This window comes from Pelophylax lessonae, assembly GCF_965119305.1.
Source record: "Pelophylax lessonae genome assembly, chromosome: 3".
NCBI classification, from domain to species: domain Eukaryota; kingdom Metazoa; phylum Chordata; class Amphibia; order Anura; family Ranidae; genus Pelophylax; species Pelophylax lessonae.
The window spans coordinates 400673042-400745130 of NC_138770.1; positions in this window are offsets into that span (position 1 = coordinate 400673042).

Sequence of the window (72089 nt, forward strand, 5' to 3'; positions counted from 1 at the left end):
GGGAGAAGGGGTCCCTGTCCCCGAGGGAGAGAAGGGGTCCCTGTCCCCCAGGGGAGAAGGGGTCCCTGTTCCCAGGGGAGAAGGGGTCCCTGTCCCCAGAAAAGAAGGGGTCCCTGTTCCCAGGGGAGAAGGAGTCCCTGTTCCCAGGGGAGAAATTGTCCCTGTTCCCAGGGGAGAAGGAGTCCCTGTTCCCAGGGGAGAAGGAGTCCCTGTCCCCAGGGGAGAAGGGGTCCCTGTCCCCAGAAAAGGAGTCCCTGTCCCCAGGGGAGAAGGGGTCCCTGTTCCCAGGGGAGAAGAAGTCCCTGTTCCCAGGGGAGAAGGAGTCCCTGTCCCCAGGGGAGAAGGAGTCCCTGTCCCCAGGGGAGAAGGGGTCCCTGTTCCCAGGGGAGAAGGGGTCCCTGTCCCCAGGGGAGAAGGGGTCCCTGTTCCCAGGGAAGAAGGGGTCCCTGTTCCCAGGGGAGAAGGAGTCCCTGTTCCCAGGGGAGAAAGGGTCCCTGTTCCCAGGGGAGAAGGAGTCTCTGTTGCCAGGGGAGAAGAAGTCCCTGTTCCCAGGGGAGAAGGAGTCCCTGTCCCCAGGGGAGAAGGGGTCCCTGTCCCCAGGGGAGAAGGGGTCCCTGTTCCCAGGGGAGAAGGGGTCCCTGTCCCCGAGGGAGAGAAGGGGTCCCTGTCCCCCAGGAGAGAAGGGGTCCCTGTCCCCCAGGGGAGAAGGGGTGAGAAGAGGTCCCTGTCCCCCAGGGGAGAAGGGGTCCCTGTTCCCAGGGAAGAAGGGGTCCCTGTTCCCAGGGGAGAAGGGGTCCCTGTTCCCAGGGAAGAAGGGGTCCCTGTTCCCAGGGGAGAAGGGGTCCCTGTTCCCAGGGAAGAAGGGGTCCCTGTTCCCAGGGAAGAAGGGGTCCCTGTTCCCAGGGGAGAAGGAGTCCCTGTTCCCAGGTGAAAAAGGGTCCCTGTTCCCAGGGGAGAAGGAGTCCCTGTTCCCAGGGGAGAAGGAATCCCTGTTCCCAGGGGAGAAGGAGTCCCTGTCCCCAGGGGAGAAGGGGTCCCTGTCCCCAGGGGAGAAGGGGTCCCTGTTCCAAGGGGAGAAGGGGTCCCTGTCCCCAGAAAAGGAGTCCCTGTCCCCAGGGGAGAAGGGGTCCCTGTCCCCAGGAAAGAAGGGGCCCCTGTTCCCAGGGGAGATAGAGTGGGGTGGGGGATGGGATTGAGTGTGGTGAATATGGGGTCATCTCACTCACCATTCCCAAGCTGCAGTGCACTCATCCTCGGTCACCTGGGCTGAGGCTCCCTCCAGCAGCAGCACGGATGGCTGATCAGCAGCATATTTTAGACTCTGTGTATGACAGGGGGGAGGAGGGGGGCTGGCCTTGCAGAGACAAGCCTGCTGTGTCCTCGAAGGCATTATCCGACGTGACACCGGCTCTCCTAGGGCTTCTCCTGTATCATGGATGCATCATTTGCGCGGCAGCCGACTCGGGGGCGGGACTCTGGCTGGGGAGGAGACGTAACGTTGCCAGCTGAGCACAGGGGCGGGAAATTTCAAATTGCTACCTGGATCTCCGGCTTGCACACCGGTTCTGTGAACTTGTTAAATGTTAGTAACAGGTTCCACAGAACCGGTGCGAACCGGCTGAATCCCATCACTGAATTAAAGCGGAAGTACAGCCTTCAATTCTCCCCTGCAATCATTAATGTAAGCTAAGTTCAGCCTTATGTGTCAAAATGAAAAAATCCCAGTTTTTCTACCTTTATTTTGCCATTTTCAGTGCTGTCACATGACTTCAGTTCCTCTTCCTTCTGAGAGGTTCAACCCTCTGCTTTTACCTCCTCAACTGCCCATGTGAATGAATGCTTACAGTGGGTACTTGCTCTGTTTCTGGTGGAGGGTACATATAAAATATTGTAACAAAGTGGCTTTTTTTAGTTGCACTTTATCTCTGAGTATTGGATTCTAATCAAGTAATACATAATTACTATTTAAAGTGATTGTAAAGTCTCATTTTTTTATTTTTTTTTTAATTTTAATGCATTGAATGCACTTTACATCACCTTTAAGCAACCTAATTTGGAAACACAGTGGACCATCACAGAAGTGTGCCTGAGTTGTGAATCAACAGACCTGTGATATTTGGCTGTGTAAGTTTTGCTGCTGTTTTGCTGATCATTAAAGCAAAGCTCCACCCACATTTGCATCTTTGCATCAATTTTTCTAGCTTTGTTTACCTTATTTCCATGGTTTATTCTTCTTTCTTCCTGCTTAGGGTTCTGCAGAGGTACGTCATATCCTGCGGTGCATCGGCTCCTGGGAGATGAGTGCCATCATTCCCAGGAGTCAGTGGGCATCGCCGCCTGTAAGCATTGCGTTATTTCCAAACAGGAAATTACATGATGCAAGTCGGTGCTAAGCGCCATTTTTAAAAAAGGCAACAAGGTGCTTGTTGCCATTGTCACATTTTTTGTCTATAGAAGAGGCAGCGGCAGTGGTGGAAACAGCTAGATTGGTGATCTATGTGCATATTTACAAGAGGATTACTGCACTTTTACATGTAAATATCCATGAGGACACCAGACCATGTAAGATTGAGCATTGTGATGTGCTGGGGACATGTCATTCTATTGTGATGACAACCAGAGACACAATAATGCGCCATACCTTGTGTCTTATGCACATGCGTGAGATCGAGAGGTGCATGCTGGGTAACCAGAAGCACCTATTCCCGGAAGAAAACACTTGTGGGCTTCACATGCCCACAATCGAGATGGGAGTGTGATGCCGGTCGAATATAAAGGTTTCGTTTTTAAAAAAATACTGCAATTTTACAGTGACCTTTCATATAATTAGATTTTTTAGCATTTAGTAAGAAGAACATCTCGGGTGTCTTTTTTAAAATAAAATTACGGCTGGAACTCTGCTTTAATTAGAACAAACACTTTTAATTAGGAGACAGCAGCACATAGTAAAATGATCAGAGAGTCGAGATTTCTGTCTCTTGGGGGAACCGAAGAGCATGCATGTAGAATTCTCTGTCTATATGGTTTCACATAGCAAATGTCTGCATTGAAAGAAGGCAAATGACAAACCATAGAGAACTTTTTTAAAACTATTTTATAAATATTTTAGGACTATAGACAGACACAATACCATAAATACAAACTCTATTTCAAAATCTGCATTTACACTAACAAATGTTATAGATCAAAAACATACAGATTTTTTCAGCAACATAGTTATAAATATAAAATGCTCATGCTCTAACCACTTATTATATGTTTAAAGTTGTATGACATAGCTAAATTTGTTTTGTTATTACAACAAATTTGGATTTTTTGGGTCTTGTATTTTCATGTTTAGTAACATTGAGGCTACGTTCACATGTAGGCGTTGTGGGGGGGGGGGGGGGGGGGTTCTGCTCTAGGATCAGCTCTCAAAATGCCCAACAAGACAAATCCTATTCATTTGAATGGCCCCTGTTCACATCTGAGCGTTTTGACGCCGTGAGCAAAACGCCCAACGCTCAAAAAAGTACATGAGCTTCTTTTTGGGCAGATTACAGGCGTTTTCCATTGGTCTCTAGTCAATCTAAAAACGCCTACACAAAAAACGCATGTAAAACGCCTGCAAAAACGCCCATAAAAACGCCTGAAAAAACGCCCATAAAAACGCCTGTAATAGCAAAGCCAAGATGTGAACGTAGCCTAAAAACGCAACTGAAATACAATGGACCAGTATAAAGAGTTCCATGGGATTTAAAAGGATGCATTTTTCATGCATTTTTCTTTTACATTTGTAACTGAATAACTGATCAGTGTGAAAGGGCCCTACCCGGTGTGAAGAGTTCCAAAGGATTTAAAGGCATACATTTTTCATAATTTTTTTCTTCGCTTTTTTAATTAAAAAAACTGATAAAAATCTGATCAGTGTAAAAGGGCACTTCAAAACTTAAAGTTGTATTAAAACTAAAAATGTAAAATATTGCAGCTTATGGATTCTTAGTAGGGATGGGCTGAACACCCCCCTGTTCGGGTCGCACCAGAACATCTTGAACAGAGGAAATGTTCTAGCGAACATGCAAACTCTATTAAAGTCTACGGGACACGAACATGAAACATCGAAAGTTCTAATTTTAAAGGCTTATATGCAAGTTATTGCTATAAAAGGTGTATGGGCACTTGGGTACTGCCCTGGGGGACATGTATCAATGCAAATGTTTTTCTTTAAAACAATCGTCTTTAAAGGAGCAGTGCTTCTAATGATGCTTAAAGTCAAACAATAAAAAAGAAAAATTCCTTAAAATATCGTGCCTGGGGGGTCTCCTTAATGTACCTGTAAAGTGGCGCATCTGTATGATGTATGGAGCAGCTGCAGCAATACTGACATTTCTAAAGGAAAAAATGTAAGTTATACTTGCTTGTCGCTGTAATGTATTGCCAGCTCCTGGCAGTACAGTTAAAAAAAAAAGAAAAAAAAATGGAGTTGAGTCCCCCCCCCCCCCCAGTCTATACCAGGCCCATTGGGTCTGGTATGGATTTTAAGGGGAACCCCATGCCAACTTTAAAAAAAAGCATAGGATCCCCCCCCCCAAATCCATACCAGGCCCTTATCTGAGCATGCAGCCTGGCAGGTCAGGAAAGGGGGTGGAATGAGCGAGCACCCCCCCTGATCCATACAAGGCCACATGCCCTCAACATGGGAGGGTGGGTGCTTTGGGGCGGGGGCTCTGTCCCCACGTTGATGGGGACAAGGGACTCTTCCCAGCAACCCTGGGCTATCCTCCCCCCCCCGTGTGAATGTGTATCGGGTACATCGTACCCCTACCCATTCACCAAAAAAGTCAAAAAGTAATAACCACAGGAAACAGATTTTGACAAGTTCTTTATTAAAAAAATAAACAATAAAAAAAATAGTGTCCCTCGATGTAAATCTATTGTCAATCACGATGCCAGCCAGACCTGAAAAATGTCTTCTCTCCGCTATGACAGCTCTTATATAGGCAAAGGGCGGGGCTACATCACACGGGGGCTTCGCCCCTTCTGATATCACGTGATGCTAGAATATATACAATTTTTGTTTTTAGGTTTAATACGACTTCATATTTGCTCTCTAAGGTTACCATTGTGTTATATGCTGTGGCTGAACAATGTGTAATTGGCTTTGGTGCTGAGGGAAGATCTAATTTGTTCCTGGACAACTTGCATGTACACAGTCTGAGACTAAGACCTCATGCACAAAGGGCATTTGCTTTGCTTTTCTAAATGCCAGAGCCTCTAGCAGGAAAAAGCTGCTTATAAAACACACGTAAAGCCATGTGCACATGCGTTTAGGCGGGTTTAAATGCGTTTAGGCACGCCATGCGTTTGATCGTTAATGGATTTCATTGCCCAGAATATACATTGATTCTGGCTATTGGATTGCATTAATGCTTAATCACTCGAATGTGCCTAAATGCGTCTAGTGTTTAGGAACATTTAGGCGTGTTTGGCGTTTTTCTGCTCTTCAGCTCCTCACCTGAACATATTTTTGATGGGCTTTTTTCCAGCCTCTTCTAATATGCCTATAAATGCCTATGTGTGCTTGGACACCAACATAGAAATGGCTTTACAGGCTGAAAAAATAACAACAACCACCAACCGCCTGTAAAAAGCGGCGCTTTTAAGCCCAGTGTGCATGAAGCCCAAGTGTAACAATAAACATTGGAGTTAGAGCTGTAACAAAAACAGTATTAAATGATTACAGGATAAAACAACTGACACTATTTCAAATATTTGTTTGATGGGATTTTTTGTGAAGCTAGCACTCATAGTTAGAAGGGTGGAGTTAGCTATGGATAAATAACAGATCATAAAAATGTTCCATGCTCTTTTGTTTACTATAGAATGCTCACCATCTGCTGTATTAATAAACTCATCTGTCTAAATATTAAATCTGCTTCACATATTGTTTATTCTTTAACTGTGAGATTTTTATTCTGAATAATTGAAGAGGGACCGATGATGAATTGGAAGATAAACTCTCAATGACTTTTTCATGACTATATGTAATAATGTTTTATGTAGGTTACATATATACAGTATGTATAGCCTGTATGTATGAGACATTAGCAGTGACCTTGTCATATCTATTATCATTTGTGATCTATTATCATTAGTATATATATATATATATATATATAATATATATATTTAAGTAGCACTACTCCCAAGGGAGCTGCTGGTGATGGGTTCCCTTGGGTTACCATTAGCAACAGTAGAGCATTCTGACATGTTTCCAAGTGTTTTTACCTCAGACAAGGACCAGTCCAGTTTCTTTGGTTTTTATGTTTTATTAGGAACTTGGATAGGAGAAGGGATGAGTGGGATACTCCCACTGAACTGAACTATGCACAATAGGCAGGGGCTATCAAGAAAAATACTGATTGACGCTGGTTAACGCTGGCTAACGCTGGTTAACACTGATTGAGTTAGTCATGGCTAGGCCGCTACTTCAGTTTGCCCTTGGCTGTGAAAGGGTCCTTTTAGCTTCCTGAGGTATTCCTTTCCTGAGGCAGCTATCCTTTAAAGTAGACTGTACTGCTCAACAACTTCAGGGCCCTTTCTGGCGCCCCCTTTACCCTCTAATCTTCAGGGCTTGTCAACTTGGCACCCCCTTTACTGTATCACTCTGGGTTGGCTGGCTCCTTGATCCCCTTGACCTCTCTGGAGTGGACCCCTCTCTTAGGCAGACCCCTGGGCAGATCCTTAAGTACTCACAATACTGTTTTTCCAGAAGGGCTCTACTGTTGCTAATGGTAACCCAGGGGGACCCGTCACCAGCAGCTCCCTTGGGAGTAGTGCTACATAAATATATATATTTTATATATATATATATATATATATATATATATATATATATATGTATATACAGTGGGGATCGAAAGTTTGGGCACGCCAGGTAAAAGTTTGTATTAATGTGCATAAAGAAGCCAAGGAAAGATGGAAAAATCTCCAAAATGCATCAAATTACAGATTAGACATTCTTATAATATGTCAACAAAAGTTAGATTTTATTTCCATCATTGACACTTTCAAAATTACAGAAAACAAAAAAATGCCATCTGCAAAAGTTTGGGCACCCTGCAGAATGTATAGCATGCACTGCCCCCTTTGTAAGGCTGAGACCTGCCAGTGTCATGGATTGTTCTCAATCATCATCTGGGAAGACCAGGTGATGTCAATCTCAAAGGTTTTAAATGCCCAGACTCATCTGACCTTGCCCCAACAATCAGCACCATGGGATCTTCTAAGCAGTTGTCTAGAAAACTGAAACTGATAATAGTTGACACTCACAAAGCTGGAGAAGGCTATAAGAAGATAGCAAAGCATTTTCAGATGTCAATATCCTCTGTTCGGAATGTAATTAAGAAATGGCAGTCATCAGGAACAGTGGAAGTTAAAGCAAGATCTGGAAGACCAAGAAAAATATCAGACAGAACAGCTCGCAGGATTGTGAGAAAAACAATTCAAAACCCACGTTTGACTGCACAATCCCTCCAGAAAGATCTGGCAGAGACTGCAGTTGTGGTACATTATTCCACTATAAAGAGATACTTGTACAAATATGGTCTTCATGGAAGAGTCATCAGAAGAAAACCTCTTCTACATCCTCACCACAAAAATCAGCATTTGAACTTTGCAAATGAACATATAGACAAGCCTGATGCATTTTGGAAACAAGTTCTGTGGACTGATGAGGTTAAAATTTAACTTTTTGGCCGGAATGAGCAAAGGTACGTTTGGAGAAGAAGGGGCACAGAATTTAATGAAAAGAACCTCTGTCCAACTGTTAAGCATGGGGGTGAATCAATCATGCTTTGGGGTTGTATTGCAGCCAGTGGCACAGGGAACATCTCACGAGTAGAAGGAAAAATGGATTCAATAAAATTTCAGCAAATTTTGGATGGTAACTTAATGCCATCTGTGAAAAAGCTGAAGTTAAAGAGAGGATGGCTTCTACAAATGGATAATGATCCTAAACACACCTCGAAATCCACAGGGGATTACATCAAGAGGAGTAAACTGAAGGTTTTGCCATGGCCTTCACAATCTCCTGACCTCAACATAATTGAAAATCTATGGATAGACCTTAAAAGTGTAGTGCGTGACAGACAGCCCAGAAATCTCAAAGAACTGGAAGACTTTTGTAAGGAAGAATGGGCAAAGATACCTCAAGCAAGAATTGAAAGACTCTTGGCTGGCTACAAAAAGCGTTTACAAGCTGTGATACTTGCCAAAGGGGGCAGTACAAGATATTAACTCTGCAGGGTGCCCAAACTTTTGCAGACGCCATTTTTTTGTTTTCTGTTATTTTGAAAGTGTAAATGATGGAAATAAAAATCTAACTTTTGTTGACATATTATAAGAATGTCTAATCTGTAATTTGATGGAGATTTTTCCATCTTTCCTTGGCTTCTTTATGCACATTAATACAAATTTTTACCTGGGGTACCCAAACTTTCGATCCCCACTGTATATACTCCTAGGTGGGTGCTAGGTAAAGCATAGAGTGGCCCTGTCTGCTTATCAGGAGGGTCTGATCTGTTAGTTATGTGAAACAGAAAACTATCAGCACAAAATAAAAATGGTTCAGTGATTATAATTAGGGTTGAGCGGACACCTAGATGTCCGTGTTCGACGGGTTCGGCCGAACTTTAAAAAAAAGTCCGGGTCCGTGTCCCGGACTTTTACCGAACTTTTCCCGGACACCGAACCCCATTGAAGTCAATGGGGACCCGAACTTTAAGGCACTAAAATGGCTCTAAAACACCAAAGGAAAGGGCTAGAGTGCTGCAAATGGCAGCAAAACGTAATTAAGAGCATGGCAAGTGCTCTGCAAACAAATGTGGATAGGGAAATAACTTAAAACAACAAAAAAAAACAGAAAAATAAAACAATGTTCTTCTTCATCTCTGAAGGACGAGGCCCATATGGAGTAGGAGGGAGGTTGAGGTGGTGGTGGATGTGGCGGTGACATAGGCGTGCGCACAGGGTGTGCTGGGTGTGCCTGGGCACACCCTAATCACCTAGGGCACATAGCATTGCCAGTGAGGAGATGGGAAAGATCTCCCTGGGACCTGCTCTGCTCTATTTCTCCTTGCCTACAGGTACATGGCCCCGATACATTACTCTCCCTGCTGGCAAACACATGCATGTGTATTTCAACTTTGGGGTGCACACCTTAATGCAATAGGCTGCGCACACCTATGGGCGGTGTAGGTGGAAGCGGCGGTGGAGGAGGACCAGGGCCGGATTAACAGCATCATGGGCTTGGTGCTGAGGATTTTGAAGGGCCTTAGGGCCGTGCCTTGCCATGCACCCAGAGGAGGAAGGGTGCAGCCATGCATGCCTAATTCAACATGGGATGCTGTCTCTGAAGCCCATAAACACATCCATGCATCGCCAACTGTCCCTCCTTGTCCGGCCTTCACGCTGTGTGGGGAGGTTCTGAGGGTGCTGCCTGGGGAAGCGAGCATAGAAGCCAGACTTCTGTGTTTACAAGTGACAGAAGAGCGGTAACAGTGAATATGGCCAACCCGGGGCCTATATAAAAGGTAGGGGCCTGGAGCTGCAGCTCCAATAGACCCTACATTAATCTGGCCCTGAGGAGGAGGACGAGGTAGCCAACACTGCTTCTTTTCACAAATTTTAAATGAGGGTACACCCCAAAAGAGTGAGAAAGAGCAAAAATGGAACAATGGGTGGGTAAGGTCGGTATCCATTGCTATTCTGCATAAGGTACGGAAAAGTCCCGTGGGATCCATGCCTGGTTCATTTTAATGAACGTGAGCTTGTCCACATTGTCTCTGGACAGGCGGCTGCGCTTGTCTGTTATAACGCCCCCAGCCGTGCTAAATACCCGTTCAGATAATACACTGGCTGCAGGGCACGCCAGCACCTCCAAGGCGTAAAGGGCAAGCTCAGGCCATGTGCCCAATTTGGAGACCCAGAAGTTGAAGGGGGCAGACCCGTCATTCACTACATGTAGGCGTGTGCACACATACTGCTCCACCATGTTGGTAAAATGCTGCCTCCTGCTAAGACGTTCCATCTGAGCTGCTGGTGCTGCTGTTTGTTGTGGCGTGCTGACAAAGCTTTTCCACATTTCGGCCATGCTAACCCTGCCTTCTGAGGTGCTGGCGGTGCCCTGGTTGCGTTGGCGACCTCCTCCTCCTCCTCCTCTGCCTTGTGCTTCCACTGTGGCCCCGCTGTCAGATGGGAATGCCAGCAGCATGGCGTCTACCAGCGTGCGCTTGTACTCGCGCATCTTGCGATCGCGCTCCAGTGAGTGAATTAAGGACGGTACGTTGTCCTTGTAATGGGGATCCAGCAGCGTGGCCACCCAGTAATCAGCACAAGTTAGAATGTGGGCAACTCGGCGGTCGTTGTGGAGACACTGCAGCATGTAATCGCTCATGTGTGCCAGGCTGCCCAGAGGCAACGAAAGGCTGTCCTCTGTGGGAGGTGTATGGTCCGTGTCCTCTGTATCCCCCCAGCCACGCACCAGTGATGGCCATGAGCTGGCCTGGGTGCCACCCTGCTGTGAACATGGTTCCATCTCCTCCTCCAGCTCCTCCTCCTCCTCATCCTCCTCATCCTCCAGAACTGTGCCCCTGCTGGACAATTGCGTCCCTGGCGTTTGCGTGTGCAGGAACCCACCCTCGGAGCCCCTTGCGAATGACTGCCCTGAAAGCCTTGGAAATGTTACCTCTTCATCCTCCTCCTCCTCCTCATCCTGTGCCACATCCTCTTCCATCATCGCCCGAATTGTTTTTTCAAGGAGGCATAGAAGTGGGATAGTTAAGCTGAGAACGGCGTCATTGCCACTGGCCATGTTGGTGGAGTACTCAAAACAGCGCAACAAGGCACACAGGTCTCGCATGGAGGCCCAGTTATTGGTGGTGAAGTGGTGCTGTTCCGCAGAGCGACTCACGCGTGCGTGCTGCAGCTGAAACTCCACTATGGCCTGCTGCTGCTCGCACAGTCTTTCCAGCATGTGCAAGGTGGAGTTCCACCTTGTGGGCACGTCACATATGAGGCGGTGAGCGGGAAGGCCGAAGTTACGCTGCAGCGCTGCCAGGCGAGCAGCAGCAGGGTGAGAACGCCGAAAGTGCGCACAAACGGCCCGCACTTTCTGCAGCAGCTCTGACATATCGGGGTAGTTTTTAAGGAACCTCTGCACCACCAAATTCAGCACATGCGCCAGGCAAGGGATGTGCGTCAAACCGGCTAGGCCCAGAGCTGCTATGAGATTTCGCCCGTTATCGCACACCACCAGGCCGGGCTTGAGGCTCGCTGGCAGCAACCACTCATTTGTCTGCTGTTCCATGCTCCTCCACAACTCCTGCGCGGTGTGTGGTTTGTCCCCCAAACAGGCAAGTTGTAAAACTGCCTGCTGTCGTTTACCCCTGGCCGTGCTGAAGTTGGTGGTGAAGGTGTTACGCTGTCCGGATGAGGAGGCGGTAGAGGATGAGGAAGCGGAGTAGGAGGAGTTAGGAACAGGAGGCAAACTGAAGCGCCCTGCAATCCTCTGTGGTGGAAGGACATGCGCCAAATTGCTATCCGCCTCAGGCCCATCCGCCACTGCATTTACCCAGTGTGCCGTTAGGGAGATATAACGCCCCTGACCGTGCTTACTGGTCCACGTATCCGTAGTTAGGTGGACCTTGGCACAGATGGCGTTGCGCAGTGCACACCTGATTTTTTCCCCCACTTGGTTGTGCAGGGAAGGGATGGCTTGCCTGGAAAAGTAGTGGCGGCTGGGCACGACGTACTGTGGGACAGCCACCGACATAAGGTTTTTAAAACTGTGCGTCTCCACCAGACGGAATGACAGCATTTCAAAGGCCAATAATTTTGAAATGCTGGCATTCAGGGCCAGGGATCGCGGGTGGGTAGGGGGGTACTTCCTCTTCCTCTCAAGTGTTTGGGAGATGGAAAGCTGAACGCTTCCACGGGACATTGTGGAGATGGTTGTTGGTGACCCAGGTGGTGGTGTTGCTGACAGATCGTCTGTTTGCGGGGTGGCAGGTGCCGGTATCACTACAGATGTGGCTGGAGCGGCCGAGACTGCAGCAGAAGAGGAAGCAGGATGAGCCAGAGACGTTTCTTGGTTTTGAAGGTGTGTACTCCACTGCAGCTCGTGCTTTGCACTTAGATGCCTGATCATGCAGGTTGTGCTCAGGTTGAGAAGGTTCATGCCTCGCTTCAAGCTCTGATTGCACAGGGTGCAAACCACTCGTGTCCTGTCATCAGCACATTTTCTAAAGAACTTCCACGCTAGAGAACTCCTTTGAGCTGACTTTGGTGCGCTCGTTCCCTTGCTGCGTTGGGCAGTAGCGGGCGTAGTGTCTAGGGCACGGCCGCTCCGCTTCTGCACCCTGCTCCCTCTTCTGCTGTGCTGGTGGCTCTGTGCGACCACCGCCTCTTCCTCCAAACTACTCAGTTCACCTGCATGACGTTCATTCCATGTGGGGTCGAGGACCTCATCGTCCTCCACATCATCTTCCACCCAGTCTTCACCCCTGCCCTCCTTGTCGGTCTCCACAATGCTGAACGCCGCAGCAGTTGGCACCTGCGTTTCGTCATCATCGGAGACGTGCTGCGATGATCCTTGCATGTACTCATCTTGAGGAATAAGTGGTTGGGCATCGCTGCACTCAATCTCTTCCACTTCTGGGGCAGGGCTAGGTGGATGGCCCTGGGAAACCCTGCTGACAGAGTCCTCAAAAAGAATAAGAGACTGCTGTATGGCTTGGGGCTCAGACTGCTGGCCTGATTTGCAAGGGGGTGAGGTGAAAGACGGTTGGACATTGGCTGCAGGTGCCAACTCTGACCTTTCTGCAGTAGACTGGGTGGGAGACAATGTGAAGGAACTGGAGGCACTGTCAGCAGCAAACCAATCTACTATCGCCTCAACTTGTTCTGGCCTCATCACTTCTAGGGGCGTTTGATGCCCTACCAAATACTGATGCAGGTTCTGTCGCCTACTCACACTTGAGGAAGGTGTTTCACTTGTGCGTGTAGCTGGCACAGATCGACCATGTCCTCTCCTTGCAACAGGAGCTCTACCAGCAGCACCACGACCCAGGCCACGGCCCTTATTTGACGGTCTCCTCATATTTCTGTAATTTAAGATCTTGCCCTAGAAAGGTTTTTATTGAATAGCGGAATAGAAAATATGATCCAAAAAAAGTGTATGTATATCACACGTACACAACCACACTAGGCCCCAATTACTATTGTTTGTACCCCTAAAAGGCTAGATGAGGAGTAGGGGGAGTATGGAACAGGCAGCACCCTCAAACCTTCAGAAGTATGAGATGAACCCCAACAACTTGGAAAGGTGGATCTCTCTCACACGTACCGACACAGACTATCCCGCAATTCAATTGATCCTCAAAGGTTTTTATTGAATAGCGGAATAGGAAATATGATCAAAAAAAGTGTATGTATCTCGCACGTACACAACCACACTAGGCCCCAATTACTATTGTTTGTACCCCTAAAAGGCTAGATGAGGAGTAGGGGGGGTATGGAACAGGCAGCACCCTCAAACCTTCAGAAGTATGAGATGAACCCCAACAACTTGGAAAGGTGGATCTCTCTCACACGTACCGACACAGACTATCCCGCAATTCAATTGATCCCCAAAGGTTTTTATTGAATAGCGGAATAGGAAATATGATCAAAAAAAGTGTATGTATCTCACACGTACAGAAACACACTAGGCCCCAATTACTATTGTTTGTACACCTAAAAGGATGGATGAGGAGGAGGAGGAGTATGGAACAGGCAGCACCCTCAAAGCTTCAGAAGTATGAGATGAACCCCAAAAACTTGGAAAGGTGGATCTCACACGTACCGACACAGACTATTCCGCAATTTAATTGATCCCCAAAGGTTTTTATTGAATAGCGGAATAGGAAATATGATCAAAAAATGTGTATGTATCTCACACGTACAGAAGCACACTAGGCCCCAATTACTATTGTTTGTACACCTAAAAGGATGGATGAGGAGGAGGAGGAGTATGGAACAGGCAGCACCCTCAAAGCTTCAGAAGTATGAGATGAACCCCAAAAACTTGGAAAGGTGGATCTCACACGTACCGACACAGACTATCCCGCAATTTAATTGATCCCCAAAGGTTTTTATTGAATAGCGGAATAGGAAATATGATCAAAAAATGTGTATGTATCTCACACGTACAGAAGCACACTAGGCCCCAATTACTATTGTTTGTACACCTAAAAGGATGGATGAGGAGGAGGAGGAGTATGGAACAGGCAGCACCCTCAAAGCTTCAGAAGTATGAGATGAACCCCAAAAACTTGGAAAGGTGGATCTCACACGTACCGACACAGACTATCCCGCAATTTAATTGATCCCCAAAGGTTTTTATTGAATAGCGGAATAGGAAATATGATCAAAAAAAGTGTATGTATCTCGCACGTACAGAAACACACTAGGCCCCAATTACTATTGTTTGTACACCTAAAAGGATGGATGAGGAGGAGTATGGAACAGGCAGCACCCTCAAAGCTTCAGAAGTATGAGATGAACCCCAAAAACTTGGAAAGGTGGATCTCACACGTACCGACACAGACTATTCCGCAATTTAATTGATCCCCAAAGGTTTTTATTGAATAGCGGAATAGGAAATATGATCAAAAAATGTGTATGTATCTCACACGTACAGAAGCACACTAGGCCCCAATTACTATTGTTTGTACACCTAAAAGGATGGATGAGGAGGAGGAGGAGTATGGAACAGGCAGCACCCTCAAAGCTTCAGAAGTATGAGATGAACCCCAAAAACTTGGAAAGGTGGATCTCACACGTACCGACACAGACTATTCCGCAATTTAATTGATCCCCAAAGGTTTTTATTGAATAGCGGAATAGGAAATATGATCAAAAAATGTGTATGTATCTCACACGTACAGAAGCACACTAGGCCCCAATTACTATTGTTTGTACACCTAAAAGGATGGATGAGGAGGAGGAGGAGTATGGAACAGGCAGCACCCTCAAAGCTTCAGAAGTATGAGATGAACCCCAAAAACTTGGAAAGGTGGATCTCACACGTACCGACACAGACTATCCCGCAATTTAATTGATCCCCAAAGGTTTTTATTGAATAGCGGAATAGGAAATATGATCAAAAAAAGTGTATGTATCTCGCACGTACACAACCACACTAGGCCCCAATTACTATTGTTTGTACCCCTAAAAGGCTAGATGAGGAGTAGGGGGGGTATGGAACAGGCAGCACCCTCAAACCTTCAGAAGTATGAGATGAACCCCAAAAACTTGGAAAGGTGGATCTCACACGTACCGACACAGACTATCCCGCAATTTAATTGATCCCCAAAGGTTTTTATTGAATAGCGGAATAGGAAATATGATCAAAAAAAGTGTATGTATCTCGCACGTACACAACCACACTAGGCCCCAATTACTATTGTTTGTACCCCTAAAAGGCTAGATGAGGAGTAGGGGGGGTATGGAACAGGCAGCACCCTCAAACCTTCAGAAGTATGAGATGAACCCCAACAACTTGGAAAGGTGGATCTCTCTCACACGTACCGACACAGACTATCCCGCAATTCAATTGATCCTCAAAGGTTTTTATTGAATAGCGGAATAGGAAATATGATCAAAAAAAGTGTATGTATCTCGCACGTACACAACCACACTAGGCCCCAATTACTATTGTTTGTACCCCTAAAAGGCTAGATGAGGAGTAGGGGGGGTATGGAACAGGCAGCACCCTCAAACCTTCAGAAGTATGAGATGAACCCCAACAACTTGGAAAGGTGGATCTCTCTCACACGTACCAACACAGACTATCCCCCAATTTAACTGATCCCCAAAGGTTTTTGATTAAATAGCGGAATAGAAAATATGATCCCAAAAAAGTGTATGTATATCACACGTACACAACCACACTAGGCCCCAATTACTATTGTTTGTACCCCTAAAAGGCTAGGAGTAGGGGGGAGTATGGAACAGGCAGCACCCTCAAACCTTCAGAAGTATGAGATGAACCCCAACAACTTGGAAAGGTGGATCTCTCTCACACGTACCAACACAGACTATCCCCCAATTTAACTGATCCCCAGAGGTTTTTGATTAAATAGCGGAATAGAAAATATGATCCCAAAAAAGTGTATGTATATCACACGTACACAACCACACTAGGCCCCAATTACTATTGTTTGTACCCCTAAAAGGCTAGGAGTAGGGGGAGTATGGAACAGGCAGCACCCTCAAACCTTCAGAAGTATGAGATGAACCCCAACAACTTGGAAAGGTGGATCTCTCTCACACGTACCAACACAGACTATCCCCCAATTTAACTGATCCCCAGAGGTTTTTGATTAAATAGCGGAATAGAAAATATGATCCCAAAAAAGTGTATGTATATCACACGTACACAACCACACTAGGCCCCAATTACTATTGTTTGTACCCCTAAAAGGCTAGGAGTAGGGGGAGTATGGAACAGGCAGCACCCTCAAACCTTCAGAAGTATGAGATGAACCCCAACAACTTGGAAAGGTGGATCTCTCTCACACGTACCAACACAGACTATCCCCCAATTTAACTGATCCCCAAAGGTTTTTGATTAAATAGCGGAATAGAAAATATGATCCCAAAAAAGTGTATGTATATCACACGTACACAACCACACTAGGCCCCAATTACTATTGTTTGTACCCCTAAAAGGCTAGGAGTAGGGGGAGTATGGAACAGGCAGCACCCTCAAACCTTCAGAAGTATGAGATGAACCCCAACAACTTGGAAAGGTGGATCTCTCTCACACGTACCAACACAGACTATCCCCCAATTTAACTGATCCCCAGAGGTTTTTGATTAAATAGCGGAATAGAAAATATGATCCCAAAAAAGTGTATGTATATCACACGTACACAACCACACTAGGCCCCAATTACTATTGTTTGTACCCCTAAAAGGCTAGGAGTAGGGGGAGTATGGAACAGGCAGCACCCTCAAACCTTCAGAAGTATGAGATGAACCCCAACAACTTGGAAAGGTGGATCTCTCTCACACGTACCAACACAGACTATCCCCCAATTTAACTGATCCCCAGAGGTTTTTGATTAAATAGCGGAATAGAAAATATGATCCCAAAAAAGTGTATGTATATCACACGTACACAACCACACTAGGCCCCAATTACTATTGTTTGTACCCCTAAAAGGCTAGGAGTAGGGGGAGTATGGAACAGGCAGCACCCTCAAACCTTCAGAAGTATGAGATGAACCCCAACAACTTGGAAAGGTGGATCTCTCTCACACGTACCAACACAGACTATCCCCCAATTTAACTGATCCCCAGAGGTTTTTGATTAAATAGCGGAATAGAAAATATGATCCCAAAAAAGTGTATGTATATCACACGTACACAACCACACTAGGCCCCAATTACTATTGTTTGTACCCCTAAAAGGCTAGGAGTAGGGGGAGTATGGAACAGGCAGCACCCTCAAACCTTCAGAAGTATGAGATGAACCCCAACAACTTGGAAAGGTGGATCTCTCTCACACGTACCAACACAGACTATCCCCCAATTTAACTGATCCCCAGAGGTTTTTGATTAAATAGCGGAATAGAAAATATGATCCCAAAAAAGTGTATGTATATCACACGTACACAACCACACTAGGCCCCAATTACTATTGTTTGTACCCCTAAAAGGCTAGGAGTAGGGGGAGTATGGAACAGGCAGCACCCTCAAACCTTCAGAAGTATGAGATGAACCCCAACAACTTGGAAAGGTGGATCTCTCTCACACGTACCAACACAGACTATCCCCCAATTTAACTGATCCCCAAAGGTTTTTGATTAAATAGCGGAATAGAAAATATGATCCCAAAAAAGTGTATGTATATCACACGTACACAACCACACTAGGCCCCAATTACTATTGTTTGTACCCCTAAAAGGCTAGGAGTAGGGGGAGTATGGAACAGGCAGCACCCTCAAACCTTCAGAAGTATGAGATGAACCCCAACAACTTGGAAAGGTGGATCTCTCTCACACGTACCAACACAGACTATCCCCCAATTTAACTGATCCCCAGAGGTTTTTGATTAAATAGCGGAATAGAAAATATGATCCCAAAAAAGTGTATGTATATCACACGTACACAACCACACTAGGCCCCAATTACTATTGTTTGTACCCCTAAAAGGCTAGGAGTAGGGGGAGTATGGAACAGGCAGCACCCTCAAACCTTCAGAAGTATGAGATGAACCCCAACAACTTGGAAAGGTGGATCTCTCTCACACGTACCAACACAGACTATCCCCCAATTTAACTGATCCCCAAAGGTTTTTGATTAAATAGCGGAATAGAAAATATGATCCCAAAAAAGTGTATGTATATCACACGTACACAACCACACTAGGCCCCAATTACTATTGTTTGTACCCCTAAAAGGCTAGGAGTAGGGGGAGTATGGAACAGGCAGCACCCTCAAACCTTCAGAAGTATGAGATGAACCCCAACAACTTGGAAAGGTGGATCTCTCTCACACGTACCAACACAGACTATCCCCCAATTTAACTGATCCCCAGAGGTTTTTGATTAAATAGCGGAATAGAAAATATGATCCCAAAAAAGTGTATGTATATCACACGTACACAACCACACTAGGCCCCAATTACTATTGTTTGTACCCCTAAAAGGCTAGGAGTAGGGGGAGTATGGAACAGGCAGCACCCTCAAACCTTCAGAAGTATGAGATGAACCCCAACAACTTGGAAAGGTGGATCTCTCTCACACGTACCAACACAGACTATCCCCCAATTTAACTGATCCCCAGAGGTTTTTGATTAAATAGCGGAATAGAAAATATGATCCCAAAAAAGTGTATGTATATCACACGTACACAACCACACTAGGCCCCAATTACTATTGTTTGTACCCCTAAAAGGCTAGGAGTAGGGGGAGTATGGAACAGGCAGCACCCTCAAACCTTCAGAAGTATGAGATGAACCCCAACAACTTGGAAAGGTGGATCTCTCTCACACGTACCAACACAGACTATCCCCCAATTTAACTGATCCCCAAAGGTTTTTGATTAAATAGCGGAATAGAAAATATGATCCCAAAAAAGTGTATGTATATCACACGTACACAACCACACTAGGCCCCAATTACTATTGTTTGTACCCCTAAAAGGCTAGGAGTAGGGGGAGTATGGAACAGGCAGCACCCTCAAACCTTCAGAAGTATGAGATGAACCCCAACAACTTGGAAAGGTGGATCTCTCTCACACGTACCAACACAGACTATCCCCCAATTTAACTGATCCCCAGAGGTTTTTGATTAAATAGCGGAATAGAAAATATGATCCCAAAAAAGTGTATGTATATCACACGTACACAACCACACTAGGCCCCAATTACTATTGTTTGTACCCCTAAAAGGCTAGGAGTAGGGGGGAGTATGGAACAGGCAGCACCCTCAAACCTTCAGAAGTATGAGATGAACCCCAACAACTTGGAAAGGTGGATCTCTCTCACACGTACCAACACAGACTATCCCCCAATTTAACTGATCCCCAAAGGTTTTTGATTAAATAGCGGAATAGAAAATATGATCCCAAAAAAGTGTATGTATATCACACGTACACAACCACACTAGGCCCCAATTACTATTGTTTGTACCCCTAAAAGGCTAGGAGTAGGGGGAGTATGGAACAGGCAGCACCCTCAAACCTTCAGAAGTATGAGATGAACCCCAACAACTTGGAAAGGTGGATCTCTCTCACACGTACCAACACAGACTATCCCCCAATTTAACTGATCCCCAAAGGTTTTTGATTAAATAGCGGAATAGAAAATATGATCCCAAAAAAGTGTATGTATATCACACGTACACAACCACACTAGGCCCCAATTACTATTGTTTGTACCCCTAAAAGGCTAGGAGTAGGGGGAGTATGGAACAGGCAGCACCCTCAAACCTTCAGAAGTATGAGATGAACCCCAACAACTTGGAAAGGTGGATCTCTCTCACACGTACCAACACAGACTATCCCCCAATTTAACTGATCCCCAGAGGTTTTTGATTAAATAGCGGAATAGAAAATATGATCCCAAAAAAGTGTATGTATATCACACGTACACAACCACACTAGGCCCCAATTACTATTGTTTGTACCCCTAAAAGGCTAGGAGTAGGGGGAGTATGGAACAGGCAGCACCCTCAAACCTTCAGAAGTATGAGATGAACCCCAACAACTTGGAAAGGTGGATCTCTCTCACACGTACCAACACAGACTATCCCCCAATTTAACTGATCCCCAAAGGTTTTTGATTAAATAGCGGAATAGAAAATATGATCCCAAAAAAGTGTATGTATATCACACGTACACAACCACACTAGGCCCCAATTACTATTGTTTGTACCCCTAAAAGGCTAGGAGTAGGGGGGAGTATGGAACAGGCAGCACCCTCAAACCTTCAGAAGTATGAGATGAACCCCAACAACTTGGAAAGGTGGATCTCTCTCACACGTACCAACACAGACTATCCCCCAATTTAACTGATCCCCAAAGGTTTTTGATTAAATAGCGGAATAGAAAATATGATCCCAAAAAAGTGTATGTATATCACACGTACACAACCACACTAGGCCCCAATTACTATTGTTTGTACCCCTAAAAGGCTAGATGAGGAGTAGGGGGAGTATGGAACAGGCAGCACCCTCAAACCTTCAGTATGAGATTGTGTTCACTGTACCCCACAAAGATTGAGTTCACTGCACCCCACAATGATTGTGTTCACTGCACCCCACAAAGATTGTGTTCACTGCACCTCACAAAGATTGTGTTCACTGTACCCCCCAAAGATTGTGTTCACTGCACCCCACAAAGATTCTGTTCACTGTACCCCACAAAGATTGTGTTCACTGCACCCCAAAAAGATTGTGTTCACTGCACCCCAAAAAGGATGTTGTTCACTGCACCCCAAAAAGGATGTTGTTCACTCCACCCCAAAAAGATTGTGTTCACTGCACCCCACAAAGATTGTGTTCACTGCACCCCAAAAAGATTGTGTTCACTGCACCCCAAAAATGATTTTGTTCACTGCACCCCAAAAAGGATTTTGTTCACTGCACCCCAAAAAGGATGTTGTTCACTCCACCCCAAAAAGATTGTGTTCACTGCACCCCAAAAAGATTGTGTTCACTGCACCCCACAAAGGATTTTGTTCACTGCACCCCAAAAAGATTGTGTTCACTGCACCCCAAAAAGGATGTTGTTCACTGCACCCCAAAAAGGATTTTGTTCACTGCACCCCAAAAAGATTGTGTTCACTGCACCCCACAAAGGATTTTGTTCACTGCACCCCACAAAGATTGTGTTCACTGCACACCAAAAATGATTGTGTTCACTGCACCCCAAAAAGATTTTGTTCACTGCACCCCAAAAAGATTGTGTTCACTGCAGCCCAAAAAGATTGTGTTCACTGCAGCCCAAAAAGATTGTGTTCACTGCAGCCCAAAAAGATTGTGTTCACTGCAGCCCAAAAAGATTGTGTTCACTGCAGCCCAAAAAGATTGTGTTCACTGCAGCTCACACACAGAAAAATGGATGTGGATCACTGACACCTGCCTATCTCCAATCCCACACCACACAGCAATATCGATTGTAGTTTGTAGAACACAGTTTCCCTAAAATTCAGCAGACTCTGTCCCTAACAGGATTGAGAAGAGATCGTAGATCAGGATTGAGTGCAGATTCACCCCACCCCCCACACAGCAATATCGATTGTAGTTTGTAGAACACAGTTTCCCTAAAATTCAGCAGACTCTGTCCCTAACAGGATTGAGAAGAGATCGTAGATCAGGATTGAGTGCAGATTCACCCCACCCCCCACACAGCAATATCGATTGTAGTTTGTAGAACACAGTTTCCCTAAAATTCAGCAGACTCTGTCCCTAACAGGATTGAGAAGAGATCGTAGATCAGGATTGAGTGCAGATTCACCCCACCCCCCACACAGCAATATCGATTGTAGTTTGTAGAAGACACTGACCCTATATAATTCAGCAGACTCTATCCCTAAAATGCCTACAACTCGCCCTGCCTAAACACTCCGACCTGTCCCTCAATTCTATCCGGACACAAATGGTTTTTTCCTGCCTATCTTTCCCTAATCAGCAGCCAGCACGTTGATGTGTGCTCTCTGTCCCTGAATCTAAGCAGCATAATGACGCCGCTGCGGCTGCCTCGAACTTATAAAGACTTGGTCACATGCTTCAGACGGCCAATCACAGCTACTGAGACATTTGCAGGCATGGCTGGGATGGCTGAAGGCACACCAGTTAAACGATTGTTGATTGGCTGTTGAAAGCCCGCCATGAAAAGAGCGCCAAAGCATGCAAAACCCGGAAATAAAACGACCGAACACGGATTTTTACCCGAACATACAGTAAAGTGTCCGTGTCCGTGTTCGGGTACAAAAAATCCAATTATTCGGTACGAACACGAATAATACAGTCCGTGTTCGCTCAACACTAATTATAATGTGCAAAAACTAGTGATATAAATAAATTGACAATTGCAAAAATTAATATTAAATCGGCCGGCAGCATACACTAAATCTTGTTCACTCGTCACAACAAAGATACTAAAAAATGAAAAAAAGTGATGCGCCAGATCAACTGTGTAAAATTATATATAAATTAGACACTAATAAACGTGCACATAATTAGAAAAGAAATGTCCCACATAAGTCCATAAGTCAACCCGTGCTCGGTGTCCACAATGTGAATGGAAGCCAGTGATTCCACAGGTAATCACATACACCTCTGTGTAAAAATCCCGTCACCAGAAAAAGTGGCCTCTCACCTTAGTGCAAGATAGGGATGATCGAACGGTTTGGGTCGACCATCGGTTCGGCCCGAACATTGGGTGTTCGAGGTTCGGCCGAATTTAGAACTTTTTGCCCAAAAAGTTCATAATTCGGCAACCAGAACCGACCAAAATGCAATGGGACAGGAAATGGGCTTTAAAAGCCCGTGATTGGACCAGAATCATCAGTAAAAGCCAATTGAGGGGGCAGGAGAATGCTAGGAATGTGATTGGAGTGACTAGGGGGTCCATAGTCCAATCATTAGTGAATACGCCCCCCAGTATATAAGATCGCCCCCGCCAAATTCCTAGCATTCTTGTACGGGACATGAAAGAAAGTGGAATGCTGTTCTGTTCTAATGTGTTACAAAGTGTCATTTAGCTATTTTTAGTGTGAGGAAAGGGATATCTAGTGTAGTTAGAGTGCTCCTTTTACACTTTAGTTAGCTTCAAAAATTTAGTTTCTGTAGGGAAAGTGTTAAGTGTAAGGGGACCGTAGTGTAGTGTAGGGTTAACTGACAGTGACTGCTATGGAAGGGTGACAAAACCCCTCCATAGCAGGGTGACCGCTATAGAGAAATGATCATTTCTCTGAGTTGCTTCGGAACTGGAATATGGCTTCTCACCAGCCAAGCATTTTTAATGCTGCAGGGGCTGCCACTGCCAGTGCTTTTTTGAGGACATGTTTGATGTCAGACATGACATCTGAACATGTGTATAGGGGGTATATATACACATATATGTCTGTATATATACCCCTAGACATATATAGGTGTGATAGTAGCAGAATTATATGCTTGCGCTAATGAAATCATTTACACTGATATATTTCTGCTACTATCACACCTATATATGGCTAGGTGTCTATACACATATAAGTATGTGTGTATATATACCACTATACACAAGTTCAGATGTTTTGCCTGCCTCAAAAGAACCCAAAAAAATGCCCAAAAAAACGCTAGCGTCAAAAAAAAATGCCCAGGTGTGTTTTTGCTGGCATTTTTTGGGGGTTTTTGGAGGCAGGCAAAACATCAGAACTTGTGCACAGTACCACTATACACAAGTTCAGATGTTTTTCCTGACTGCAAAGAACCCAAAAAATGCCTGCTATTAAACCGGCAAGGTGTTAAAGCAGAGAAGCCATACTCCTATGCTGAAAGTGTTCTAATACAAACAATCTTTTTTTTTATGGTTCTGGACATGCTACGGAGCTGAAACTTCACACTTTTTTGTGTGATTTTCTGTCTGGGGGGTCTAAAAGGTGTACCTGTGAAGTTTCAGCTCTGTAGCATGTCCAGAACCAGAAAAAAAAGATCATATAGGTGTAAAAGGAGGGTCCCACATCCCTGTTCTACTGAAAAATTATCTTTTTTTTTTTCATGGTTCTGGACATGCTACAGAGCTGAAACTTCACATGCACACCTTTTAGACCCCCCAGATACTAAATCCAAATTTAAAATAAAAAAATCTCTCTCTTTTTTTTTTAATGTTTTCAATAATTGGCTTTTTTATCAAAAATGACAATTTTTAAGAACTTTTTTTGTGTGATTAATAGTTAATGGGGCATGACCCAGAACCCTAGGCACTTTTTAGGGGCATTTATTGGGTTTTAGGGCTTAAAAATGGTGTTTTTTGATTACCGAAGTTCGGGTCCCATTGATTTCAATGGGGTTCTGAAATCCGGGCCGAACTTTCGGGAAGTTCGGATGTTCTGGCCGAACCGAACTTTTCAAAAGTTCGATCATCCTTAGTGCAAGACCCAAACGGGCCAGCATCAGCTTTGAGTATACAGGACCAGAGGATCTCTATCCAACTTCTTAACAAAGGACCCGGATGAATCAATATCCACTGTAATGGATCCAGATAAACCAGACCGGGGGACCTCAGTTGGTGACTCCAGAATAGGATATATAATGCATGGGGAATAAAGAACAGATCTAATGCTCTCTGCTTAGGAGTAACAGTGCTTTATTAGAGAAAAGTACAGGGTACTCACATTTGCAGGCACTCAGCAGTGCCTGCTTGTATGGCGATATGCAAGTATCAAACCCCGGAGAGACGTCGGCGTCAGGCACGCAGGCTCTGCCCCCTATACGTGTTACGTCAGAGCCTCAATCCAGCATTGACCGAAGAAGTCAATGCTGGATTGAGGCTCTGACGTAACGCGTATAAGGGACGGAGCCTGCGTGCCTGACGCCGACGTCTCTCCGGTGTTTGATACCTGCATATGGCCATACAAGCAGGCAAAGCTGAGTGCCTGCAAATGTGAGTACCGTGTACTTTTCTCTAATAAAGCGCTGTTACTCCTAAGCAGAATGCATTAGATCTGTTCTTTATTCCCCCATGCATTATATATCCTATTCTGGAGTCACCAACTGAGGTCCCCCGGTCTGGTTTATCTGGATCCATTACAGTGGATATTGATTCATCAGGGTCCTTTGTTAAGAAGTTGGATAGAGATCCTCTGGTCCTGTATACTCAAAGCTGATGCTGGCCCGTTTGGGTCTTGCACTAAGGTGAGAGGCCACTTTTTCTGGTGACGGGATTTTTGCACAGAGGTGTGTGTGATTTTCTGTGGAATCACTGGCTTCAATTCACATTGTGGACACCGAGCACGGGATGACTTATGGACTTATATTGGACATTTCTTTTCTAATTATTTGCAAGTTTATTAGTGTCTAATTTATATATAATTTTACACAGTTGATCTGGCGCATCACTTTTTTTCATTTTTTGATCTGTTAGTTAGACTGTCACATTGAGTCTGGGGAGTCTCCCCACTGTATCCAATGAGGGACCTTGTTGGACAGTGGAGGAAACCTAGCCAATCGCACACCAGGGTTTATGACTGTTCCAGTGGGTGGGCATTGCTGCAATACAAAAAAACAGAATAGTCTCGCTGCTGGACCTCTGGACAACATCCTATAGGGGTACTTGAACCATAAACCACACTCGTGTGGTGATGGGGGCAATAATGAGAAATAAATCTTATGATAAATGCCACACACAGTGCAGCCAGTCCCTAGCACAGGATGTAGATGTAAACAGTAAAAAAACTAGAAGGAGGGATGGCGCATAGAGGTGGTGTATATAGCTGGACTCCACAGGATAAGAAAAATAAGGATTTTCTTATCCTGTGGAGTCCAGCTGTATACACCACCTCTATGCGCCATCCCTCCTTCTAGTTTTTTTATTGCTGCAATGCTTCCTTGGATGGGGAATAAATCCGGAGGGGGCATGTGACAGGGTGTCTTTTGGCGGGAGCAAAGTCCCGGGAGGAGGTGGACGGCTGTCTCTCCTCCTATTGAAGTGAGGAAGGTGGTCCAGGCAGTCGGCCTAGGGTCCAGGGGTTGAGCTGTGCTGTAGAAGGATCCACTGTGCTGACCAAGTGGAGCTGCTGGGCAGAATACTTCTGGAAAAACAGTATTGTGAGTACTTAAGGATCTGCCCAGGGGTCTGCCTAAGAGAGGGGTCCACTCCAGAGAGGTCAAGGGGATCAAGGAGCCAGCCAACCCAGAGTGATATAGTAAAGGGGGTGCCAAGTTGTCAAGCCCTGAAGATTAGAGGGTAAAGGGGGCGCCAGGAAGGGCCCTGAAGTTGTTCTGCTCCCGCCAAAAGACACCCTGTCACATGCCCCCTCTGGATTTATTCCCAATCCAAGGATGCATTGCAGCAATAAAACAACTAGAAGGAGGGATGGCACATAGAGGTGGTGTATATACACAGCTGTACTCCACAGGATAAGAAAATCCTTCTTTTTCTTATCCTGTGTAGTCCAGCTATATACACCACCTCTATGTGCCATCCCTCCTTCTAGTTTTTTTACTGTTTGCATCTACATCCTGTGCTAGGGACTGGCTGCACTGTGTGTGGCATTTATCATAAGATTTATTTCTCATTATTGCCCCCATCACCACATGAGTGTGGTTTATGGTTCAAGTACCCCTAGAGGCTGTTGTCCAGAGGTCCAGCACCGGGACTATTCTGTTTTTTTTGTATTGCAGCAATGCCCACCCACTGCGACAGTCATAAACCCTGGTGTGCTATTGGCTAGGTTTCCTCCACTTTCTAACAAGGTCCCTCATTGGATACAGTGGGGAGACTCCCCAGACTCAACAGGTCACACCTAGAAGCATGTGACAGGCTAACCAACAGATCAGACCTTCCTGATAAGCAGACAGGGCCACTCTATGCTTTACCTAGCACCCACCTAGGAGGGTGCTACATATATATATATATATATATATATGTGTATATATATATATATATATATATATATATATATATATAGTTATATAGTCAGGTCCATAAATATTGTGACATCGACACAATTCTAATCTTTTTGCTCTATACACCACCACAATGGATTTGAAATGGAACAAACAAGGTGTGCTTTAACTGCAGACTTTCAGCTTTAATTTGAGGGTATTTACATCCAAATCAGGTGAAAGGTGTAGGAATTACAACAGTTTGTATATGTGCCTCCCACTTTTTAAGGGACCAAAAGTAATGGGACAATTGGCTGCTCAGCTGTTCCATGGCCAGTTGTGTGTTATTCCCTCATTATCCCATTTACAAGGAGCAGATAAAAGGTCCAGAGTTCATTTCAAGTGTGCTATTTGCATTTGGAATCTGTTGCTGTCAACTCTCAATATGAGATCAAAAGAGCTGTCACTATCAGTAAAGCAAGCTATCATTAGGCTTAAAAAACAAAAACAAACCCATCAGAGAGATAGCAAAAACACTAGGTGTGGCCAAATCAACTGTTTGGAACATCCTTAAAAAGAAAGACCGCACCGGTGAGCTCAGCAAGACCAAAAGACCATGGAAAACAATCAGGATGCAGGACCCCCACCCTCTGTCTGGACAGTGCTGATTGGTCCTGTGCTGATAACACGCACTCACCCAAGAAAAAAAAAAACTCTCTAGCAATACACACCAAACTGAGCATGTGCAGACTGACTTCACAATGCATCTTATCAAGAGATGTTTTGGGGATAATTCAAGAAGAGGAAGATCTGTGCATACAGGATCAAACAGCCTTTTTTGTACAATACAGGGGATTAACCCCTTAGGTTCCATAGTAAGTATAACACGCATGCTTTAGAGCATATACAGACTGATTTTACTGTTGTGGGTTTAGTAACACTTTAAGGGATAACAAAAGGCAAAAACATATTTCTCCTTTTACATCAAGGCCAGGGTAATATAACCCAGCTCAGAGTTCCCCCTTACAGTGCAAGGGGGAACTCTGCAGACCCTGATGTAAAACGGAAACTGTGGACCCCAATATATAGGGGAACTCTGATGTAAGGGGGTCTGTGGTCACCAGAGCCCCCCTCCACACACACACACACAAACACACAAGAGTCCACTGTCCGAGGCCTGCTGTAATTCACAAAAGGTGCCAAGCGGCATTATGGCATCACTGCACCCTTCCCCCATCCGAGCCAGCCCAAGCCCTGCCCAAGCTTGTTATGTGCAGTTCCAAAGCCGGCCTGTGGCCATATTTTTTACTGGCAGTCACTGTCTGTAGCGGACATTTATGGACTTGGTTGGCATCCAAGGTTATAACCCTCCCGAAAAAAAAAGTTTTGCTTTTAGTTGTAGAGTTTAAAACTATGACCATTATAAATAACACAAAGAATGCAGCCTGTTAATAGCTTTAATAACACAGTTTTTTTTTCTGCATCCTCAGCACCAATTTTTTACTGACAGAGCCATATTTTTTACTGAAACCTCAAAAATGTACATAAAATGGCAGTTTTCAGTGCAAAAAAATAGTAATTGTCCAGTAAAATTTAAATGCAAAAAACTGAAAGTTTTAGCACGTGCCTACTTGGTAACTGTGAGGGTACTCACTGTCACTGGTAGTGAAAGACATATACTTAATGGACACTGAGAATATGGTTTGGATTGCTTCAAATTGGTTCTGTGTTTACACTTATGATAATGTGTATTGTACTTCAATATCAGAGAATGACAATCTGTCACTGGGTCGCTTCCTATTGTCTGTGTATTGAGGTGTGATGTGTATTCTGTTAAGCCTGTCTGTCTCATTGTTAATTGTTAATGAACTCACATATTGTTTCTGTCCAAATTGCTAGATAATTAGTTCAGGTTAATTCTATTTTTAATAGAATTCTAATCAGGCAACTCCTGACCTCTGTATGGTAATCTGATCAGGAGAGGGATGTCCATGCTGTATATAAACTGTGTGATTGTTCAATAAAGGAGAAGGTTCCAGAACAAGCTAAGTTGTCGGCTAGCTTTGTATGGGGGCGGCTAGAATATTTGATATCTATGTTCAAGACTGAAGGAAGCCATATACTGACGGAAGCCCACAAACACAGTGTGGGTCACGGTTCAGTTACAGTATCTTTATATTAAAGTAACAAAACAAAAAAACAATAAAAAAAAAAATGGGCAGACTCGATGGACTACTCAGTCTTTTTCTGACATCACTTTACTATGTTTCTTTGTTTCTATATAAACATACAATCATCAAGAAACATAATCAGATGTAGCACCCTCCTAGGTAGGTGCTAGGAAAAATATATTTGTGGCCCTGTTTGCTTAACAGGGGGGGGGGGGGCTGATAATTTAGTTAGGCTGTAGTGTGCTTCAGGTGTGGTCTGTTGAGTCTGGGGAGTCTCCCAGCTGTGTCCAAAGAGGGCTCTTGTTGGACAGTGGGAGGAAACCTGGGTAATAGCGCACCCGGGCTTATAGCTGTCTCAGTGGGCGGAGTTTGTCGCAAAGCACTATGGGATCAGATATAAGTCTGAGGGGAGCATGTGACAGGTGGTCTTTGGTGGGAAGCAGAGTCCCAGGAGGAGGCTGACGGCTGTCTCTCCTCCTGTCAGAGCAAGCGAGGGTGTCCTGGGCGGTCGGCCTGGAGGCTGAGCTGGGCTACAGGAAGGATCCAGAGTGCTTTGGACTGAGTGGAGCTGCTGGGCAAAAGTTTCCTGGAAAAACAGTGTTGTGAGTACTCGAAACTGCCCAGGGGTCTGTCTGAGAGAGGGAACCACTCCAGAAGGTCAAAGGGATCCGGGAGCCAGCTAGCCAGTAGTGGTGGCTTAGAAAGGGGGTGCCAGTATCTAAGCCCTGAAGTTTAGAGAGAGAGAAAGGGGGCGCCGGTGCGGGCTCTGAAGTGTTCAGCAGTGCAGCAGTGTATTCAAGTGGCTACCTCAGCAGGAGTGCTTAGGGGAGCTAGAAGAGGACTTCTTTAGTCAGAAAGCAGTCCCAAGTCAATTCTGCGTTAACAGGCCTCTGGCCAGCGCTAACCAGCGTCAAGTCAGCGCCAAACAGCGATATTCAAGTGTCTCCACCAAATGTGCCTAGTTTAGTTCCAGGAGTATGCCACTCATCCCTTCTCCAATCCAAGTTACCAAATAAATACAAAAAACCCAGAGATACTGGAATGGTCATTGTCTCAGTGCTCACACTTGGAGAAGAACATGCTTAAATGTGCTGTTGTTGCTAGCGGTAACCCACGGGGACCCATATCCAGCAAAACGGCTTGGAGTTGTGCTACACATATAAAATGAGTCAGCAAAAAATTAAAGTAATTAAAAATAATCCAAGTGAAACAGGAATCTAAATAAAGTGGTATTAAACACAAAAACAAAAATGCAATATATTGCAGTTTACCAAATGTGGTAGCTGCGTTAGTTTTTTTGGCTTTTTTCCCTTCTGTTTTCATTGGTGATCCTGCCAGTAACACACCTCCTGTATTAGAGTGCCCCCCACTTTGGATAAAGAAGCACACTGGTACCATTGGACAGCTGCGTTGTTAGCCTGGGGGGAGTGGAGTGTTAGATGTACTAGCAGGATCACCAGGTGAAAAAAGAGGAAGGAAAGCCTAAAAATGAAAAACAAATGCATCCATAACATCTAAGAATTGGTCAGCTGCAATATAATAAATGTTTGCTTTTGGGTTTAATACCTCTTTAAATAATTTGTCATAAACATGTCTATAAACAGTGTTTCAGCTTAGAAGTTAAATTAAAGAATTCTTCCAAAGTACTGAAAGAAAAGCTAAAAACACCAATGCCCTATTTCAAATACCATGCTGTACGTTCCATATTCCTTGTTCTACACCACCTCATTCTGTATGCCATGCTGTCAATGCCCTATTCTGCTTGGTCTCATTCCATATTACAGTGCCTTGAAAAAGTATTCACACCCCTTGAAATTTTCCACATTTTGTCATGCTACAACCAAAAACGTAAATGTGTTTTATTGGGATTTTATGTCATAGACCAACACAAAGTGGCACATAACTGTGAAGTGGAAGGAAAATTGTAAATGGTTTTCAAATTTTTTTCGAAATAAATATCTGAAAAGTGTGGCATGCATTTGTATTCATCCCCCCTGAGTCAATAATTTGTAGAACCACTTTTCGCTGCAAGTACAGCTGAAACTCTTTTTGGATAAGTCTCTACCAGCTTTGCACATCTAGAGAGCGACATTTTTGCCCATTCTTCTTTTCAAAATAGCTCAAGCTCTGTCAGATTGGATGGAGAGCATCTACTAATAGCAATTTTCAAGTCTTGCCTCAATTTCTCAATTGGATTTAGGTCAGGACTTTGATTGGGCCGTTCTGACTCATGAATAAGCTTTGATCGAAACCATTCCATTGTAGCTCTGGTTGTATGTTTAGGGTCGCTGTCCTGCTGGAAGGTGAACCTTAGCCCCATTCTCAAGTCTTTTGCAGACTCTAACAAGTTTTCTTCTAAGATTGCCCTGTATTTGGATCCATCCATCTTCCCATCAACTCTGACCAGCTTCCCTGTCCCTGCTGAAGAAAAGTACCCCACAACATGATGCTGCCAATATCATGTTTTACAGTGGGGGTGGTGTTTTTAGGGTGATGTGCAGTGTTAGTTTTCCTCCACACATTTTTTGCTTTTAGGCCAAAAAGTTAAATTTTGGTTTCATCTAACCAGAGCACCTTCTTCCACATGTTTGCTGTGTCCCCCACACAGCTTCTCACAAACTGCAAACAGGACTTCTTATGGCTTTCTTTCAACAATGGCTTTCTTCCTGCCACTCTTCCATAAAGGCCAGATTTGTGGAGTGAGTGAATAATAGCTGTACTGTGAACAAATTCTCCCACCTGAGCAGTTGATCTTTGCAATTCTCAGTTTGCAGAGTTACCATGGGGCATACTCTTTCCATTTTTGGATGATGGATTAAACAAGGCTCCGTGAGATGTTCAAAGCTTCGGATATTTTATTTAGAAGCTAACCCTGCTTTAAACTTCTCCACAACTTTATCCCATGACCTGTCTGGTGTGTTCCTTAGCCCTCATGATGCTGTTTGTTCTCTGAGGTTCTCTAACAAACCTCTGAGGGCTTTACAGAACAGCGGTATTTATATTGAGATTAAATTACACACAGGTGGACTCTATTTGCTAATTAGGTGACTTCTGAAGGCAATTGGTTCCACCACATTTTAGTTAGGAGTATCAGAGTAAAGGCTGAATACAAATTCACCCCACACTTTTCAGATATTTATTTGTAAAAAAAATAGAAAACCATTTATCATTTTCCTTCCACTTCACAATTATGTGCCACTTTGTGTTAGTCTATCACATAAAATCCCCCCAAAAAATAAATTTACGTTTTTGGTTGTAACATGACAAAATGTGGAAAATTGCTGGGGGAATAAATACTTTTTCAAGGCACTGTAGTTACCTGGCTTTATCTGGCTTCAGTACCTTGTCAGTTACTATCCCAGAATAATTATACAGGTTTAAAAAGTGATCAGTGTCAATTCAAAGTCAGAATCCAGAATGTTAGGAGATGCAGTTATCTCCTTTTCCTTTTGAAAGAGAACTTTACCTTCAGTCATGCACACTTGTCCAGGCTTTTCTCCATAATGTTTTTCTCTGATTTCACTGCACATTGTTGGATCTGCAGCCAAGGGTGATTGCAGCACATGCTCCATGCATTCTGGCAAACAACAGGTTCTCTTTGGTCTTGTGCCTTAGTGAGAATCTTTTGTCATTCTCTGGTGACTTCCGTCCAGCTCTCGAGACAGCAGCAGGTGACGTCAGAAGCTCCACCTCCCGTACGCGTTACGTCCTACGGGACTTCAACCGCCGGGGGGATGTAACGCATATGGGAGGTGGAGTCTCTGACATCACCCGCTGCTGTCTCGAGAGCTGGACGGGGAAGCATTGGCTCTCGGCTTGCTACTCATGCATGATCTGCCGCATTTCCTGTAAGTGCATTCTTTTAGTCAATAAAAACTCAGTCATTTTACAGTTTACACTTAGATCATTTTCTTTATATGTTTGACGGCTGTGCTGTGTATGTATCTGGAATGAGGAGTACAACCAGGAGGATTACATCCCTTATATGGAGGTCCTATTGTCTGCTGATGTTTTACCTTTTCTGATGTTTTGAGCCCATCTGACCCACTGGTGACTCAGGGGTCTTGTATTGAGGTGAGAGCAGTGGAGTGCCTCTTGGTGAAGGGAGTTTACCACACATCAGTATTTTCCTGGCACCTTCCTGGTTTTTGCTGTCATCTTTTGACAAAGGACTTTCATTTTTAATGAACTTTTTATATATGAACTTTTATTTGCATTCATATGTTGCGCTGCACTGTTTTCCCTTCATAGTTTTGTCTGGGATTTTTGCGATGTACCTGGTTTAGTGTTCAGCATGCAATATATGTATTGTTAGGATTGAATACGCTAATTGCCTTTTCTTATTTTATTTATGATAGATAGACTGGTATTTTTCTGTACTTGCAGGGTCTTTAAATTGATAAAACATGGGAAAATGTGTACATATTACAGAGATGTTCTGCATGTGTTTTTTTTTTTTTGACATAAGCTTTAAAGTCTTGAATCTGGTGTTTTCCTTGTTAAGGCTGTTCCATCAGTCTATGTTTCTGTCATCTTTTACATGTGTCTCATCTGTTCTTTGTTTGAGGCTATTTAGGGGATCTGCCTTTACTAGCTAGTACTGGTATACTCTTACACTTCAGTTTTTGTCTGTTCCTGCTTTTAGGCTATGCCCTTCAGCTTCTTCTATTCATGAGCTGGCATTGGCCTCTGATCTTGCTGCTAGTTTGTAAAACAAACACATTTAAGGGTCCATTCACCCCATCCCAGTCCATGGCAGTGTGTTAATTGCTTTGGATTAGGGCAGCCCATGGGCTGCTAAAAACATTACAATGAACAAAAATTGCACGTGTAGCATTTTCCGTGTCCTGCCCCAACACACTTTAGTGCTTTTCTGTGCTGTGCTGCAATGCAAATGTGCTCAGAAGGTGCATTGAGGTGCCATTCGGAATAAATAGAGCCATATTGTAGTAACAGCATGGCATGGTGTGATTGGGCCCTAATACACTGTGCTTGAAAATGTATCTTATCAGCAGTATCTCAAAAGTCCACTCTTGCACCAAAGGGTTTGAGCAACTATGTTGCTGTGCTTTCAACAATTATTATAATTTCCCATCAGCCATGTGACTCATCCGAAAGGACAGCGACATTATTATTGCCCATATGTCCTGACAGATTAGAATGGTGTAATTGGGCCTTAAAACACTGTGCTTGTCAGAAAATGCATCTTTTTAGCAGTATCTCAATAGTTCACTCATAAACACAGTTTTAAACAGTTATAGCAACAATGTAGCTGTGCTTTTACCAATTATTAAACACTCTCATCAGACATCTGACTCATTAGAAAGATAAAGCCTACATTCGTTTTTGTCATATGCACTTGTTGATAAGCCTCCCAGCACTGTCGTTTTCAGTACTAAAGGATAGGGTAGCAGTCATCCCCTCCTGTACTTTGTAGAGCAAATGTGCAATCCTCTCTGAAGAAGTCTTTAACGAAATGCATCACTAACTCTACCGCTGGCTATTATGTTTTAAGTGCCCATATCAATTTATTAAATATACTACACCAGCAAATGTTCCATCTTTTTTGGCCTTCCACTACATCATAAATATGGAGGAGAAAGTTCCATACTGCACTCCAGATTGATGATCAGGACTCAGGAGGAGCAACAGGTGGGAGAGAAGACGAGATCCAAAGACACTGAGAACTATGCAGAGGCTCTGATTGTATACAGTATGTGGAAAAAGTGGAAGAGAATGGTAACAGCGACTCTATTCTTTACTTCTGAAAACTCTGATGCCAGAAGACTTATTTACAAGTGCATTAACAGTAATGTCAGTTTATCCCTTCCTTGAAGTGAGACAGCTTATTGGAGCTTGCAATGCTTGTTGAAAGCTCAGCTACATTGTTCCTATATCCATTTGTTAGCCTGTAAGGGCATCACCTTCGGACTCTGTCTCTATATACTTAGCTCCTTGCTTATCTCTCACTCAGTCTAAGGACTTATATGAGTGTAAAAACTTTAACATAGTCTCTTACTCTTTTCTGTCCTTTGAAGGAAGACCAGAATACATAGCAGTAAAGTGTATGTAAAGCCAAAATGTTTTTTTCAGTTTGGATAGAGAAGGACAGGATTGAAACCCATACCTTATTATTTTTTTTCAGTCTTTGTACTGTTGGGGAAAATTCTCTTCATTTCCTGTCCCAGAGACACAAAAGGAAATTAGAGGAAATCTCCCAAATTGATGGTGAGAGCTAGGCAGCTGTCCCAAGAACAGGTGTCCCAATGGGAAGATTTTCCCCTTGCCTGTTATCCTGGGGATATTTCCTTGTGCACCGTTACTATCCAATCACAGGCTGCCACAAGTCCTAGACTATGTTGTATGCTCAACTACAATGTAGAATGCAACATTTTCTCTACAATAGTTTATTTTTTATTAAGGTATTTTTGGTTTTCTGCTACCATTTATTTATTATTTCTTGAATGACCATTAACATACACTATATTGTCAAACATATTTAGATGCCTGCCTTTACACGCACATAAACTTTAATGGCATCCCACGCTTAGTCCGTAGGGTTCAATATTGAGTTGGCCCATCCTTTGCAGCTATAACAGCTTCAACTCTTCTGGGAAGGCTGTCCACAAGGTTTAGGAGTGTGTCTATGGGAATGTTTGACCATTCTTCCAGAAATGCATTTGTGTGGTCAGGCACTGATGTTGGACAAGAAGGCCTGGCTGGCAGTCTCCACTCTAATTCATCCCAAAGATGTTCTATCGGGTTAAGGTCAGGACTCTGTGAAGGCCAGTCAAGTTCCTCCACCTCAAACTCGCTAATCCATGTCTTTTTGGACCTTGCTTTGTGCACTGGTACGCAGTCATAGAACAGATTTTTGTGTTTGTAATAAATAATTATAACAAAGAAGGTACCGACATCCCCCAGTTAATGACTTCAATAATTTGGGAGTCACCCAAAATGAATTGAGAAGGAGATAGGCTCTAGGTGTCAGAGCCCCTCACCCAAGAAAAGAGTGAAGAAAAAGTAAAGGAAAAAGGAGAAAATCCCAGGAGGGGAGAACAGATGGAAACACAGAGAAGAGAAGAAAAAAGAAAAGAAGCATAGATAGAGGGCTGGTGGGATTTTTAATTGGTACGTACCACTTTATATAGATAGACACATAACCATATATTAAAATTTCTATCAAAATTTATTTTTACAAAAAGAGGTTAAAAACAACATATATGTAACATACAGAATTTACAAAAAAGTACAGAAACATCATGAAAAATCAATATTCAATATATCCGATATTGGAGACCGGATATTAACCCGACATGTTTCGCGGTTATAAACGACCGCTTCCAGGGCCGGTACAAGGGGGGGGCGGAAGGGGCGGGTGCCCTGGGCGGCACAATTTAGTGGAGGAAGGGGGGCGCATCGCAGGTGAAGCATGTGTGACTAACACACCCTGGTATGAACTAACACACCGGGCGGGCAGGCGAGCGGCCGCTATTGGCTGTACCGAAGTGAGCCCTTCAATTCCCTGTCAGGCGGGTACCTCCGCTGACCGGGAAGTGAAAGGCTTACTTCGTTACAGCCATTAGCGGCCGCTCGCCTGCCTGCCCGGTGTGTTAGTTCATACCAGGGTGGACTGATCCATCTGACCGAGTGCCCAGGAGCAGTGGGGGGGGGGGGCACCATGAGAGGATCCTTTGAAGTCAGTTCCGGATCAACGTCCGGCATTGTGATTTACAGTGAAGATTCCTGTCAGCTTGCGCCTCTGTTCTTTCTGCCTTCAGTTCTCCTCTCTCCCCGCCCAGCGCCCGCCTCAATGACCGTCTTGGTTGCTAGGAGGACTGCCGCTGTACACACTGAGGAAAGAATCTGTAGAACTGCTCCGCCTCTTAGCTCCACCCCCCCAGCTCCGACTCTCACACACACCTTGCTTGCAGCAGTACCCGATTCCTGCCGGTCTAATAACAGAACCCAAAGGAGGCTCCATATTTCCTGGGAGGCTACAATAGAGGTTAATTGTCTACCAGAATGGCATGTTACACAGTGAGAGTATGCATAATGGGGTAAGGTAGAATCATGCTATTGAAAGCCTCTATGGTCCAAATGGAGATCCTAAAGAGGGCAGGGGGTGCTTCTATAAAGATTTCTATGATCTCTGCAGGTCTCTAAGGAAGGGGGGCACTGATATAAGGTAACTGTGAGCTAATGGGGGTCTCTAAGGGGGGTGCTGACTGCTGATATAATGGATGGTGACCAACTATTAGATCAGCAGCACCCCCACTTACAGATCCCCCAATAGATCATAATCTCCTTATATCAGCGGACTGACCATTTAGGGGGAGGTAAAGCTGGGAGGGCAGTGGCAGTTGCTAGGTGACAGTGGCCTTGTTACTAATGGCAACCCAGACTTTGTCACCCTCCTGAAGCCTCCTGGGAGGGCAGAGCAATGTGATCCTTTCCACCTGTAACCATAATCATCAGTCATGAGTGAACTGAGCTGAGACTAGGTGATCAGCTTCATGATCAGGAAGGAGGGCTGGGTACCAAACCAGCAGCTGGTGGTTCATTTTCAGCCCTAGCTGACCAACCCGGCCCCTGGTGAGGCCCACAATGCCACACTCCATCTCTGGGGAGAAGATCAGACAAGAGCCCTGCACTGGGGAGAAGATTCCAGCTGATCCAGGCACAGGAGAGGAGATCAGAGGCTCTGTACTGGGAGTCATGTATTATCTATGAGTCACAGGGGTCTGGTGGGGGTATAGGGGGTCTGGTGTTATCTAGGAGTTTGAGTATAGGGGGGCCGATGTTATCTAGGAGTGGAGGATACAAGGGTCTGGTGTTTTATAGGAGTAGAAGATACAGCGGGTCTGGTGTTATCTGGAATTTAGGTGTCCAGGGATCTGGTTTTATTTAAGAACAGGGGCTTTAGGGGTTTTGGTATTATCTTCTAGTGGGAGGGTACAGGAAGTCTGGTTTTATCCAGGACTGTGGATACAGGGATCTGATCTTATCTGGGATGGAAGAGGGGGAATGTTTTTGTGAAGGGGGATCAGGGGGTCTGGTTGTATTTGGGAAGAAGTGTACAGGGGGGTCAGGTATTATCTGAGAAGGATCCGGTGCTATTTATAAAGGAGGATTATTTGGAAGGTGAGGAGTCTACACATGTACATCTGATTTTCTATATGACATCTTGCATTGTATACCTGTATGATGATCTAGCACACCCTGTATAATTGCACACCCCTATAGCGAGTGACAGACACTATGACAGTATTTTTTACTGCTAGAATAAATGTACAATTCAAGACTTGTGTGGGTGTAAGAAGATGTCCACCTCTGCTTCGTGTTCTGTCACATTAGGAAACCTATTGGAATGCATAGCGGCCATGTTGGAACGCATGGCACATGCGCAATAAGTTGTTTTTGGCCAAACATCACTTCCGGTTGCAGAATCTGATAGGTAGTGCTATTTTGATAGAACACCCCCCCGCCCACCTACTCCCCTGTGATTTGATACAGCAGGAAACTGTCAGCAGATCCCAGCCAATGATTTATGACCGGGACCTGTTGATCAACCTGAGGGGGGGGGGGGGGGGGGCGCAGTTTGCCATCTTCGCCCTGGGCACTGGATGACCTTGTCCCAGCACTGACCGCTTCTTCAGGGGTATATATTGTATTGTAGTAATATTGTCTTGATTTTCCTAGTACTATAATGATGCCTTGATGCATGAATTAGTATAGATGGTATATAATTTTAGATAATTCTTTTGTTATACACTTGAAATGGTATAGCTTCGCTGAAGTGAGGATGGGACCAGGGTGCACCCCAATAGTAACCCACAGTGTCATAGGCCCACTGGTAGGGAAAACATACTGTGCATCCTTGTGACGAGCGTTCAGGGTGCACCCTGGTCCCATCCTCACTTCATATATATTCCCATTACCATTACTAGGAAGTTGATACATATGGGCAACGTTACAGATGGCCCCTCTTTTGGAGGTTATTCCGTCAAGCTGAGACAGTAATGCCTGTCGGCGAAGCTATACCATTTCAAGTGTATAACAAAAGAATTATCTAAAATTATATACCATCTATACTAATTCCTGCATCAAGGCATCATTATAGTACTAGGAAAATCAAGACAATATTACTACAATACAATATATACCCCTGAAGAAGCAGTCGTTTATAACTGCGAAACATGTCGAATATCGGATATATTGAATATTGATTTTTCATGATGTTTCTGTACTTTTTTTAAATTCTGAATGTTACATATATGTTTTTTTTAACCTCTTTTTTGTATAAATAAATTTTGATAGAAATTTTAATATATGGTACGCAGTCATGTTGGAAAGGAAAGGGGCCATCCCCAAACTGTTCTTACAAAGTTAGGAGCATGAAATTGTCCAAAATGTCTTGGTTTGCTGACGCCTTAAGAGTTCCCTTCACTGAAAATAGGGGCCAGGCCCAACTCCTGAAGTACAACCCCACACCATATTCCCCCCCCCCCCTCCAGCAAATGGTTTTAGACCAGTGCACAAAGTAAGGTCCATAAAGAAATGGATGAGTGAATTTTAGGTGGAGGACCTTGACTGGCCTGCACAGAGTCCTGACCACACCTTTAGAATTAATTAGAGTGGAGACTGCACAGAATCTTGACCTCACAAATGCGCTTCTGGAAGAATAATCAAACATTCCCATAGACACACTACTAAACCTAAAACTACGGACAGCCTTCCCAGAAGAGTTGAAGCTGTTATAGCTGCAAAGGGTAGGCCAACACAATATTAAACCCTACAGGCTAAGACTGGGATGCCATTAAGGTGGATGTAAACCCCATTTATGAAATCTGACCTCTGTAGTGTTTAATTATCTCTCTCCAAAGCCCTAAGACCGAAGCCTTTCTGCTGCTCCATTGCTCTGTTCTCAGCATGATAACTTCTGACAAGTTCTCTGACACAGGAGATAAAAGCAGCTGGAAATGTGTGTGGATACATAGAGATAGATTAGCAGAAAACTTGTCTATTTACAGCACAGCTCTGCAAGTTTCTTCCTTCACCTGCCTATGTGGAGTGGGGGTGTGTGCCCTTCCACCAATCAGTGGTCACACAGTGTATACCAAGACTCCACACCCAGTGCTGTGAACATGATGTTCACGTTCTAAACAGTGTAGAAATCTGAAGACAGCAGTTATACAAATAAAACTTATGTAGGGAAATTTGTTTCATCTCTGTGTATCATCTGAGGCTGTTCACTTCACTGGGTATATGTGAGAGTTTACATCCACTTTAAAGTTCATCTGCGTGTAAAGGCAGGCCTCCCAATATTTTTGACAATATAGTGTAGTTTTATGTTAGTATTTGAATATACATTCACAAGTCACGTTATTTTTCCGCAGTTACAAAATAGACACAAAATACTGCAATATTGCTGCAATACTCACCTTTAAATCCTAAGCCGACCCTTACCCCATCCCCCACAATACTTTTATTTTAAGACTAGTTGTCCAGTCTTCCAGCTGGAACGATGGCCAGAGTTTTTTTTAAAAATACTTGCTCTGACCCTAGGATGTCATGGACTATTTTGTGAGCGTCGCCCAGTGCAGCAGAAAGGGTCACCCATCACTGCCAATAGAAGAGAAGTGGATGAATCCATGACATCATTGGACCAGTCAGAAAACCCTTGACATGTATGCCTATATATATATTTTTAAGTGTGGGGGGTCTCAGGGGCTTGGGTGTCCAATAATTGTGAATCCAATGTTTTCTGAACAGTAAACTGAATAATAAAGAAAGTGATTGTGAAGAAGACAAATGATGCTTATTTTAGGGGGTTGTTTTAACACAAAAACATGTACTTGAAAAAGGAAATCAAAGGTGACAATTGCTATAACCATTCATTTACACTATATGAATCTGACTGATCTAATTCTGATCCTCTCAGGTCCCCAGCTGTGTACAGCTGTGCTCAGAAACCTTGATGCATTCACCAGAGACCAGCTTGTAATTTGTAAATGCTACCTCTGTGACCCTTACATATAGTTAAGTGACAGGGATTTTGCATTTAATCTCTGGTTCACAGATTGCCTAGTTGCTAGAGTGACAAGGGAGGTTCGGCGGTAAATCAGCAGAACAACTGTTTACAAATTATACATAAATGTTCAAGAATAGAACACCCCCGAAGGCAGCACAGTTCACCCAACAGCATGGCACATATTAGCAGCTGCTTTGTGATGTCACTGCTTTTAAGAACAGCTTTCTTTGAGAACATTCGTAAATTTCCATCGATTTGTTTTTGCAAATCATGTATTTACATGTGAGGTACTTTCACAATACACACAGTTTGACATTTGTGAATAAATCATTTTCAAAAAAAGGGTTTGGGTATAGAAATAGACATGAGAACAGACATTTATGAAGCCATGCACTGCGCTCAAAAGAATAAGCCAAACAACCGTTGTTAGCAACTATCAATAAAGTGCTGCCAATTAAAAAATGCCAAACATATATAAACAGGGGGAAATATTTAAATAAATATATTTAATGTGTGAGTGCGCTGCCTCAATACTAAGGTAGGGCGATAACTGAAAAGTGACAACTTCTGCCCGCTCTCTGCTGAAAACGGGTCACAGGAGTACAACATGAATTGCACTCCTGTGATCCATAGGAGAAGTACAGCCAAACAAGCTTTGGCTATACTTTTACTTAAAGTTAGAGAAACAGCTCTAAGTGTAGCAATATGGTTTCATTTAATGAAGCTACAACATTTTGCAACTCACATGGTTGATGATTAAAACAGGCACATCTAAGAATGCAGGCATCTGGGGTAAAGCTGTTAACAAAGACCATCCTCCTCACCGCCGGCTCTCACCGCTGGCAGTCTGCAATTGTGACCAGGAAGACTACTCTGCAGTAGAGCGATCTGAAAGCGAGGCTTTAGGCGCTCGTGGAGCGCAGCGTGGAAGGGATTACTTAGATGGAGGTGCAGAGCGCAGTCTATGTGGACAGCTTTACCCTGGATGCCTGCATACTTACATGTGTCTGTTTTAATCATCAACTATGTGAGTTGTCAAATGTTGCACCTTCATTAAATGTAACCATATTGCTACACTTTGAGGAACCTCTCTTCTCTTTTATACTCTGTAGCTCCTGCTGGATTCTGCTTTATGCATTCTCTATTGACACTTTTGTGATTGTGGAATGAATCATCTGAGTTTTCATTATTGCTAATGGGGGAAATTTGCTTTGATATACGAGTGCTTTGGATTACAAGCACATTTCCGGAAAAAACTATACTCACAAGGTTTTACTGTAATTATATTTATATCCAAAGTCCATCCAAAATGCCACAATAAATGTACATACACATGTGATGAAATAGTGATGAGATAGTGCTTCACTTCTTCTGCCTGTAAATCACACACCAAATATCCACCACCAAAGTGATTGTGCAGGTTCCTCTGCCTTAAAGCGTTGTTACCCCACAATTTCATGTTGCTGATGTGGGCCTGCTGTACCATGTACTTATATGAGAAAGTATCCTGTTCTCTTTGTATCGCTTCCTTTGTGTGAAATTCCTGGTGTTCCTGCCAGTTCCTCTGTTTTCCTTTTAAAAACGGTCCACACTAAGCAGGAGAGCACACTTTGGTGGATTCTCTAGCTGTGCTGGGAACTCAGCCTGCTCTCCTCCAATGATCAGTCTGGTCCTGACACGCCCCCACTGAACAGCCATTCACTGGGAAGCTCAGAGCTGCAGCTGAGAGCAGAGGAAATGCGATCACCTTTAAAAAAGGGGGAAAAAAATTCTACACAAAAATGTTTTGCCTTTCATTTCTATTTTAAAATAAATGGGTTGTTTTACAAGGTTAAAACATTCACAATCACTTTAAAAATAACACTCACCAGAGAGTTTTGATATTCCTTCTCATGACAGGCAAGTAACACCTAATTGTTGGTATATGTACCGCCTTGGAGTTCCAATCACCATCCAGATCTCATATGGATGGCCACATGTAGAGGAAAATAGAAAACACACCTCCAATAGTGTAAAAACTTAAGGTACCCTCATTTATTTAAAAGATTGCACTTTAAAACAAAATCAAAGAAGCCCATATCAAAATTATCATTCAGGTGTCAGAGTACAGCAGTCCCACCACCTGTGATTGATCAGACCAGCCGCTATCACTTTCTTATCAAATAAATGTGTTTACTGGGACACAGGGGCTCCTATATGTGTGATTCTTAGTGATACCACCCATGCTGCTCTCCCCACTTTTCTGTGTAAATTACACAGTGCTGACAAATAATTTACAACTCCATGTGAGCGCTAGGTGTTAAAATAAATTCTTCCTGATGAAGCTGTGGGTGGCGAAATGCGCTGAGATGGAGACTTGGAACGTTTGACGTCACATTTGGTGCATGAAGCTCAGGCGGAGGAACGCACGCTGAGCCGCCATCTTGCTGGTGGGATGAAAGCAATACAGACAAATGAGTACAATGCTGGATCCTGCTGGTGCCGGCTTAGGAATAAACCAATGTGAGTGAGCATTTTATACGTTTTTTATGAACATAAACTATTTAATAAAAGCGGGTTGCACTAGGATCTTACTGTTTTTGGTTTACTCTTATAAATGACGGTATGTGGAGGAAGATAGCTGGGAATCTCATCACTATTCACCCTCTGGACTCCCCATAAAAGCTACTAGACCCATTTGTCTTTGGGTCTAGGGATCTGGTGAGTCGTTACCACATAGGGGCACAGGGAGTGTGCAAAATGCAATCACATTTGCATAGAGTGTGAAGAGCATGTTTGGAACTAGTTCTTTGCATATGGACTTTTGGCACCATCGATGGACTATTTTATTGTTTATGCACTTTAATCTATGATCTTATTATAGTTTAAAAGAGAAGTATGGGCTTCTTTTTTTTTTTCCCCATTTATACTTACCTAGGGATGCATCTACCCCCGGCGCCTCTACACTGAGAACTGACACCCCCCCTGAGCAGAGAACGTCTGACTGTCAGTCAGCAGCTCTCTGCTCTGCCCCTTCCTCGCTCATTGGAACGTTGGGCTGCAGAGAGGCGGGGAGCGGCCGGCTCAGGCTTTCACCGGCTTGCTGAGAGGCTGAGCTGGGTGTCGGTCCAGGCACTTGCAGATCCCAACTCTGTGGTCGTGATGAGGCGGTGCCTGGACCGACATCTGTGACGTCAGCACACGGGTCACAGGAGTGCAGAACGAACTGCACTCCTGTGATCCATAGGAGATGTACAGCCAAATGAGTTTTGGCTGTACATTTCCTTTAAGCACTTTTATCAAGAACAGCATCACGTAGGATCAAGTTGGTGCTTGCACTTTGTATATTTGTTTACACTTTAGTAAAGATATTCACAGAATCACAGCTTATATTGAGAAGACTTATTTTTATTTTTATTGTGGATTTAAAATTTAAGACCAAAAATTGATTTTAATCACTTTACCCCAGCTCACATTGCTGCTACTGCGGCAATGTGGCTCGTTATCATCCAGCGACGTAAACCTCCGTCGCTGGACTCCTCCCCTTGTGGGCGGCACGCGCGCGCCGCCGGAGGCTCACTACCGCTGTTTTCAGTCACAGCGGGAGTCGGGCCAGGGGAGGAGCGGCGGTAATCACCGCCGCTCTTCCCCGATCGTCGGGGAATCGATTGTGGAGATCCGCCCGCTTGTGTAAACAAAGCGGGCAGATCTCCTAAGTGACAGGCAGGGTCAGATTGCAGGGTTCAGCATAGCTGAACCTGCGATCTGTCCCTGTGTCACTCAGTCACCTCCCCCCACACATGTCAGTAAGCACCAGGCAAACATTAACCCCTCCCTCTCCAATAAATCTAACCCCTTCCCTGCCAGTGTCATTTTTACAGTAACAGTGCATATTTATAGCACTGATTACTGTAGTAATGTCACTGGTACCCCCAAAAGTGTCAAAAATGTCAGTCAAGGGTCCGATCTGTCCGCCGCAATGTCGCAGTCCCGCAAAAAAAATCGCAGATCGCCGCCATTACTCGTTAAAAAAAAAACACCAAAAATTACAAAAATCTTTCCCTTAGTTAGTAAACGCAATAACTTTTGCGCAAACCAATCAAAATATTCTTATTGCGATTTTTTTACCAAAAATATGTAGCAGAAAAATTGGCCAAAAATTATAAAAAATTTTGATTTTTACATTTTTTTGGGGGGAATTTCATATAAAAAATCGATTTTGTGGCCATCCGCTTGCTTTTCATCCCCTGAAAAGGAAATGGATAGTTAGGATTTTTTTTTTTTTACTTACCTTGTTATTGTAGAAAAATATACTCACCTTTCTTGCACTTCCTTCCTCGGCGGCCGCGGCCCGCGCCATCACTTCTGGTTTGCAATGATTCCTGGGAGCTGAACGTCATCGCTCCCAGGAATCAATGCGACGGCACCGGCCCCGCTCGTCACTTCCGGTGCGACGCCGCATTCCCTGCTAAACCGCTTCTGGGCATGCCCTAAATTTTTTTAGTGATAATGCACCGCTGTGCATTTTTGAACTTTGGTCACCTTGCTCACAAGGGTCAGTAATGGAGGCTTTGTTATTTGCCAGCCCTCTTGACTTTAGAAATGCGGTGGGGGGCAGAGCAGCCATAGTGTCAGACTAGTGTATTGGAAGCAGAGAAAGACTTGCAGGGAAAGAATAGGGAAACTGTCAAACTGCATAGGGAAAGATTAGCATCAGTCAGGCAACTGTACTTTAGTTTTGATTTCTAGCATTTTGATCATTCAACCTCCTTGCTGCCTTTTTTTTTGGGGCTTTTTTTTACATTTTTTGGTTGATTTGAGGTCGGTCACTTTTAGCATGTTATCCCTGTGATGATAATGAGATCTGACTGCCCTAAAACTGTGTGGGTAAGTAACAATCATTTTGGAACTAAACACACCTATATTATGAAGTACAAGAAGTAGATTGGACACTATGGGGGGATTTACTAAAACTGGAAAGTACACAAACTGGTGCAGCTCTGCATAGAAACCAATCAGCTTCCAGGTTTTATTGTCAAAGCTTAACTGAACAAGCTTAAGTTAGAAGATGATTGGCTACCATGCACAGCTGTACCAGATTCTGCATGCTCCAGTTTTAGTAAATCTCTCCCTTTATGGTCTATGAGGACTCCATACACCAAAAAGACCTTGAGATTAGTCTCTATCAGCTTGTAACTAAAGGGGAAAATGGAACAGCCATTTTATTTATAAAGCAGTTAATTTTGATTGAGCGGAAATATTGCATATGTTCTGTATTTAGAAGACATATTGGTTACCATTCTGTATTTTGTGTGTTATACTTATAAAGCGATTTACATCCCCTTTTTTTGGGACATTCTTCTTTGTCCTTGGGAAACTGTTTTTTGGAGGACTGTGCCGCATGTATACAACCTTTGCAAACAACTGTTGTCACCTCAACAACTTCCACCAGAAACATGAATGAGACTTCAAAATCATTAGAAAGTCCGGTCCCACCAATTCTGGGACATTTAAATTAAATTAGAGTCCCCAGCTAGTTAGAAGTTAGAACAAGTTTGTATCCAATATTCTGTATTGTGTTGCACTTCCTGCATACTTGTATAATGAATTTGTGTACTTTTTAATTTGGCTTCAGCAGTCAAAATGTTACTGAAACCTTGTGAATTTGGGTTTTCCTCTCGGTACATAATTCTGTGTAATAATATGTTGGTGGCCTGAATGTAAAACATGGTAATTAAGAAATATGGATCTAATTAGAGAGTAGACACTGTGGGAGGGTCTGCCAGAGAACTATAAAACCTTTCAGCACTCCTGTCTCTCACCCCCTAACCCTTGGGATTGGGTAAGGGGAGGTTTCAGTAATGCCTCTGGAAGGTTAAAAAAAAAAAAAGCTGCAATAGTAGTCTGGAGCTCTCCTTTATCATCAAATGAAGAAATTTCACCCAAGATTGTTTAAAAGAGCCAACACTGTGGCCTATTTTATGTCCATTGACTGAACTTACAGAATCAGAAGAATTTAGGACTTTGTTAAGTATGTTCATCCTTTATCCCATTTGTTTTACCTTTTTTTCTTATTAAATTATATTTTAAAATCATTAAACGTTTCTCTAATATGCTAAGCCAGAAATTATTTCTAACTCTTTGAAGAGTTCTAACATATGGTAAATCTCTGAAATATTCCTGTTTGTCATGGCAATGTGTATTACATTTTGTATTAAAAATCATAATTGTTTTTGCAGGTGTTGCAAATGGTTGGTGCTCCCAATAAAACAGCTGGTGGCAGGTGTATTGTGAGTAACAGGTTAACTGTGAAGTTAAAGTGGTTGTAAAGTCAGAAGGCTTTTTATCTCACTGCATTCTATGCATTAAGATAAAAAGCCCTCTGTTTGCATCAGCCATCCTAATACTTACCTGAGCCCATCTCTATCCAGCAATGTCCACGAGTGCTTCAGCCGTCTGGGACTTTCTCTCCTGTTTGGCTGAGACACAGCAGCGGTGCCATTGGCTCCCACTGCTGTCAATTAAAGTCAGTTTACCAATCAGGAGAGAGAGGGGGACCGGGCTTAATGGCAGGTCCATGTTTGAATTGATATATGGAGCTGCAGTTCGGCTCGGGTGCCCCCATAGAAAGCTGCTTGCTGTGGGGGCAATCAACAGGAGGGAGGAGCCAGGAGCACTGAAGGGGGACCCGAGAAGCGGAGGATTTGGGCTGCTCTGTGCAAAACCAACTGCACAGAGGTAAGTATAATGTTTGCTTTTTTTGAATAAAAAAACAAGCCTTTACAATCACTTTAACTAAACCCAGAGTCAATTGCTTTCAGTCTGTTGGCACCTATATTGTGTGTGGCAAAGAAGAGAAAGGAGGCACCTCCAGCGATGAGGAAAATGAAAAGTTTATTGAAAAATCATAGGTCATACACCCAACATACAGGACAACACACTACTCAGCAGACGCGTTTCACACAAAGTGCTTAATCATTGCTGGACCTATATTGTGTGTTCCATGAGCTGGATCTCTGTGCAGGATGGGGTTGAGAGTATAATGATCATGCATTGATGGCAGTTTAGTAATATCTGGCTATGTATTTGTAACATATTGTCACCATCTTTGTCAAGGCTTTCCATTAAAAATAGAGCTTTTACTTCAGGGATGCAGTCTTTGAGGAATGTGTAATTATTTTGGGGGTATAATGGCTTTTATTGTGCGTTGTTAGTTAATTTTTTGTATTAAACATTTTTTTTTTTTTTCTTATACCCTCTTCCTAACCAGGCCAATTTTCAGCTTTCAGTGCTTTTAAAATTTTAATGACAATTATTCAGTCATGCAACACTGTACCCATATTGAATTTTTGTCCTTTTTTTCCACATAAATATAACTTTCTTTTAGAGGTATTTAATCACCACTGGGATTTTTATGCCTTATAAATAAAAAAAGACCGAAAATTTTGTAAATTTGCACCTGATGTACTGTCGGCATATCTAATTTCTTGAGACACTAACAAGACAGAAAGTGCAAATACCCCACAAATGACCCCTTTTTGGAAAGTAAACATTCCAAGGTATTTAGTAAGAGGCATGGTGTGTTTCTTTAAGTTGTAACTTTTTCCCACAATTCTTTGTGAAATTAAGATTTTTTTCCCCCACAAAATTGTTATATTAACAGGTTATTTCTTTCACACAGCATATGCATACTTGCAACTACACCCCAAAACACAATCTGCTACTCCTCTTGAGTATGGCAACACCACATATGTGAGACTATTACACTTTTGAAGGCCCTGGAGCACCAGGATAATGTAAACGCCCACCAAATGACCGCATTTTGGAAAGCAAACATCCCAATGTACAGTTCAAGTCCATAAATATTGGGACATTGACACAATTCTAATATTTTTGGCTCTATACACCACCACAATTGATTTGAAATGAAACAAACAAGATGTGCTTTAACTGCAGACTTTCAGCTTTAAATTGAGAGTTTGTATAAGTGCCTCCCACTTTTTAAGGGACCAAAAGTAATGGGACAGATTAACAATCATAAATCAAACTTTCACTTTTTAATACTTGGTTGCAAATCCTTTTAAGTCAATTACAGCCTGAAGTCTGGAACGCATAGACATCACCAGACGCTGGGTTTCATCCCTGGTGATGCTCTGCCAGGTCCCTCCTGCAACTGTTTATATATTAAAAAAAAAAAAACCCAGTGGTGATTAAATAGCACCAAAATAAAGCTCTGTTTGTGTAAAAAAAATTATATATATTTAATTTGTTTACAGTGTTGCGTAATTATGAAATTGCCAGTTAAAGTAAAACAGTGCTGAATAGCAAAAAAATGTTCTGGTCATGAAGAGGGTAAAACCTTTCCGGAGCGCAAGTGGTTAATAAAGGGCTTGTCAGACGCATGTGTGTATGTGTTTACTTCCAGATTCCAATAAATTACTCAATGCAGATCCCCATCCAACCAGCCAGGGATGTGGAGAAGAGACCCTTGTTCCCATCTATTTGGATGGTTTACTAGGGGTGGGGGTGCAACCCCTTCATGGCCTTCCAGGCTGAATGCTCAGAAAAGGTTCTGCTGAGGATTTTAGGGGTGGGGGGCACTTTTTTTGTGTCATCTGCAGTTTCCTAATTCACCTGCCCGTACGTTTTTGCCTGCATGTGGCACTTACAACTGGCCATAGAAGTGAACAGCTGTATGCAGCCATGCAAAGGTAAACGCTGATTCTTTCATGCGTATGTGCGTATGGCGAATTTACTGAATGCAGGAATTTATTTTAATGGAAGTAGAAAGTAGAGTGACAGAAAGAGGAGCTCATCAGTCTGCTGATTTTCATTTTCCTGCCAATCACAGACTGGGATAGGGGGCAATATTCCTCAGTGTTATTTAACTTCAAAAAAGGAAAATATTGTCTCCTGGACTGTGCTGCTGCGCAAATTTCACAACTAGTTTGAAAAAAAAAAGCCAAACCTTTGTCAGGTAAAACAGATTCTATAGATGTGTCAATTTTGTGTGTTTATATGTTTGCCTAGAGTTTCCGGGAAATGCAACAAGAAATTTCTACAAATTTTAGTCTTGGCCTACACTTCTGCGGGTGGTTACTGCTGCGGGCCCACACCTGTCCCCACCTGCAACCACATGCAGAAACTGCATGCGAGTGCCATTAATCCTAATGGCACCCGCACGCAATGGAAATCGCAGCAGTTGCTTGCAGTTTTTGTGAAGGCTGCAATTTCAGAAATGGAGCAGGGACCTTCTCCTTGTGTTTTCAGGAGGCACGGCAGCCCATTTAAATGATTGAGATGCCGTGCCCTCACTCAATGCAGCTTAGCGGCTAATGCCAGACAGCTGGCATCAGATCAGATGTCCCCACTGGAAGATTCTCCCTCACACCTTGTTCTAGTGACAACTGTAAAATTTTGGAGTTTTCCTCACCTTCAACTCTGATTTACCCTCTCCATTTGGTCACCAGGACAGTTGGAGAGGGTAAATCTACCTAACGGACAGCAATAAAAACTTATTGGGGGTTCTAATCTTTTTCTATCCTGTTAAAACACAAAATAAATGTTTTAGATATAAATGCATTTTAAGGTGCCTGGTATACATGTCTGAGGAACAGGAAGGAAGCTCAAACACCCAAGGATAAGGATTCAAATATCCATTTTTGTCCATCTGGTTACATTCTGTTGTTGTAGAGCCTCCTGTAAGCATTGGCTGCCATCCCCTTCCCCTAAATGCAGACACACCACAACATACCGAACTTCACGTAGAGCTGTGGAGTGAAACCCACTTTGGGATTCAGTGCCACCAATACATTCTTCCTTTGGTTTGCATGCCTAATGTACCAGAGTGTGCTGCAATACAACCAAATACACCCAAATTCCATAAATAGATCAGAGTTGGTAAGGATGTCTTCTTATACAGAATCATCTAATGACTGATGACAGACATTATCATGCCAGAGCATAATTTATTATATAGTATTAGGCAGAGTTCCTTTTTAGCACAGAAGTATGGTTGTAGTACAATAAATGAGTCTTGCTAAAACTGCAACTTCTACCAAGGTAATGATACTAATGGGGCTCTGCTCAGCTTATTATCGCTAAGCATGCTCAGCCACAAAGTCTTATGAGCCTTTACACCACACACTTGGAGTATATTTCTGAAAGTTGTGCAAAGTGCAAACTGGAGGCATGCAATTTCTATACTATAAGAAATATGAGAGATGTCCTTTGATGATGCCCTGGAAGGTGGGGTGAAAAGCGTTGACGTATTTCCTGTTACGCCGAACCATTGACGTCACTTCCTGTCCTCCGTGGAACGCACGCTAGATGGCCTTTCCGGAAAAGTCATGTTCATTCTCCTACAAGCTGACTTTGCACGTATTTCTTCACCCAAGGACGCTTTGCAAGTTGGTGTACAGCGGCAGTGTGGCAGCATCAAGCAGGTGTTTTGACGTTTATCTCACCAGTCCTCGGCCTTACTGACCCCCAGACTGAAATAACTGAGGGTCCATTACTTCTGGTGAGTGTGGACACAGGAGGGGAGTGAAGCACCCTGCACCTTTTGATTTGTTTGAAGCACAACAGCACTTTTATATCTTCAAGCACTTTGACACATTTTGCGGACATTTTGAAGCACTTCTAGCACTTTTGGAACACTTTAGCACTTTATTGATGTTATGCATATATCATATTTCTGCACACGAACGCTTTATTGTATACATTTATGATATATATATATATATATATATATATATATATATATATATATATAATTTTACAAGGAAATTATTATTCAATTTCTATACTTTGATACAGTTTGTGCAATGTGTATTTCCTCTGAAGTGTGGCGTTTTGTAATACTTTGTTTTTAATATTTTGAAGGGAAAACAAGGGGTATTTTATACAGTGTAGCAGTGAATGTCACATTCACCAAGCATTCACTACTGGTGTGGTGAATTAATCACTATAATTTAAAATACCTGCATCAGGAAGATTAACTTACAGTCAATGTCTGGTGAATGTCACATTGACTGCCTTATACATACGCACCTGAGTTTTCTTTTTTAAAGCATGGAAAATGCCCATTTTACTTTTGCTTCCAGTAATTATATCTGCCAGTTAGTCACACTTAAATTGAATAATAATAAGTCTTACAATGGTATATGGTTTGTTGATCTACAAGAAGTCCTTCATGAATGGATAGAGCTCTAAAATCATGTTAGAGAGAACTTCAGGTAAGATAATTAATGTCTCCCCGAGCAGTACTCATTTTTCACAGATCTGCAGTAAGAAATTGATGACTGGTGTCTGAATTTCTTGCTTTATGCAAACTACCTTTGCATATTGCAAAGAGACAATCTGTAAAATTAAATTTAATCATGGAGTTGTTTGTGTCCACATAATTTAAACAAGTCACAGAAAATGAAAATTCCTTGGCGCCTGAATTACAGTGCTAGATCTTGTTCTGTATCATTGACAGGGGTAATTTAGACATTGAAAATGGTACCAAATGCATGGCACAAGCAAAACATACAAATAGATGGTTTCAAAATTACATTGTCTACCTTAATTTGTGGGTCATACATTCCTGCATATAACTTAAAGTGTATGTTACCCCTAAATGTCTTATTCCTGATCTGTCTGTGTCACCATGTATTTGTATTAAAATGTATCCTGTTTTCTTTGCATTGCTTCCTTTGGGTGAAATACCTGATGATCCTGCCAGTCCCCCTGGTTTACTATTTCAAAGTGATGATGCCAGGGCACAGAAGCACATCAATCCCAAAGTGGTCGGATTTCTTCTTCGCATTCTACTTAGGAACATCAGCCTACCTGTAATCCAGTGGTCAGGCTTGTTATGACACGTTCCCCTTCACATCTCTTCACTAAGAAGATCAGTGTACTGCTGTTTCTCTGCCTCCTGATGACAACCCCCCCTGCAGTCTCCACCCCAGCTCTGTAAGCCCCTTTTGCAGCTGAGAACAGAGTGAAGTTCTGGTGAACTTCATGCACAAGAGGGTTAAGGCAGTGCTGTAAAATAATGGTGGCCGCACAAAATATTGACACTTTGGGCCCAATTTGAACATTTTCACTTAGGGGTGTACTCACTTTTGTTGCCAGTGGTTTAGACATTAATAGCTGTGTGTTGGGTTATTTTGAAGGGACAGCAAATTTACACTGTTATACAAGCTGTACACTCACTACTTTACATTGTGTCATTTCTTTCTGCAGTGTTGTCGCATGAAAAGATATAATAAAATATTTACAAAAATGTGAGGGGTGTACTCACTTTTGTGAGATACTGTATATATATATATATATATATATTTTTTTTTTAGCTACTCTGATCAGCCAAGCCATAATATTAACCACTTGCTGACCACAAGCAGTGCATATTCTGCGGCAAGTCGACTATGTCCTGTGAAACAACGTAAATGTACGTTGTTTCGCGGGGCCGCTAGTAGGGGCGCGCACACGCTAATTGGCTACAAGGGGAGCCAATCAGCGGGTCTGGGGGTCCATCCACGATCGCTCCCCGTGGAGACTGAATGGCGATCTGCCATTTTAAACACAGAAGACCGCTGTTCTGTCAGCAATGAACACAGGGATCCTGTGATCCTCCTATTGAGCCCATCCTCCACACAGTTAGAAAGCACTCCCTAGGGGCACATTTACCCTTTGATCATCCATGGTGTTAACCCCTTCCCTGCCAGTGTCATCAGTACAGTAACAGTGCATATTTTTAGCACTGATTACTGTATTTTTGTCCCTGGTCCCCCCAAAAGTGTCAAAAGTGTCAGTTAGGTGTCCGATCTGTTCGCTGCAATGTTGCAGTTCAACTAAAAATTGCTGATCGCTGCCATTACTAGTAAAAAAAAAATTAAAAAATAATAAAAATAAATAAAAATGACATAAATCTTTCCCCTAGTTTGAAGACGAGATAACTAACTAACCAATTAATATACACTTATTTTTTTAATCAAAAAATGTAGCAGAACACATATTGGCCTAAAATGATGAAAAAAATAGATTTTTAATTTTTTTTCATTGGGAATATTATATAGTAGAAAGTAAAAAATATATATTATTTTCAGAATTGTCGCTCTTATTTTGTTTATAGCGCAATAAATAAAAATCGAGGTGATCAAATACCACCAAAAGAAAGCCCTATTTGTGGGGAAAAAAGGACATTGATTTTATTTGGGTACAGCGTCGCAACGACCGCGCAATTGTCAGTTAAAATAATGCAGTGCCGTATCGCAAAAAATGGCCTGGTCATTTAGGGGGAAAACCTTGCGGTCCAGAAGTGATTAAGGTCACTGACAGGTAAAGTGAATCACATTAATTCTCTTACTACAATGGCATACTAGGAAATATTGAGCATTTCACACAGCTCCAGCTGGGAAGATACATACTGAGACCTCTCTAAACACTTTACTTTGTGTTTTGTTCTATTAATCTAATAACATAAAAGCAGTATTAAAGGATCAGCTTTAAAAAAAAAAAAAAAAAAAAAAAAAACAAGCATGTCAATACTTACCTGCTCTGTGCAGTGGTTTTTCACAGAGCAGCCCCGACCCTCTTTTACTTGGCTCCCTTGCCAGCACTCCTGGCTCCTCCCCCTTGACCAGTGCTTCAATAGCAAGCTTCTTGCTATGGGGGCACTGGTGCATGCTCACTCCCAAGCCCTGCTCTATGCATCTATAAGACACATAGAGCCGTGGCTCAGCCTTCCCCCCCCCCCTCCTCCTTATAGGCTCTCCAGCGGCTCCTACTGCTGTCTCAGCCAATGAGGAGCAGGAGTCCCTGGACAGCTATGGCTCTCACGCACATTGCTGGATCGAGATGGAGCTCAGGTGAGTATTAAAGGAGGGGGGCTGTGAGAGGAGGAGCACACTGAAGGTTTTCTTTTTATCTCCATGCATAGAATGCATGAAGGTAAAAAAACCTTCGGCCTCTATAACCACTTTAATAACTGCATTAGGCCTCATGCACAGGGGTAAAACAAAAAATGCTGCTGTTAAGAGGCATCTTACTTCTTTTTTTTTGCCTCTAAATGCAGTTCTACATTAATCTATGAGGCATGCACATCGGGCATTTAAATCAGTATTTTTAGAATAGCATTTAGAGGCATAAATGCACCAAAGCTGTTTTCAGAAACCAAAGCTTCATTAAGAGAGGAGCTCATGAGCATAATTTATGCTGATGACTTCCTACATCACGGCAGTTACAGAAGCTAGCGACATTCTCTCGCTTCTCATTATTACGGCTTTCCGACTCTTTCCCCTTCAGGCTCTCTGCTCCGGACCACTGTTCCTCTCTTATATCACAGGATCAGTAGGTTGACCCCATGAAAATCCACCAAACAAAAGAAGCCGGGAAAAACTTTAACCCTCACCCTCCCATCCGTTGTAGCACTGAACTAGTTCAATTTCAACTCACTTACGAGCAGCAAGACCAATAGGCACCAGCTTTAGAGGTAGACATAAAGACTGGCAGGCTACTCTTCACTTTTGTACACTTTGGGATCTGATCTGTGGTTTAGCTCTTATCTTCTATCTTCTAGTGTGGAAGCAGCTCTTACTGGAACAGCCGGCATTAGGGAGGACTTCACCCTAGTACAAAAGGGGTCTATTTCTATATTGGGCACATTAAATTGTTATTTTGACAGTTCTTGTTATTGTTGTTGTCTATAAAGGAGATCTGCTGAAAGGTGATTGTGCTGTGTCCATATTCCTTGGAGCTATGCAAATACTCCTAGTTGGGAGTGGGCATTCCTATGAGTAATCCAAGGTCCCCAATGCTGGCAGTTTCGACTGTGAGTTAAAACCCGGTGTCATCTGACGTCACTCAGCCGGTACAGACTGGGGAAAGATCCCGACTGTAAAGTTAAAGCTGCACTGCTTAGAGACTGAGTCAGCTGCTCCCTCTCCAGCCGAACACTCCAGTGAGTGCTGGAGGGGCAGAGCAGAGAGCTGGTGACTAACAGTTACAGTTCTCTGCTCAGGGCGGAGGGGAGAACTGAATGATCAGCAGTGTTTGATAACTCAGTGCAGAGGGGGCAGGGGACAGATGCAGCATTGGATTGATGCTGCATCCACCTTGGAAAGTATAATGTTTTTTGTCTTCCCCACTTAGCAGCCTACACTAATTCCATTACCAAAAATACTGTTCTTCGCCCAGAATCACTATCTGCCCCCATTTCCGTTATACCAAAGCCCGGTAAGGATCCTGCCTGCTGCGGCAGCTATCATCCTATTTCCTTGCTCAACGTGGATATTAAGTTGTTTGCAAAAGTGATGACCGTTAAATTGATGCCTCTTATTCCCAAATGGATCACAGCTGACCAAACAGGGTTTATACCTAGTCGTGAAGCACACAACAACTCCTTACGTTCCCTGTCCCTTATACACTTTGTCAGGGGCTGCTCCCAACCCACGCTTAACCCTTCTATTATCAACCGATGCTGAAAAAAGCATTTGATAGGATAAACTGGGAAGACCTCCTGACAACCTTGCTTTTCTTTGGTCTCGGCCCCAAAATGTTATCTTACATCTCATCCCTTTACTCCAACCCTACTGCCCAAATTTTGATCAACGGTCTTTTAAGTGACCCTTTCACCCCACATAATGGCACTAGACAGGGCTGTTCACTTTTACCTATTTTATTTGCCATCTCATTAGAGCCATTCCTAGCCACTACTAGGAACGATGGTAATATCCATGGAGTTAAAGTAGGTTCCAAAATTCATAAATACGCTGCTTATGCCGACGACATTCTCTTCTTTATCCAACAACCACATATCTCCCTACCAAACCTCAAACCTGCCTTTGACACTTACCAATCGATATTCATTTTCAATTATGAAAAATATGAAAGCATATTATCATGACATAGCACTTTCTAGGATTTCTGATTGGAAACATGCGGGCAATGCCAAACTATGGGGTACAATTAGAAGCTACTCTAAGTGGAGATGATTTGTCAACTATCCCTTGGATACCCCGCACCTCAAGAGCAATGGCTCTCATGTCTTTACCTCTTACCATCTCCTCCTTGGACATCTGGGCCTCACTGCACAAATGCTTTTCCTGGTCCTACAACTCCCCCCTGGTGCCGCTTTTGGACCACCACTTCACTTCTTGGTTCCATGGACCCCTGGATATAAAATGTGGAACCCAGACAGCCCACTACTACTACATAATTTCTTCCATAACCAATCACTTAAACCCCTGCAATCCGTTTTAGGATCGAGACCTGGCACATTCATGGATAAATGGAGATAAGCAACAACTAACACAATTTACTCGGTCACTATCATGCCCATTACGTGACATGCAAAACCCTAACCATTACACTCTATTTCACAGTTCTGTAAAGCGCTCATTTCCCTACATGGCCCTGCACACCTGGATTATCTCTCCAAATAGGAATTAGAACTCAGTTTCTACCTCACAGATAAGCAAAAGGACAACATTTTACACTTATCCCATAGTTCTTTCATATCTATCAAAACAGTGGAAATCAATTACAAACTCCTCACCAGGTGGCACTACACTCCAACCAAATTACACTCAATGTTCCCCTCACAATCACCTGTATGCTGGAGTAACTGTGGGAACAGAGCTACCCGCAAACACATATGGTGGACCTGCCCACATATATGCTCCCTTTGGCAAAATATTCTCCGACATGTTTATGTAGCACCCTCCTAGGTAGGTGCTAGTGAGAAAGTATAGTTTTGAGCCTTGTCTGCTTACCAGAGGGGCTGCAGGTAAATCTATATTGTTCTCTGCCAACTAGAGAGCAGGATCGGTTAGTAAGGTCTGCTCAATGCGGTTATATGCTTGTGCAGGCAGTGCGGAGTGAATGTCAGCCCAGGAAGCTGAGTGTGAGCTGGGAGACAGGATTCACCCAGGAGTTGCTGGTACCTATGAGGATCCCTGTGGGCAGAGGAAGAGGAGTATTGACTGGCTGGGGCTGGGACCAGTGGAGCAGACTTACACTACGGTATGCCAGGCCAGGGAGACTTATATTTCTGAGGTGAGATGCAAACAGATGGTGCAGGCCGAGTCGCGGCCAGAAGAAGGGCCAGCAATTCCTGCACAGGCAGAACCTGTAGCTCTCAGCAAAACAGAGGGGAATCAATGGACTCCTGGGAGAAAGGCCTCTAGTGTTTTCAGTGAGGAAGAGGCTTGGGTCATTGACACAGGGTCACCTCGTTTCAAGCGTCGATTTGGATCCCTGGAAGAGGGCATTGATGTGTGGAAATCCGAAGAGGAAACTGAGTGGGACTGGGGAACAGAGAAGAGTAGTAGCTCTGTGAGTCCCAGTTCACTCGAAGATGAGACCAAGGAGGCTGTGGTACGCACGCAGTGTGCTAGGAACTTGGGGTTGCGTAAAGCCTATGCTGCAAGGGTCCCAGGTTTGTCCCCACCATGCACCTACACCTGGGTTCGGGATCCAAATGAGGCCTACGCTCATCTTATTAAAAGAGAGGAGACCCTGTACACCCTACCTGGAAGAGGAGACAGACAGAAACTCCCCAGGTTCTCAAGATGTCAGGGCCTAGTCCTGAGCAAGGTGGCCCTGGAGTATGGGTACGACTACCCCTATGCTCCTCGGGAGACTATGGAGGAGATTGAGCCAACGGGTCTGGGGCAGTGCTGTATTTTGGCCTAGGCCAACTAGGCCCAGGCCTAGGGCGGCACTTTGCAGGGGGGCAACAAAATAGCTGCCCCCACCTCCACCTGAGAGTCTATTGGCCACTATTTGGTAGAGCCGGCTGGCATCTAGCAACCAGTGACGTCACGGACCGTGACACCCTGGCCCTGGCTATGATTCAAAGTGGAGAAGGTTTTAACTTCCTCCTCCTCCACACCTAGTGCTTGTGGGGCCCAAAGAGTCCTGCTGGTCCAGTGACAGTGGGGGTGCAGGGCAATAAAGCAAAATTCACCAATCCACCGCCGACAGCAGCTGCGACGTCTTCACACAGCAAGCGGGCAGCCGGCCGACCCTGGAAGCTGGCTAGAACTGAGAGCCTGCGAGGGAGAAGACCTCAACTGCCACGGTGCCACCCTGTCCTAAGCAGCAGCGAGTGCAGCATCCCAGGCGCCTCCCAGAGCCTGCACTCCTTCTCAAACCTCCTCTCTGCTCCCAACTGGGACAGGCTGACCGAGGGCCCAAAAGATGAGGACAGGCAGGAGGTAGGTGCATCACACAGGAAGAGGTGGGCAAATTTAAATAGGAGTGGGAGGGGGGGGGGCCCAATTTTAGTCTTGCCTAGGGCAGCACAAAACCAAAATACACCACTGGTCTGGGGAATTGAAGTACAGAAGGAGAGGACCTCTTCACAAAGATACTTTCCTCAAAGGACACTTTGTAAGGATCCTGTTAGGCCAGTGGGCCGGATGAAAGAACTTTGTGTGAGTCGCTTACCTTGTGAGAGGAGGTAATGGTTCATTGTCTCTTTAAAGAAGGGGATACTAGAGTAAAAGACCCCTTGAAGAAATTTGAAAAACCCACAAGTGGACAAGCTTGCTCAGGCACCAGCAAAATAGCTTGTCGCAGAAGAAGATATGTTGCCTCAGTGTTACAGAAGGAGAGGACACTGTGAACACCAGGTGGATGGACTCCGCATTTCTTTGTCCTGAACTTGTGGGTCTGACTATAATAGGAGAGAGTGAGTGCCCTAATGACGAAGAGGGACTGTGCCTATTATACAGTCAACAAAATGGTTCTCAGAAAGAAGTATGGGTAAAGTGTTAGATAGTCAGCTTGATAGGGTTGTTTGTTATCTATTTCAGGAATAACAATAGAACGTCGAGTCAAGTTTTCCCCTAGGGGGCCTGGAGTAACAAAGATCTCTACAATGATGTCGCTATTAGTGAAAAATATGGTGAGAAGGTCGCCTCTGAAGAGAGGGCAGTCCCACCGTGAGTAGGTTCGACGTTGTTATTCCTGAAATAGATATCAAACACTGTACTAATTTGTACTTAACTCAATTTTCTTTGCAGGCTTGCTTCGGACTTCCGGGTCTGGATAGGCCCTCCATTATTCAATGCAGATTTCTATGCAGTTTACATATTGTATCTAGTTAGCTTTTTACCTGTCTAGGAGATTTTTGCTTGGAGGGGGTGCATTGATTTAAATGCCTGCTATGTGTACATAAATGTGTGAATATTTGTACAGCAGTCCTTTATTTTTCCACGTCATTTATTGTATCCACAGGCCACATATAGGTTATGCCCCATGACCCTGTACATCTGTTACTTCCCTTTCCCCTTTTCCAAGTTTTTTAGCACTGATTACTGTAGTAATGTCTCTGGTCCCCCAAAAGTGTCAAAAATGTCAGTTAGGGGTCCCATCTGCCTGCCGCAATGTCACAGTCCTGCTAAAAATCGCAGATTGCCGCTATTACTAGTAAAAAAAACAAACAATAAAAATGACATAAATCTTTCCTGCAGTTAGTAGACGTGATAACTTTTGCGCAAACCAATCAAAATAGGCTTATTGCGATTTTTTTTACCAAAAATATGTAGCAGAAAACAAATTAACCTGAAATGTTAAAACATTTTGATTTTAATTTTTTTTTTTGGGAATGTTATATAGTAGAAAGTGAAAAATATTGTTTTTTTTTTTTCTCCAGAATTCTCGCTCTTTTTTGTTTATAGTGCAAAACATAAAAATTGCAGAGGTGATCAAATACCACCAAAAGAAAGCTCTATTTGTGAGAAAATAGGGACATCAATTTTATTTGGGTACAGCATCGCACGACAGCGCAATTACCCGTTAAAGTAACGCAGTGCCGAATTGCAAAAAATGGCCTCCTCCTGTCTCTCTGCCCCCTCCTGTTCGTCTGCCCCCTCTCCTATCTCTCTGCCCCCTCCTGTAACACTAGCACCCCACCTGTCTCTCTGCCTCCCTCCTGTTTCTCTGCCCTCTCCTGTAACATTGCCCTCCTCCTGTTTCTCTGCCCCCCTCCTGCCCCACTGTCCCCTCTTGCAACACTGCCCCCATGTCTTGCTGCCTCCCTCCTGTTAAACTGCCCTCTTCTGTAACACTTTTCTCCTCCCCCTCCTGTAACACTGCCCCCTCCTGTCCCACTTCCCCCTCCTGTCTCTCTGCCCCCCTCCTGTCTCACTGCCCCCCTCTTTTGACACTGCCTTCCTACTTTAACACTGCCCCCATCCTGTCCCGCTGCCCCCTCCTGTGTTTTTACCCTGGCAGTGCAGAGGCTGCTCAGGGTGCTGTTGGGGACATCTGCATGAAGAGTCCAGGGATGAGGGAGGATCCATCTGTATGAGGAGTCCAGGGATGGGGGAGAATCTGTCTGCATGAGAAGTCTGGGGATCTGGTGAATACGATTGTGTGGAGGTCCTGTTTGTCTTCACACATAACAATCTGCACAGTCAGGGTCACATGACCGCTCTGTCCATCACTCAGCAGCAGCACACAACTAATTTTCCATGTGCAAGGACTGGCTCTTGAAGCCGGCACACACCTGGACCAATCACATTTTTATGGGGATCAAACATACATACGCACACTGATACACATGCATTCACACAGACGTACACATGCATATATATACACATACACACACTACATATATATATATATATATATATATATATATATATATATATATATATTTGCACATACAGTATGTACAGGAACAGTGGCAGCATAAGGCTGCTTAGGCAGTTGGCTTAGAGTGCCAGGAATGGGGCACTTCTCTACCTGTACATACTACCCACTGCCATACAATCCACACTCCTCTCCTGCACATACCACCCATCACCATATACTCTGCACCTCTCTACTACCCACTGCCATATGCTCCGCACTCTACATTCCCTATTTAACATTACCATATTCTGCACAATGTGTCATCTCTGACTCTATTTAACCACAACCCTTTAAGCCACAACCATTATTTATGCAGTCTAAAACACACCTATCTTTCGTCATGGTGCACTGCATGTGCTGCATTTTTATTCTGCTCGATGTCTAGGGCCCACTTCTTCCACACAGGGCTCACTGATTTCATGATACGCCCCTGCTTCAAGCTTGTTCAATTAAGCGTTGACAATAAAAGCTGAATGCTAATTGGTTCCCATGTAGAGCTGCACCAGATTTTTCACCCTCCAGTTTTAGTAAATCTCCCCCCATATGACTGTGAGCAATCTCCAACCTCTCCCATGCTGAATTCTACTGACAAAGAAGATGCCAGCAACTAATCTTAAGGCCCCTTTCCCACTGTATAGTTCTACTTTAAGTGATTATAAAATGCTCCACAGGGTAAAAATATAACAAAAAAAAAGTACTGAATGGGTTAGAGGGGGATGAGAAGGGAGAAATTGTGTCCTGAGATGGATTTGAAAGAAAACAAAGACTGCACACATTTTTATTTGGATATACTGTTATATATTTAGTTAATGTGAATTGAACATTTGATTGGACTATAACATTTGTCTTTTGTTTGTTTTGTTTTTGTATTCTGAAACTGTGACATTTATCTTCCGGATGTCAGACAATAAACTGTACATGTGGCAGACATTGCTCCCATGTGTTTTTTATTTTGTTTATTAAAGAAATTTAAGTATTTGTATATAATTGTGGAGCCAAAAGTCTCATGATGGTTTTCATCTAACAAAATCACTCTGTATTTAGGGATCTTATGGCTGTATTTAATTACATAGATCATTATATTATATTTATTTCCTCTGAAAGTGCACTCAAGTTTTATAGTTGTTTTACAATTTGTACAAGTTAGTCATTTCCAGTAATACCGAGAGATAGATAGATAGATAGATAGATAGATAGATAGATAGATAGATAGATAGATAGATAGATAGATAGATAGATAGATAGATAGATAGATAGATAGATAGATAGATAGATAGATAGATAGATAGATGCTGCCCTATAAAAATACTGAATTTGATAGTAAACATGCCTATTAAATGCATACCTTCATGTTTTTCTTTTTAGTGTTTGGATGCACTACTTGAAATAAAAAGAATCGTGCTATTGCAATTTCTAAGAATTTAGTATAGACCAATTATCTTCATCTAAGTATTAATTTATCACAGTGTGAATAAATAAAGTGGAAATAGGGACAAACTGTAATTTTTCTTTGTACCAGTTCTCATCCCTAATTGGTGTGCATTACCTTTTACATCATTGCTCTGCAGAGAAAGCTATTTATATTTAGGGTACTAAATCGTGGTCCAGATACGCATAATAGTTCCAATTGGCTATAGTGGTGACATTACATTAAAATGCCTGATGTGTGTGTGATAGCACTGGACCGATAGAAGTGAAAATTGGTTTAATTATATATACTGCAACATGCTATTTCCTACAAGGAGGCAGATCCATGAACAAAATATAGTGTGACTGGATCCTGTTCTGGCTTCGGCCACTTCCTTTTATTGTGACAAAGGAGGTGCTTGCCAGGCACTAAATTCTTTGGTGTGTATTGAAAAGTGCCCGGTACCATAGTTTATCTCACTTAAAGGTTTTTTTGAAAAATTCAATGGTTAACAGCATAAAATGTGGGCCCATATGTCTAGGGAAAACCAAACCTCCCCCTTCTTAAGGGCTAGAGCAGTTAATGTTAATAAAATTACGACAGAATGCACCAAGGGACCTGTGTTAAGCATTTATGAAGACTAGCGTTTCCTGATGTCTCTGTCTTTGTGAATATAACAGATTACTAGCAGAAACTATAGGAGGGAGTCGTACTGTTTCTTTTCCTGGAACTTGAAGACTTTTTAGAACAGTTCCAATATGTGGCCCATAATGGGCCCGAACACTGGGACTGTCAGATTTCAGTGATGGTGCAGCTCTGCACTAAGTTTAAAAAATAAACCGATCAGCTCCTGGGCTTCTGCTCCTGCTGCTCTTGTGTACAAGACCCAGGAAAGCTTTGCATTTCTGACATGATGAAATAAGAGCTCCTGGTTCCCTCCCCAAAACAATTTAAAGTTATCAGCTACAAATACTGTATAAGGACAGTACCTGTCCAGGGATCCAGTGATGTCCTCACCCGAGCCGATTCTTCAATTGAGTGCAGGCTCTGGCATCTCTAGTAAGGGAAACAGGAAGTGAAGCCTTTCGGCCTGCCTTTTTGAGGCTGCACATTGTGAATGGTCCCGTAGTCTTCTTGGGACCTGTAATGTGTCCCAGAAGATTTCTGGGGAATGAGGGGGGCAGAACATTCGGGTTAGATTGCCACAGCGATCTGAGCTGGAAGTGGGAGCGGGTACCTGTCAAAACAAGGTACCCACTCCCCCCCTTAACGTGAGGGGGCAGAGCCCCCCACTCCAAAGCACCCCCTCATGTTGAGGGCATGTGGCCTAGTATGGCTCAGGAGGGGGGGCACTTGCTCGCCCCCTCTCTTTCCTCACCTGCTGGGCTGCATGCTTGTATAAGGGTCTGGTATGAATTTTAGGGGGACCCCACGCCTTTTTTTACATTTTGGCTCCCCTTAGAATCCATACCAAACTGAAAGGGTCTGGTATAGATTGGGGGAAGGGGGTTGACACCCCCATGTCGTTTTTTTTTTTTTTTACATGTTTGTATTTCCGGCAATGGTATTGTATTGCCGGCTAATTAAATGGCATTTCCTTTTCCTTTATAAATCTCAGTTTTGCTGCAGCAGGTTCTATACAAGGCACAGGTGAGCCACTTTACAGGCAGACGTAGGAGACCCCCCCAGACACTATATTTAAAATAATTTTTCATTTTTATTGTTTCATTTTAAGCATCTTTAAAATCACTGCTCTTTTTTTGCATTGGTAAATGTCCCCCAGAGCAGTACCTGGGCCCCCCATACAATTTTATGGCCAATACCTTGCATATAAGCCTTTAAAATGGGGATTGTTGATTTTTCCTAATTTGAGTCCCATAGACTTTAATGGGGTTCGGGTCAAAACTTTTCCAATGTTCGAGAGTTCTGGCGCAAACCGAACTGGAGGGTGTTCGGCCCAATTATACTGTTATTTGATAAAGCAATAAAGATGCACAATGCTTCCAATAATGATACCTTTCACGCTTTGGATGAGAAAACCAGATCCTCCAGAACAACTCATTGTTACAAAAATAAACACAGAAAATGATTTGAAGTGTGAGTGAGCTGTTTAGAAATAAATTGACTTTGTGTGAAAAAAAGTGTCTCCTTTGATAATCCACAATCAGCTTTTTCTTATCCCCCAATGTTTACATTGCAACAGTTCATACAAGTTGTTTTGCTTTTTGAAGACTCCCTTAATGTAAGCCATAAAATTGCATCCCAGCATCCCCACACAACTGACATAGAATGATCACATTCCTAAGCCAGATGTTAAGCACTGAGATATTTGGTCTGCAGATGGCTGGGAAAATGCACGGACAGTGCTGGGAATAATTTGCATCAATGAAATACTTGTTTTCAGCTTTCACGTGGGAGAATAATGAAGGAATGTCAAATATTTAATGCTTCTTGCCCCTAATTTACCTTATCAAATCCTAGTGTGCCATAGCAACGTAAATGAAGTAAAAACGATTGACAGACCTGTTACACATCATAAATGGCTGGCATATTCATAACCCTTTAAAACATATAAAACATTAAACAGCAACACTTAATGGTTATATTGTGATATTTTACATTTGTTTCATTTTATTTATTCAAATGATTGCATAAGAACTGGATGGGATAATGATTCTAAAACTAATATAATTATGAAGTCTTGTGATAAGTGTCCCCCTACAACACAGATAAAGGCTAAAGGGTGTGGTCACCCTTTTTTTTTTTTAAACATTTTTCTTTGATGTTTAGTATAAACAGTTTCAGGGTCCTACTGATTGTCAGTGATAAGTGAATCTACCAAAACTCCTCTAAGTTTGGTGCATTTTTTTAAAAAAATACTGAACTAATTTCTCAATTCGCAATTTGATGGTTGATTATGGCCCCTATTGTCAAGCAAGTGTCATGGAAATCCTGGCACAAAAAAAAATGTAAAAACAATGTTTGATTGCAAAGTGTGTGAGTTCCTTTTTTGCAGCACCACTCTGCATCATTTTGTAAAAAGGTAATACAAAATGCAAAACAGCTGTCTTGCACCCACAGAGATTTAAAAGAACAATCCTGAAGAGAAGCAAGGTGTAATCCATAATTGACAAAAAACAGAACTCTGAGGTAGCTGAGTGCAGAGCACTGTTATATGAAAATTCCCTCATTGGAAGTAATGCTGTCCAATTGTCCTGCTTCTCTCTAATATAAAAAAATACATTTTGCATTGTTCCATAGTTTGATTTGTTATTTTGTCTGGGGATGGTACCTAGATGAAAATGAAGAATATATCTATCGTTTCTTTCAGATGTTGCACAGAAATCTTGGGGCGAACTGCATTATCTCACACAATGCAACACCATGCAGTCTTACAACTAATCTAATAAAGATTTCTGCTTTGGTAGCAGTTGAGGGGTTTTCCTTAATTAGGATGATGTAGGCCATCTTGCTAAGCAAGTCAACAACCACAAAAATAGAAAAGCAACATCCTGACAGGGGAAGATCCAAGACAAAATCCATTGCCAACATACTCCAGGGCATGAGTGGATGGACGACACAAAAAAAGAGATACTCCTCCAAGTTGGTGGCCATTCATTTCTTGAAGGGTTGTACAAAATGGCTTGAATATGGAGAGATAAGTGTCAGATTATTTTATGGTTCTGGCACAGGCTTGTGTGGTCTCTTCAACTATGCCCCCCCCCCCCAAGTGGGAGATTCTCTATCTAAAGAGTAATGGCTTGTATTTGTACATTACTTCAGTAAAACGCTCTTACTTTTTTATCTTTTGTGTGTAGTGTAATGAACAGCATAAAACTGGCTCGCTGGACTTAAGCACAGCGTTATACTTTGTTTAAGTAATAACACTGTCTGTGTAAAGAGGTAGTGGAGTAGAGATAAAATAGAGTATAAGTGATTTTTTTTTTTTGTTATATGGCACTTTAAAGCTGGGTCTTTGGGCAGAAGAGAAGTACAGGTGGTCCAACTGGGACACAACCCTTCCTTTTTCCTCCTCCATTGAGAAAGTTCTTCCACTGATTACATTGCTAGTAACATGATCTGTGAATGGGGAGAGTCTGATCATTCATAAGATTTTCTTTCCTTATTCTCTCCCCCTACCACTGGAAACCATGGAGATACCTTCGAAGGATATGACCAGCCCAAGGTATTGAATGTTACTCTTCTTGAAAACACCTTTCTCTGGCTCCATCTTCAATAGGTAGGCACAGGGATGTCCCAACACCTTTTTACAAGATTTCTGTGGTTTCCAGAGAGAAAGGGAAAATGAGGATGCCATCTACTGCCATTCAGAAAATCCTGGAAGGGATTCTATGAGTACCATTGAAAGTATAACAGATAGAAATCGGCCAGTGGCACCACAGTTTGAAGGCAGTGCAAAGATGCTTAAATGCAGAAACAAAAGACATAGACATGGATGTATAAAAAATGACCAATGGCAGCACAGTTTGGCAGAAGCGACAACAAACTCTAGAGATTTCAGATATAGGTGGGTAAAACTTGATATGGGCACCACAGCTTGGTGGTATTCCCAACAGACCTTAACATCGAAAGACAAGGCACATGCAGGTGTTTTTCTATGAAGATTAGAGTCACAGTTCTTAGGTTTGGGTGTGTAAGAACTGGCCTGGGGCACCTCAGTTTCATGGCAGTGCATACAGGCCTAAACACAGAGACACAAGGCACAGGCAGCTGTTTTTTTTTTGTAAATGTTAGGTTTGGGTGGTTAACAATTGGTCTTTGACACCACAGTTTAATGGCAGTTTCTTTCTGATTTTGGTGTTTTTGTATTTTTGTTAAATGAATATTGAAAAATATTAATATTAATAAAAATTGCGATGTCAGGAGGCAGCAAAGTTGACGCTTGGCAGCACCATTAAACCGTACATGTACAAGCATGAAAATATTTACTATTATGACTGTAGTGAGCTTACACAAGCTAATTAGTGGCTTCCTCAGCAGGTGTGCTTGAAAGTTCTGTGTGATCCAGGTTTAAATGATTTGAATTAAAGTACTGTATGATAGTCCACATTTTATGGGCGCAGGTGGACGTGCTTTCCAGTAACAACTCCTTTCACTCTGCTGAAGGCCCTCTCTGGCATGACATTTGCAGCAGGCAAGCATTTCAAGCACATATTGGGCTAGCTCTTGATAGTGGTCCATCCTAGACAACCAGTAAGCAATGGGGTCATGGGGTCTTAGCTTCTCAGGGCATCAGTGTCAGACTTAAAATCCAAAAAATCACTGACCATAAGGTTCAGGCACTGAGTGTAACTGGTGCCCTTTTGTTTAACAGGATAAATATAGAGATTCATTCTCCTTAATAGGGACATAAGCAACAACAAAAATCTGACAGAGACTCCAATCCCTCACCACTGTATAGAAAATTCCACCCAATAAAAGCAAAAGCAGCATGAAGAAGATAATTAGGAGAAAAAATTATACAGGGCTGAAGGGGAAGAGGGGAGAGAACAGGGAAACATTTCAGTCATTGCATACCCATGGCATTGTCTGATGGTGATGGGAATCCATTTCTGCCCAACTCCTTCAACTAGTCTTGGCTTCATGTAAGAACTGATGGTACTACCAAGTGCTGACATATCTGCCTTTTGGCATCCCTCCTCCCTCCATATGCCCCAAAAAACATAAAATGAAATAAGGGCTAAAACTCCAGTTTATTGTGAAACATACCTCCCTGTGGTTTACATTTCTCTGCTTATATGCCTCTTGGTGCTGCTATTGAACTTTGGTGCTATGACAAATTTTTACTATTGTAGCACTAGATTGCTTGAGTCTTTCTGCTTTGCTCCAGTGATGACATGGAAAAATACTTTCTTTGATATGAAGTTAAAAAATCCACCAAGAGACTGCTCAACCTGATCAGATATTCAAAGAAAAATGCAATAGAACACAATAGAACACATTGAGGTTATTAAACTCCTACAAAAAGTGGGATTTCATGGGATAATCCCCTCCGCTATTAAAGCCTTATATACAACCCTTTCTGCACTAGTGTATATGCCAGACATATTAACATAAAATACAGAGATGGTTACAAAACATTTATGATGTGATCCTTTTGCTCATAGAACTTGCTGTTTCAATGCCTAAGTTGGGAACAACTTTGAATACTTTTAGTACTGTGTCATACTAGTACAAAAGTAGCAAAAACAAATCTCAAAAATTTAATATAGATCTCAACTATTCCCAATTAATTAAACTCTAAAGTAGGCGTGTGTATGATGAAAGCATTTGTTTAGTTTTGTTTAGATTCGAAGTTTAGTTAAAATTGGTTCATTAGTTGAATGTGTTTTTGGAATTCGTATTCGGAATTCATTTCCTTTATTATTTAGAATTGTCTTCAATTTTCCCAATTTGTTTTTGATTTGAAACGATGGAACCGAAAAATTTCATATCATATAATATAATATGTATATATATATATATATATGTATATATACAGTATATATATATATATATATATATATATACAGTATATATATATATATATATATATATATATATATTGTGGCAGGGCACATGGATCCGTGATCGACGGAAGATACGTGTCACCGTGGTTCCTGGCCGCGGTGGGATAAGAGCCGGTAATTCTGTGTCAGCAGCAGCTAGTGCTGCTTGACACTTTTCTATTTTAGTATGGCTGCAAAGCCGAATCCGAGCCGGCTCTTATTGGGAGCAGTCAATGTGTGGGTGGGTGGCTGCTCCCCACGCTCCAGGCTAGGTCTTGCCTGGGGTTTATAAGGCAGACAGCCTAACAGGTGATTGAGAATTATCTCCATGCACCAGAAGCAGGGCCGGACTGACCATTGGGCACACCGGGCATTGTCCCGGTGGGCCGCGGGGCTGCTCTCAATCAGGCTGCTCAAGTGCTCATCAGTCATCACAGACACAGTAGAAGAACTTCCCTCACTGCGGCCGCCGGCCGGTGTACTTGCCAGGCCAGCTACACCGGTTCCACGGCCAATCAGCCTTCTGCTCAGGGGGGGTGTGAGTCACAGGCCCGGAAGTCAAGTAGTGAGTGTGTAACTGCGGGTTCAGAACTTTCCCGCGGCCGCCGATGTCCTGCCCCGCGCGGCCAGCAGCCCAGCATGATTGAATCTGCAGATGGGAGCTCCTTCGGTTCAGTCCGACTCCGGGCTGCTCGCGCGGGGGGGGGGGGGGGGGCGGCGCTGGGGAGAGAAGGTAAGTGCCTGCAGTGCAGCCTGTGCAGCCCTGGCCGTGTGTCCTAAATAGGAGGAGGGGGATGGGGTTGCTCGGCTGCATATAGAGGATTTGATCTTGATGTTTCCCTATTCCGGCTCATGCTGCCGCTGGATGGATGGATGGATGATTCTCCTCCTCCCTTCTGCGGCTGCTCTATATGCAGCTGAGCCGTCCCATCCCCTCCTATTCAACTTCTTTTACTGCTCTTTAGCCCCCCCCTGTGCTCTTTTACTGCCCCCCAGTGCTCTTAGCCCCCCTCCCCCAGTGCTCTTTAGCCCCCCCCGTGCTCTCTAGCCCCCCCTGCTCTTTAGCCCCCCTGTGCTCTTTAGCTCCCCCCCTGTGCTCTTTAGCCCCCCCCCTGCCCTTCAGCTCCTCCAGTGCTATCTGCTTTCCCTGTGCTCTCCGGCCCCCCTAGTGTCCTTCTATCTTCTATCATGTCTGCAGTCTCTGACTTTCTCTTGTATCACATCCGCAGTCTCTTGACCATCTCCTGTATCGTGTCTGCAGTCTCTGACCGTCTCCTGTATCGTGTCTGCAGTCTCTGACCGTCTCCTGTATCATGTCCGCAGTCTCTGACCGTCTCCTGTATCATGTCTGCAGTCTCTGACCGTCTCCTGTATCATGTCCACAGTCTCTGACCGTCTCCTGTATCATGTCCGCAGTCTCTGACCGTCTCCTGTATCATGTCCGCAGTCTCTGACCGTCTCCTGTATCATGTCTGCAGTCTCTGACCGTCTCCTGCATCATGTCCGCAGTCTCTGACCGTCTCCTGCATCATGTCCGCAGTCTCTGACCGTCTCCTGCATCATGTCCGCAGTCTCTGACCGTCTCCTGCATCATGTCCGCAGTCTCTGACCGTCTCCTGCATCATGTCCGCAGTCTCTGACCATCTCCTGCATCATGCCTGCAGTCTCTGACCATCTCCTGCATCATGTCCGCAGTCTGACCATCTCCTGCATCATGTCCGCAGTCTCTGACCATCTCCTGCATCATGTCCGCAGTCTCTGACCATCTCCTGCATCATGTCCGCAGTCTCTGACCATCTCCTGCATCATGTCTGCAGTCTCTGACCATCTCCTGCATCATGTCTGCAGTCTCTGACCATCTCCTGCATCATGTCCTCAGTCTCTGACCATCTCTTGTATCAGGTCCCTAGTCTCTGACCATCTCCTGCATCATGTCCGCAGTCTCTGACCATCTCCTGCATCATGTCCGCAGTCTCTGACCATCTTCTGCATCATGTTCGCAGTCTCTGACCATCTCCTTTATCAGGTCCGCAGTCTCTGACCATCTCCTGCATCATGTCCGCAGTCTCTGACCATCTCCTGTATCATGTGCGCAGTCTCTGACCATCTCCTGTATCATGTCCTCAGTCTCTGACCATCTCGTGTATCATGTCCCCAGTCTCTGACCATCTCCTGTATCATGTCCTCAGTCTCTGACCATCTCCTGTATCATGTCCTCAGTCTCTGACC